Below are 72,089 nucleotides of genomic sequence, written 5' to 3' on the forward strand. Positions count from 1 at the left end.
ATTTGCAGTCCGACTAATGCTAAATGTACCTCGGTGCTGTACTTATTAGGAATTAAACGAAGTCAGAACTTCACTACAGTAGATATTGTATCTTGTACCTGTATGAAATTGGAGCCAATGTCATAAAAGCATTCCCACGCTATGAGAACGTATTCTGTAAGAAACTGAGAAATGAGTTCCCCTTCAGTTAAAAGGTGTGATGTATCATGTGCTGTTTCATTCGTTCTAAGGAACTGTCATTTCATTCGAGTCATGGCATCTAAAACTTATCTCTGGATGTTTCTTATCCTTCATATGTTAGGCAATCATGATCATCAGCATCAGCCTAACTATGGTCACTGCAGGGCAAAGGCCTCTCCCATATGTCTCTTACTGTCATTTGCTTGCTGCGGCCACCCTATCCCTGCAAACTTATTAATTTCATTCGCCCGAATAACTTTCTGGCGCCCCTTGCTACGCTTGCCTTCTTTTGGAATTCACTCTGTTACACTTAAGGACCAGCGGTTATTTTGCCTTCGCTTTACATTCCCTGCCCAAGCCTATTTCTTCCTCTTGATTTTCGACTAGCATGTCATTAACACGCGTTTGTTTTCTCACCCGCTCTACCGCTTCCGGTCTCTTAACGTTATACCTATCATTTTTCTTTCCATGGCTCGCTTTGTTTTCCTTAACTTAAGCTGAACCCTTTTTGTTAGCTTCCACGTTTCTGCTCCGTACGTGAGCACCAGTAAGATACAGTTAATATATACTTTTCTCTTTGGGGATATTGGTAAATTGCCATTCATGATCTGAGACACCTTGGCATATGCGCTCCAGCCCATTCTTATTCTTCTAGTTATTGAAGCGAAAAGCTTCACTAGGCTCGTCAACACCGGGCTTTGCCTGAGCCACACTACGGATTAGCCACAGCTGCGCATGCGCGATACCGAGTGACGTCACGCGGAGCGCCGGTGGTCGCTGCTGCCGCAGCCGTCGTAGCCACCGCGCGCTGGCTCCGTCGTCTGACCGTAAAACCGAGTGACGTCACGCGGAGCGCAAGTGGCCGCTGGATGCGGCAGGCGTCGCTGCCGCTGCGCACTGCCTCCGTCGTCCGACCTTTCGCCATGGAAGGAGGAGAAGAGGACCGAGAAGTGGTAGCGTGGGAGTTGGCTAAAAACAGCGAAGATATCAAAAGTGCAAGGCTAGACAAGCGGCTGAAACGCCAGAATCACGAGAGGCACGCCTTGCTAAACGGCGGCAAAAGGACGCTGAATTGCGTCGTTTGGCTGCGTCAATTGAGAGTGGCCAGGTGAGCAAAGACTGTATTTCGGGAGACGTCGAGCGGTTTCGAAGGAAGAATTAAAAGGCCAGAGCTAAATGAGCAACCGAAACACCCGAGCAACGAGGGGAGCGTCTCGCTAAACGACGACGACAGGACGCTCAAAAACGGAGCCGCGTATGCTACCAGTGTTAGCAACCAACAGAGTGAAGACGACGACGCTATGGAAGAAGAGGTAAAGACTCGCCGCTACAGAGACTACATGTTGAAACTCGGTGAAAGTGCCAGCGCGACCAAGGTCTTTATGACAGACTTTGTGGACAACCCGTTCGGCCACGTGTGACGTTGCTGAAAGACTATGGCATTTGCGGGATCTTAGACGATTGTGCAAGACTTGTATATCTAAGACAATACGTTTTTGGAAAGCTAGAAAGGTATACCCAAATTGAGACCCTATGTATGAAACCTTAAGCTAAACCACGAGCATCGCCACGAAGCTTTTTGCTTCTAGATATCCAGGCTTAATACTTTAGCTAAGCCTTAGCCCAACTTTTTTTTTTCCACCTATGATCCGGATCAGCGGTCACGACCTGCTCTAAGTATTCCTTTACCACTTCAAGCACCTCGCTGCAAATTGTGAACTGCTGTTCCCTTGCTAGTCTATTGTAGATTACTTTGCTTTTCTGCATGTTAATTTTTAAACCCATCATACTGCTATGTCTGTCTAACTCATTGATGATGCTGTGCAGATCACCCCTGAGTCACTTAGCAAGGCAATGTCATCAGCGAATCGCATACAACTTAAGTATTCTTCATTAACTCTTATCCCACACTATTCCCAATTCAGGCCTCGGAATACCTCCTGTAAACAGGCGGTGAATAGCATTGGCGAGATCTCGTCTTCCTACCTGACGCCCTTCTTTCCCGGAATTTTATTGCTGACTTTTTGGAGGACTATATTGGCTGTGCAGTAGTTATAGATACTCTTATACACATTGATTCCGCAATGTCTGCATGACTGCTGTGGTTATCACTGGGTCAAATACATTCTCGTAATGAATGGACGCTGTATATAGCGATTAGTTATATTCTGCGCATTTGCCTATCATCTGATTGATGGTGATAATATCATCTACTCTCGAGTATCCTTCCCGAAAGCCTGCGTGATCATTTGGTTTATTGAAGTCTAAGGTTGTCTTGATTTTATTAGCGATTACCTTAGTAAAAACTTGTAGGCAACAGACAGCAAGCTGATCAGTGTGTAATTTTTCAAGTCCTTGACGTCTCTTTTCTTATGAATTAAGATAATGTTAGCGTTCTTCCAAGCGTCTGGTACTCTCGAGGTCATAAGTCATTGCGCATGCAGGGTAGCTAGTTTTTCTAGCACAATTTTGCCCTCCTTCCTTCAAAGAATCTGATGTTACCTGATCCTCACCAGCTGATTTTGCCCTTTCGCATTGCTCCTAAAGCTTTCTTTACTTTCTCTCTCGTTACTGGCGGGATGACACATTGCTCTGTGCATCAGAGCCCACATGTGCCAGTACTTCCTTTTTGCTTGCCTCCTACTCTGTGTCAAGTGAAGCAACGCAGAGACTTCCATTACGTAATGTGGCTAAATGCTAGGTGCGTATTTTTACGCCAGTGACCTTTGCGTACGTGTGTTATTTGATCTTTATTCTCATGTGAAATGGCCAGCCAGATATGCTATGGGGCTACCATTTACAGTGTTTACAAAAGAATTCCTCTTTCTCCTCTGTAGTTAGATAAAATTACACATACAGTTCTGTCGTCCTGAATGAAGTCAGATTACAGCTGCAGTAATTTTCTTAATTTGACGGCAGTGGAAAAAATGAAAAAAAAAGTCTCAAACCTGTACTCAATACTAAATTATTCACAGAGTTGCTGTTTTTCTTGCATTATTATCACGAGTTCTTTTCATGTAAGGTCATAAAGAGGATTATCACTTTGGTGCATAAATTTTTAAGAGGAAGCCACAAAAGAATGCATTTGTCTACCTAATGGCAGGCAGCCATCCTAGCACAATTTAAATTCACAAAGACACCCTGTGTGAAGCAGTGAAGTAGACATAGCCTATACCCCGCCTCACGAGATGTTTGCTTCACTACGAAAGGTACAGCTCTCTTGTCCAAATCCATATCAGGATTCGGAGCCGGCACGCTTGCTGACATGCAACTTACGCCTCTTCTGTTGCTGCAGGTTGCTGCCACCTTTGTAGCTGCACTCAACTTGGAGGTCGACCGAGGGACACCGACTGTAGCACGAACTTTTGGATTACATTCTTCGACAGCACCGTCATGGATGGCACCGGCAGCCAGCGGAAATTTGAAGCCTTCGTCCATTATCAGCGTCACACCATTACCGAAAATGACAAGCAAAAAGAAGCATCGTCCAATCAACAAGACCCATCAAAGCCGCATGACCCTGACAGATCCTAATTTATTCGAACAACACGTGGGCTACGGGGGACTTGGAGCCGGCACGCTTGCCGACACGTAACTTACGCCTCTTCTGTTGCAGCAGGTTAGTCATAATTATCCGATTCAGATTTGTAGATTAATGTGTGCACTGCCGGCTCCATATCCCACAAGTGCTCTGCCTGTCTGACGAAGGCAGATGCACTGAACTATGTAACAAACGTTTCCGTTTTTATGCGCATAGGGTTTTGTACCTTGCTTTCTTATTACTGCTTTCGGGCGATGTTGAATTGAACCCCGGTCTGTTGAATACCGATGAGCTTGAATTACTTCAAAGCTTACAAGAACGCCAAACTGCAATGTTGAGCAAATTTTTGAGCAAATTTTGAGCAAATTTTGAGCATACTAGTGAGCTATGAAGCAATGATGGCAGAAATTAATTCCCAACTACACGTGACAAAAGGACAGATTGCAGTGCTCAATGATACAGTAAATGAGCAAGACAGCACCATTGGGAATATTGCCAGAACGGTTAAGGAAACGCAAGACAGGAGTGTTGACTCAGAAAACAGATGCCGCAGAAATAACCCAGTTTTTTTATGGCGTCAAGGATAGCGAATCGAAAACATGGGAGCATGTCTGAACAATTGCTCAAAAACATTTGAAAAGATAATTTAGGCGTTCACTTGCAGTCAGTGGAAAGAGCGCACCATACAGGTCGCTATGAAGAAATGAAGAAACGGCCGATCATCGTGAAATTTGCCTCCTACCACGAAAAATCGAACGTTCTCTGTAATGCCAAGTTCAAAGGAATTACATACAGCATGGACCAAGATTACTCGCCTGAAACAACAAAAATTTCGTAAACAGCTTTGGGAGTATGCGAAGGTTATTAAAGTGGATGGAAAAACTAAATTCCAACTAAGCACTGGTAAAGTGGTTGTTAAGAGGGCTCACCAGCTACGAGGCAACTCAGATTTGAACTTTTCCTGTCTAAAGATGGCAGCACTTAAGTACCACAAAAAGGAGGGAACTTCTATTACCCCTCCAGGCGTTTAAATTCTCCCGCGACATCTTCTTGACCGCGACACGAAAGTATTCGTTCCTCCGCGAACAAAAAGTAGAGCCGAGAACTTTCTGGGTATATCCTGCCAAAGCAGGGAGACCGAAGCACAAAAGAATAACCCCTCTCAAGGGGTGGTGGTCACAGAATAAACCTTCTTCCAGTAACCCACCACTCAGCTGCCACAAGGAAAAGTACGTTTTCCGATTAGGGTCCCCCTAAGCTCCCAAGAACCTTTTATGCGAAAATACATTTACAAGGGTAGGTTGGAGTATACAGCCTGTAGTTTGAAGCAGTGTTTGTTTAGCCTAGCCAGAACAGATGAGTGTGAGTCATCTTTTGACACACCTTGGGAACACCTCCCCTTCCGCACTTTGGCCGGCTATTCAGTATTCCGCGTATTCCTTCGTCGCCACAAGCAATACAATCCTGGTGACCGTGCACGAGTGTGAACGACGATTCGACGACGCGGCCTCTGTGAAAAGCTTTTTGCGCTCTCATTGTTTACGCTGCCAGTGTTTATTTTGCATTGTCTTTGCTGCTGTTGATCTTATTTTTTGTTTAAGCATCAGGCCTATGCTTCTTTGACAAAAGGAGTGCCGCGAAACTGTTGTACTACTTGTTCGAGTTCAAAACCGTTGGCGCGCGGGAATATGATTTTGTTATGCGAGAACGATCAGCGTTATCTTGAAGGATTGGAGCCAGGCCCAACTATTTCGACATTATTCTGGGTTGTTGTAGTTGTTTTTAGCATCTTATCTTGAAGGTTCCTCTTCGATGACCACCGAGCACGTTTGTTGCTATCGGCGTCGTCGAATTCTTCAGTTTATTTATGGGCGGTAGTCCCTTCAGCAACTAAATTTCTGCTTAAATACTTCGTTTCGTGTCTCCTTCACTGCTTATAATTTCAGCATGAAACAAATCGGACTTGGGTAAAAGGGTGAGTTCGTGGTTTGCAAAAGCACTGTGATCGTCCTGTTGCTATTCGTGGTGACTGAGCGCGAATTTCGTCATTGCACAAGCGACTACCAACTGTTCTGGATAAAGTTGCTTGCTAGTAGTGGTTTAATGTTAAAAATAATAAAAATTACAACTTAATAGAACATGGCCACTGCAGCCACGCCAACCGCGTGCGCTCTTCCTGAACACCAAAACGGCAGCGCACTTGAATTCTCATGACGTCAGGGGTTTGAGAGCGAAAATTCCACACTTACTATGGCTTCTGAAGAAGTCTCTTTATGAGCTGTGCTTTTTATGTTCTTTTATATATTTTATGTATTATATATTTTATATATGTATTTATATAGCGCCCCTTCCGAGCGTTTTTCTGATTCAAATGTGCGAGTTTTGGAAGCGTAGTGCAGGAAGTGCGACAAGGTGTGGCGCATACGGAGGCATATCTAATTGGGAGAATAAAGACTGTTGGGGAACGCTTGACACATGCCAAACCTGTTCAGGAGCAAAACTGAATGATTTTGCCAGCCAGGCCATGAACGTTTGACATCACGTTATTTACAGCACAGAGAAGCCTATTCTGGAGTAGGGGCTTGGAAATCCGCGAGCTTCTTTCTGCAGATAAGCTGCACCAATGCTTACCAGTGTACAGTGGACAGCACCTGCACTGATAACGCGAACATTCTGGCAGAGATATGCCTGGTCGCGAGGAGACTTGGGGAAAAAGAGCGACGCTCGACCAAAGATTCGTTAGAGAACCGATGTTTCGATGCCGATCCGACACATTCTGGTTTCCCTAGCTTGGAGCCAAAGCCGAACGTTGACTTCGACCGGTTCTCATGACGTCGCAGTTGCAGTGCAGCAGTTAGCTGAGCTCCTAGGAAAAGGAAGGAGACGGTCCTTTCTCCCCTATATGTGGGCGGTTGCACTGGCATACTTAGTTGTCCGCGAGTATAGCGTGAAATCGCAGATGATTGGCAAGTGCCTCAGTGAAAGGAGGTTAATCGCTCCGTCATGACAATCAGTCTACGCCTTAGCCCTGTTAACATGAACCCTATAGCGTCGGGTCGATTCGGGGGTCGGGTTGAGCATGGTCAATCTAACTCAACCACTGCGTGTTTACATGGACTCGATTTTAGCGATTCGAGACCGGTTCAGCTCTACCGACACCAAGCGTCGAGCAATCAGTAGCAGCCTCCAAGATTGAGGCATGCCATCGCTGTATCGGAGGTGCGACGGCGCACGTAGAAAGCAAGTTCGCATTTATCCCCTTCCCTCTCAATAACCCTACTTTTCGACCCAACAGCGTTTACAAGCACATCGGTTCTGGGTCGACTCCCGGCTCGGCGTGCGTACCAGTACCTGTTTTCAGACAACCAGGAGTGTGGGTTCATGTAAACGCCGGCCGCTATCGGCTCGAGGCCCTCCTATGAGGAATGTTTGCAGCTTCATTCTTGACTCGTATCGACACCTGGGTCACTGCGCCCTTGCGCTTGGTAAGGAACAATGCTGTTCTTCCACACTGTCCTGAATAGGGAGCCCCCTTCCTGTGTTTTGGCACTAACAATGCCTTATACATAGTTTTCATGTGATGTCACGCCAGCCGCTTCCGCCGGATGTCCGTCATTGCCGGGTACTTAAGATGGCTGGGCTAGCCTGGCTGGGCTCGCGGCGCCTGCGCGTTCGTTCGCTGCTCTGTTCCACTCAAGACGATGGCCAATTCCGACCGGCGTGATTTTTGCCGCTTCTATTTCGACGAGCTTGTGGGGCCTACGCGGGCTCGGTACGAATCCAAGGTGGAAATGTGCGGCGGCGTGGACCCCTACACACTACGCGTTGGGACGGACCCCGCTCCCTAGGCCGACTGGCTGCCAAGCACGACGCACGCAGATATAATCAATTACCTATTGTTATCAACTAGCTACGTGCCTCTTCAGCAGATGAAGGCATACAAGCCGCTTGAGGCCCATAATTACTTCACCAGTCGACGGGTAAATGTGTGACTGCCATGCGAGTGTCATCGAAGCGTGTTGTCATTTTGAGCGAGGTGAGCTTCCTTAACGTCGAAGCATGTGTGCGCAGTAGCGTGCACTTGTGTGTCAGTGTATTTAAATGTCGATTTGTACTCTAATATTTGAGGCTAACGTGCCGCCCGCAGCACGCATTAGACTGTGCGGTCGCTTTTTTCGAATGGCAGATACAAGTTCGTGTATGTAGGGTACGCGCGAGCGCAAAATGATTGCAATTGAAAGAAATGGAGCTATCGGCATACGCTTACAGCCTTAGATTAAATGCTTGAATTCACTGTAGCCTTAAATTATCGATGAAATTCGTAGTTGAGTGTTTGACGTGCTCATGCTGCAGCTGGGCAACTAGTCATGCCATAGTCACGCATGCCACTGACCTGAAATGTCCGAGAGAGAGTATGAACGCGCATGCTTCATCAGCGGGTACATTACCAGGCAACTGGGTCGGGAGGCAGTGGAGTACAGTATTTTTTCCCCGAGGACACGCATCCCGTTAACTTTTTTGGGCGATAGAATGTTTCTGCATTTTGTTCCAATCGAAATGCGGCTGCCGGGGCCGGAATCGTACTTGCAATCCTCAGATCAGTGACATCTTATGAAGGATGTAGATTGCTGTCAGCACCTAGTTACTGGTCATTTTTTTTTTCAGGTCACCCATTCACAAAGGCTAAGGGAGGCACCACTGAAGGTGTGGGTTCTGGCTGAGCCTGACGGAGCCATCGTGACAGCGCACTGCACTTGCATGGCAGGTGCAGGCGAAGCTGCTCTCACATTGGTGCTACATTGTTCACTGTTGAGAAGGCAGTACGTCTCAGAGACTCACGAGTGTGCACGGACAACACTCTCTCAGCAAACACATAGGCGACGGCGAGGCTCGTGTAACACAGTTTATTACCAGCCGCCGCGGTAAACATCTCCGACAGCGACCGTATGTAGGCTTAAGGCAGTCAATAAAGTTTACTTTTTCTTACCTGTGATAAAGTGCCGACCGCATACGCGAACGTTGCCCAGGTTTTTCAAGTCTTTCCGCTTGATCCGTGCGAGCCAAGGGCTTTGGCGCTTCTCCGAAAGGAGCTTCGTGCGTTCGCACTGCCAGCTAATCAGTTTTGGTAAACAGTGAGGACTTGCTTCTGCTTGCGCAGCCGAACATGGCACACATCGACACGATGACACCGCGCAGAATCAGGAATACGAATGCACGGACGGACCGCGTCCCCTGTTGGTTTGCGTGGCTTGGCGCTCTGCGCCCGCGGTACCGCTAAGTACCTAAAGATGGCTGCACGTATCCCAGAAGCCCTCGTTTGTGACGTCCGTGAAAACTATGTATTGTGTGGCTGCCGGGAGGGGAAGAGGGGGGGCACTTTTGGGTGTGGCCTTGTATTCCACTTCCTTTCCGCACCAAGAGCTCGAGCAAAAAAGAAACGCAGAAATCCTTTCCGAATACAGCCCAAGCAAGGAAAAAGGAAAGAAAGAGCTCAGGTCAGTCTAAGTTAGGAGTAAAAACCTGCGCGCACGAACACGGACAACCAAGAGTGTAGTGGCGATAAAATATTCTGACGCCAGATGGAGCCACGTCGCGCTAGTTGATTTTGGCGAGAATTTCAGATCCCCGCAGAATATACGTACACATTTTTCGGAGCTTCCAAAACGCAAATACTACGCTCGATATGAACGAAAAATGCGGCTTGACAATCAAGATAGAAAAAGGGAGGAAATGTTGCGGAAGAAATTCTGATATTTGGCTTAGTTTTTTCACAACATGACATGAAAGACTGACATATCTAAAAGTGCAGTTTTTCTGGATGTTTACGTCTGATTTGTAAAAAAATGAGACAAAACATAATATTTGTCTGCAACATTTCCTCCATTCATTAAAGAAAAAACGCTGCCACAGACCTCATGAAAATCGCGCCATTTTTAGACACTCTAGAGCTTCTGTATGTTTCCATGTATTTCCTATACACACTGTCACTAGTGAACCCTCTTATGTCTCATTACAGATTATCGATGAACAGCAGAGAAAAAAAAACTCGTAAAGCAACTTCACCGAAAACATATAGCTGTCAGAAACACACGCACGCACACACGTGCGCATAGACGCGCGCACGCACAGACACACGCGCACGCACGCAGACAGACGCACTCGCAAGCACGCACGCACTCACATAAACGCGATACTGAACGAACTCCTAAAACACGCCAGCCAACCACCACGGAAGCACTGCGCCCCGTCAGCTCTGAGATTGAGTGGACCATCCATGGTGGCGCCTAAAAATCACGTGATCGCAACTCGCCAGTAGGCGGCGCGGCGGAAAAGAGAAAACAGCTGCAGTACATTCGGGGCTCCAGTGACTTTATTCGCGACTCTCTAACCGCACTTATCGCATAGCGCTCTCTCTGAGTGATCTCGACAACTAGGCGAAAATTGATGTTGCCGCGGCAGTGGCAAAGCAAAAGAAATGACGTGTGAAGACTTACCATTATATGCAAGTGAGCTAAAAGTTTGATGAAATATAGAGAGCGCAGCGTAAATATTAGCGGCAAAGGCGCTTTATGCAGCTTTTATGATTGCAGATTCTATATACTTAAACTTCGCGCTTTCCAACTTCGGGCGTTCGATAAGAAGGCATTCACTAATGGCTCAAGGGTTTGAACGAATCAGCACTACAGCAGTTTGTCAAAGCCGTCTAGGTATTTAATGTCTGAACAACAGAATCTCAGATACACACGTTCCGAGGAAGAGCACTCACCGCATATTTGATGGAAACGTCGCGTCGATTCTTTGAGTTATCAAATTGGAAAGGCCCAGCGGCTGAAAAGTCGCCTGCTTTCAATACATATGTCGTGATCAAATCCTTACATTTTCTTGAAGGTACACTTCTTGATTGTGATTTGACGGAATTGATCATGCTTCTGGGCCTCCACAGTTTATGGAAAACTCGAATGGCTTCCCGGAATGCTGATGTTATTCGCATTTACAGAGAGATCTTCGTGAAGAGTGTGTGTTACATATGGCCGATTCACACGACGGACTGTTCGCCCGCGGCCCGCGCATCACGTGTTCATGCGCCACTAAAAACTGGCCTGCGATCCGATGACGTCAAGCGGATGCGACGAACCAAAAGAGTAGACGACGCGCTGGGTGCACCACTGTTGACAGATTATTTTAAAGCGTTTGGCAACGCTGGTCAAACTGGTTTTTTCCTCCCGACCCATGACTGCGATTGAATGGGGCAGGTGCGGCCCTTTGTCCAATTCCTCAATGGCCTGGGTCGTCGTGCTAGCCGAGTCGATCGCTTTGTCACGGTACCTAGCGAATGCAGTGCAGCTTGTCAAAACAGCGCGCCAGCTCAACGCCACCCAGCGAAATGCGGCAGCCGAAATACGTGCAAGAGCGGTGGTTGCCAGAGCTGGCGGGCGCATCTTCACGGGCCGCCGCTAATTCCCGCGAGGGGAGAGGCACTTGAACTTCCTTCGTTGTCCAGTCCGCGGGCCCACAGCACGCCTCTCGATTTGGTGACGCACGAACAGGTATTGCGCGGGCCGCGGGCGAACAGTGTCGTGTGAATCGCCCAATACGAGATGTGTACCGGGCGTAGGCAGACCAACCTGTATGGTTGAGTGTGCTTAATGAATTGGAGCAACTCAAGAAATTTTAATTTGTGACCGGTCGAAGCAGGCCGCGTTGAATCAGCAGTAGAGCCGTCTGTCGCCTTTGTATTGAATGTCTGAATAATTGAATATCAGATGCACACGTACCGAGGAAGAGCACCCACCGCATAATTGATGGGAACATCGCGTCGATTCTTTGAGATATCAAATTGGAAAGGCCCTGCGGCTGAAAAGTCGCCTTCTTTTAATACATATGTCGTGAAATCCTTACATTTTCTTGAAGGTACACTTCTTGATTGTGATTTGCCGGAATTGTCCGCGAGTGAAACTTGCGAATATGTTGCTTTTCGCACCGTGATTGTAAACCAGCGCCGGTAAAGTAATGAAAAGGCGGAAACAAAGAATCTTTGCCTCTCTCCCCGCTGATGTATCCATTTGCATATATGTGATACCTGTACAATGATGGCTCATTGTGATGTCCTTAGAAACCAGACCACTGTGTAAAGAGTCCTTAGCACTGTAGATATTTTTGGAAAAATAAAATTCTCCTAAGAGGAATAACTGTGCCCACGCTGCTTCTTGCAACTGCAGTAGTTTCCCATGAAATAGAATAAGACGAAGTGAGGCCATTTGGTGGTGGTAGTGGTTTTATTAAAAATGATAGTAAAAAGGAAGGAAAAGATTTTTGCTAGCCGCGGCATCTGCCATCGATACTGAAGCACCTGAGCTGGGGCAGCGGAAATAAAGTATAGCAGGCAGAATGGAGAAATGAAATGAAAGAGGTGAGGGGACAGGAAGAGAGGATAAGGGGAGAAGTAATATGTACAAACTATTTACACAATAAGAAATGTGTCCAGGTTGTGCACGTGATTAGTTCATTTTAGAGGAATTAAATCACACACGCGCACAGCACTGTGATGGTTACAACTGGAGTGGGGCGTCCAGTTATTAATCGTTCAAGGTAGAACTCGCGGAGCGTCCGGTCACTGCGTGTAACTACCTGACGGAGAACAGACGAGACGTCTAGCCCGCGTGTTCGAGGAATGCACAGAGGCTCACCAAAGTTCGCTCACGAGTGCGCGCACTGCCCTGCGGCCACAATAGCGTCTTGATGGAGTCTGGTAGTATGCCTTGCGCCCTATAGGCCGCGAGCATATCGCAACGAGCATCGGCGAACGCGGCACAGCGAAGGAGCAGGTGTTCTAGTATTTCCACTGCACCGCATCCGTCACACACATCACTCGTCGCGATTCCGTGACGCACCCGTCGTTCCCCGGGCCACACGCAGCCAATGCGCGCGCGGAGGATCATTGCACGTTGTGGCCGTGTAAGTGCGCGACAGCCGGTGACACTGTCGATGCGCTCACCTCCCGCAATGCGTGGGTCGGGGTGCTGCTTTCGGAGATGGTCGTGGATGGCCGCTCGCACGTCCTCCAGCGCAAGGTGCAGATCGCTGGCAGGTAGTTGGTGTGCAGCGGCCGCGAGGTCGTCAGCTTCTTCGTTGCCGGCGATGCCGCAGTGATCGGGCACCCACTGTGCACGCGCGGCACAACCTCTCTGCGCGAGGCGCTCGATGCGCGAGCGAATTTCCCGCACTAGTGGGGTACCGCGGCCGTTAGATTGCAGGCGGCTGAGGGCGGCGCGGGAGTCGCACAGCAGAGCACTCCTGGGTGGCGGAGGGCCGAGGGTGAGCAGCAGGTCCAGCCCGAGGCGGATCCCCATCAACTCCGCCGTGGTGGAGGACCCCAGGAAGGCTGCGTGTTGCTGGCTGTGCAGTTGCAGGGCGGGGATGGTGGCCGCCGCAGCAAGGGAGCAGCTGTCGCGGGGCACTGAGCCGTCGGTGTACACGAGGAGATGGTCCTGGAGCTCCTCGTGTATGACGGCTCTGGCCAGCTGCTGCACAGCACAGAGTGGTGTGCTCCGCTTTCCCGCAATGCCGACGATCTCTCGCTGTACCTCCGAGGCAGCGCCGCGCCCATTCGTGAGCGCCGGTGCGAGCGCATACGCTGCAGAAGCGAGCCACCGTCCGGTGCGCGGTGAAGCCGGTCGATGTGATTCAATGCCCTGCGCGCTGCTTGGAGCTCAAGTGGCCACGCTCCTGCCTCGGCCAACGTTGCGGCGCGCTGCGAGTGTTTGGGCAAGGCCATTTGGTTGGATTCCATATTCCCAATGGGGATGACCTGTTTTGTGCGGCCTTCTATTAAGGCAACCTAGTTTTCAGCAGCTACCGCGAACCGTGGTGACCATGAGTAACAGCACTCACGGGGCGTCAGCGTGGCACGTAGGAAAGAAAATTTATTTAAAGAAGTTGTGGCTCCAATCCCCGCTGTGAAGGTGGTTGGACAGCGAAGCTAGGCTGTTTTCATTCGATTTTCAGCCTGGAGTTTTTTGCTTACGACCACCACACGAAAACGCAACCATATTCTTTACCGGGAAACACGCCGAGAGAAGGAACGTGCTTCGCATGGTTTGCAAGAGCCGTTATCGTACATTATGCGCTATGCACTTCACACGAGGGCTTCGAATGACGTCAACCCCTTTCGAAGCAGCTGCCAACATAATGTTTACCGGAACACGTAGTTGTAATTGTCGGCACCGCCAGTCGGAAACATTCGTTCCCTTACGGCGCGGTTTGGGTGTTCACTGAAATATGTAAGGCGTGACTTCCTTTCCTTAAAACCAATTTTCATTTCATTTTCCTTGCCTTACGGCGCGGTTTGGGTGTCCACCAAGATATGTGCGACAGGTGTCATTTCCATTCCTTAAATTTTCCTACGGTTGTGGTGAAAAACTTTTATTGGCTAGAAAAAAAGCACTTACAGGGAGGTATGATTCCTACGGGCCTGGCGTCGCGCCGAACGGATGATTGCGTACCTACCGGGGGCCCCTGGACAACGCTGCAGCACGCAGTCGCGTGCCGCTCTTAAAGACGGAGCTGTTCTATTTAAGTTATTTTAGCTGTTCTTAGTCACTCGATTTTATTTATTTGCTTTTTATTTTATTTATTTTTTATTTTTTCTTTATTTTACTACTTTACGACTCCTTTATTTTTCGTCTTTAAGAGCGGGATGCGACAGCGTGTTGCAGCATTGCCAAGGAGTCTACAGAACGCAATCGTCTGTTGGGCTCGACGTCTGGCCCGTTTGACAATTTAAGGAAAGGCAATACGCGCCGCGGAGGCTCGTTAAAGATCCCCAGGTGGTAGAAATTATTCCGGAGTCTTCCACTACGGCACCTCTTAATTTCTTCTCTTAGTCGCTCCATTATCCCTTCCCTTACGGCCAGGTTCGGGTGTTCGCCTAGATGTGAGACAGAAAACGTGGTCTTTCCTTTCCCCAAAAACCAATTTTCAAGCAATGGAAATGACGCCTGTCGAACATAACATGGTGGACACCCAAACCGCGCCGTAAGGGAGCAGGAGGAGGAGGAATAAACTCTATTACGCTTGTCTTTCGTCGTTAGCCAACTTTCGCCCCAGGAGGCCACCATGGAGGGGCGACCTCCAGGATCCAATCTGCGATGTTGGCTTGCACTTGCTTGTCTTCCCTGCGTATGATTTTTTCCCAGCTATCAGCTGAAGGATATGCCAGGAGGATTCTGGGGGTGGATTTCCCTCGCATCCCCAGAGAATATGGCCACCATCAGCGGTAAAGTTTTTTCTCACAAATTTGGTAAATAGGATAAACTTTACACCACCGCCGCTGTGGCTCAGTGGTTAGTGCGCTCGACTACTGACCCGGAGTTCCCGGGCTCGAACCCGACCGCGGCGGCTGCGTTTTTATGAAGAACGCTAAGGCGCCCGTGTGCTGTGCGATGTCAGTGCACGTTAAAGATCCCCAGGTGGTCGAAATTATTCCGCAGCCATCCACTACAGTACCTCTCTTCCTTTCTTCTTTCACTCCCTCCTTTATCCCTTCTATTACGGCGCGGTTCAGGTGTCCAACGATATATGAGACAGATACTGCGCCATTTTCTTTCCCCAAAAACCAATTCTTTTTTTATTAACTTTACCTTTTGCAATTAAGGTCAATAAATATGGGCTCAAAGACCTTTGTCTGAGCTCTTCGAAGAGCCGTAGCCTGTGCCCTGGTAGGATCTTGGTGTGGGCACACATACTACCGTGCTCAATATGAACTGCTTTGCACAAGATGTGACAGGTGGTGGGGGTGGGAACTTTATTGTCAGGGATGTAATGGTGTTGGCGAAGCCCTCTACATGGCACTTTGATGCTCCCTCACTGTGAGGAGGCACCCCTACAAAACGAAGGACAGCCCTTGGAATGCAGTTCTCAGAGCGCTGGAGATGATCCGGCGCTGGTCTTGAGGAGAAGTTTCGGTCGTAAGAGTCTCCCAGTAAGACTACGCTGAGGCCGGTGATGGGGGATGAGGGAGGGTGGGGCATGTGAGCAGGGTGTGTAGAAAGTCTCCTGGTTTGACGAAAAGTTTGCATGACGAGGGGAATTGTTCTGGGTATCGGGCATGTAGTAGTGTGGGGTATGAAGCAGTCCGACTTTGCAGTCCTCGGCAGTGTGCGGCCTGCGCTATGGTGAGGGTTTGGGCAGGGGGTGCGTACTCTCTTTGTTGCTCCCGGTAGTACGAGAGAATATCATGGAAAGAAAGCAGGCGCTCCTCGTGCAGTAGAAGGCGCTCGACTCCCACCCGGAATGTCAGACCTCGGGCTAAGGAATGAGCCTCCTCGTTGACAGGGAGGCCAGCATGTGCTGGCGTCCAGATGAGACTAATAGGGAGCCGGGGCTGCCAAAAGCGTAGTAAACGAGCAGCAGTGCGGGATATGTAGCCAATGGCATAGTTGAGAATGGATTATTTTGAGTCAGAGATAGTTTTTGTGGCAGGTGTAAAAATGAGAGCGAGCGCGATGACTGCCTCTTCTGCCTATGTTATAGAATTGGTTTTCATTGAGCTGGAGGTCAGAAGTTTTGCTCGATTGGCGGCTACCGCCAGGACCATACGAAAGCGTGCCTTGTACTCTGCCGCGTCCACGTCGGCCACCTCATGGTCATCGCCATACTGTTTTTGGAGAGCCCGAGCCCTTCCTACTCTGCGGTCCTTGTCCCGCTCAGAGTTCATATTCTTGGGTACGGGGGGTACGTTGAGGTTATAGAGGAGGATAGGAGAAAGGGGGAGCCCCTCAGTAGGGTGTGTAGATGGGGTGTGTTTTATTGGGGTAATAAAGTTCAGTTCGTGAAAGAGTGCAAGCACAATGGGGCTAGAAATCGTTAAAGTGAGCTGTCTATGCAAACAACAAAGCACACTGAATGCTCTGTTAAGTGAAGTGCATTGGCATTGAGCATTATTAACATAAAGCGGAAATCTCATTTGGTTCATATTTGACCCGTTGCAAGCTATATTGAGTCAACAGCACGTCCCTCCGCCTATTTTTATGGAATTATTATGTACTATGGCTCTCTACGAAGCGATAATCTGTTGTCACATCTTATGCGTTGCAGTCCATATTGAGCGTGATCAATGGCGCCCAAACAATATCTTAGCCATTTTTCTGCTTTCATAAAGTCTAAGGGTTGTTTTGCTCACTATAATATCTACATAAATATACGAACCCACGCAGAACTCTGAACATTAGATTCGTAAAGAACATTCGTAAAGAAACACTCGTATGAAAAGTCGCGGCTATTTGCAATATTTTCACATAATATACAACCCAATAAAGCTGCGAACTGGGCGAGTTGGTATTGATTCATATTTGAACAGCGCAATAAAACAACGGGACACAACGAAGAAAGGACACCACAAGCGCTGACTCGCAACTAGATTTTAATTCACGTCCAAGCATCTTAAATACTAAGAACGCCAAACACAAACAAGAGGGAAAAACCAAAAGAAAAACGACACAAAGCTGCTAATCATGCCCACAAAGGTGACAATCAGCACGAGCGCGAGACTACACATCTTGGCCGGATAAAAACATCATCTCTTTATCAGTTAGTGTGACAGAAGGATCACTAATACAGCTATCAGGTTCCAAGCGGATGTGAAAAGCCTCCAAAATTTCCCGCGTTAGGCTGTCATTATGTTTTCCTAGGATGACGGTGTTAGACAACACTGGAGAGAAGGTACTTGCACCCCTCTGTTGTCTAACACCGTCATCCTAGGAAAACATAATGACAGCCTAACGCGGGAAATTTTGGGGGCTTTTCACATCCGCTTGGAACCTGATAGCTGTATTAGTGATCCTTCTGTCACACTAACTGATAAAGAGATGATGTTTTTATCCGGCCAAGATGTGTAGTCTCGCGCTCGTGCTGATTGTCACCTTTGTGGGCATGATTAGCAGCTTTGTGTAGTTTTTCTTTTGGTTTTTCCCTCTTGTTTGTGTTTGGCGTTCTTAGTATTTAAGATGCTTGGACGTGAATTAAAATCTAGTTGCGAGTCAGCGCTTGTGGTGTCCTTTCTTCGTTGTGTCCCGTTGTTTTATTGCGCTGTTCAAATATGATACAACCTAAAATCTTTACTCTATAACAAGGTCAGCAACTGCGAACGAATAGTATTCGTCAAAATTTGTACCCCATTCATGCGAACCCGCGCCCGGCGACAGAGGCGCTTAAAAAAAATTGCTGGTGGTTTAGCTCTGGTTAACCTTGGTCGGAAGCGAAAGGCTGCATCTCCCTGGCAACGTTTGTGGTCGAGCGTCTGGCGGTTTCCATAGCTATATCCATACTGACACAGACAGTAGTAGGCATTTTCCTCAGTTAGTTAAACACCTTGCTTTCTTGGAGGCATTAAAGGCGCTCACACTTATATTTAATAATGCTTCGGTGATATTTACAACTCGATTATTGCTCGTTGTATGCGGGGATATGAAACCAAATCCGCTTGCAAACGCCCTGCAAACCCTGCAGTTAATATCGGAAGGTCAAATTGAAAAAAAATGTTTTTTTGGGGAAATGAAATGGCGCAATTAGAGATAGGCGTCGTTTCGTTTTCGTAAAACCAACTTTATTTCACATTCCTTCCCTTACGGCGCGATACGGGTGTCCACCGATATATGTGAGATAGGCGTAATTTTCTTTCTTTAAAACCAATTTTCATTTATTTTTATTCCCTTACCCGCCGCGATGGCTCAGTGGTAAACGCGCTTCGCTACTGATCCGGATTACCCGGGCTCAAACCCTACCACTGCGGCCGCGTTTTGATGTAGGGGAAACGCAAACGCGCCCGTGTGCTGTGCGATGTCAGTGCCCGTTAAAGATCCGCAAGTGGTCGAAATTATTCCGGAGCCCTCCACTACGGCACTTCTTTCTTTCTTTATTATTTCACTCCCTCCTTTATCCCTTCCCTTACGGCGCGGTTCAGGTGTCCGCCGAGATGTGAGAAAGATATTGCACCATTTCATTTCCCCCAAAATCAATTTGTTATTCTTCCGGAGCCCTCCACTATGACACCACTTTCTTCCTTTCTTCTCTTAATCCCTCCTTTATTCATTTCCTTACGGCGTGGCTAAGGTGTCCGCCGATATGTGAGACAGATACTGCGGCATTTCCTTTCCCCCAATACGAATTTTCCCTTACGGGTGTGGTTCGGGCGTTCACCGATATATGTCAGACAGGCGTCATTTTTGGGTCATTTCACGACAAACATCCCAGATATTGCGCTCAGCCATCTCCAATCTGTTCGAAAAAATTAATGGAAACTTATCCTCAAGTGCGTAATCAAAGTCTGAAATATTTTTGCCGAAAAAAATTTATTCGTGAGGTGAGCGCAGTTTAAATGTTTAGTAAAGGCGAGAAACCAGGCACTGCTCAATGATTAATCAAAAATTAAATGTTTTAAAAAACACTTCACAGTTTTTTCATTGACATTTACACAGATTCTGGCTTTCGATTAAATGCAGAGTATGCGGCTTTATACGGTATAAGCAATTTTAAAAAATTGAAGAAGCTCGCTGCCCTCGCTGTGGTGAGGCCTCTCACGCCGGTGGGACACTCAGCCAAATGCACTTTCACAATGGTTCCCGGTTCGGTGGCAGGCGTACCAACGGAACCTAATTATTGCGAGCGACGAAGGCGAAAACAAGATGCCCTGTGCACTGTCTGCCTCCGTGTCGCTATTTCTCTAGAGATCAAAGAAACAGACACATATCTCAAGACGGCTCGAAACACACGCTCGCCGGTGCCCCTGTATGCCTGCAACAGGTCGCCCTTCAGCAGAGCTAACGACGGCGTCGTTTGAAAACGGCGGAACGACGCGTGCCCGGAAGCGGCACTTCGCAGGTGTCACCCAAAGCGTGGAAACAGGGCTGCTTTTACCCTTTTGGCTGAACGCACTGCCTCCCCTGGCGTGCGGCGCTTGCCCTTACATTTTCGCCATTGCTGCAGCCATCACTCACGGCTCGAGTGAGGAGGCGCGTCGCAGTAGCACTCAATGCGAGGATGACGGCGGCGATGTGCGGAAAGGGGGGGAAGAGAATGCTCCCGACAGGAGATGGCTTGGATGCCTTTTCAGGAAAGAGGGATGTTGTATTTGGTCATGGTGTACGCGCACACTGCACCATTTATTTGGTTTTACTTTGCTTTGTGTTATTGGCCGGGCACTGGGTTTGAGGCTGTAGTGTGGCGGCCGCTTCGAAAGCAGGATCTGCTCGTTGTCGGTCCCGTCGGCTCCCTCTTAAGTCGCTGACTCGCTGGTTATTGAGAGCGTCCTGGCGTTTGCCAGCGCCCATTCTCGAAGAGTGCCGGCTATGCTTTATGGCCGTAATTTCCCCCTCTTTTGCCGTTTCATATGCCTTTACTCGTTCTCTTCGAAGCCTATCTGCGGCGTTGCTTTATACCTGTTTTCATTACATTGCGGAAAAAGCGCGCAGGCCTCCATTTTTGGTGTTTCTCTCGAACACTTTTGAAGCGAAAAGCTTCACTAGGCTTGTCAACACCGGGCTTCGCGTGAGCCACACTACAGATTTGCCACAGCTGTGCATGCGCGAAACCGAGTGACGTCACGCGGAGCGCAGGTGGTCGCTGCTGCCGCAGCCGTCGTAGCCACCGCGCGCTGACTCCGTCGTCTGACGTTTCGCCATGGAAGGAGAAGACCCAGAAGTGGTAGCGTGGGAGTTGGATACTTTGATAGCCTTGTATTACGATTGTACAAGCTTTGTATACCTAAGGCAACACATTTTGGAAAAGCTAGAAAGGTATACCCAAATTGTAACCCTATGTATGAAACCTTAAGCTAAACCATGGGCATCGCCACGAAGCTTATCGCTTCGAGATATCCAGGCTTAGCACTTTAGCTAAGCCTCAGCAAAAAAATTTTATATATGAGCAAAAACGTTGCCTCCTTCCCTTTTTCCGGCAAATCAAACCGCAGACGCACTGCAGCCGTTTTCATGGCAGTGTGGCTCTCTGGGTGTTTACACTGTATAAATTCGTCCGAAGCTCTTGACAACCGTTTTCATAACCAGAAAATGAAGCAAAGCATAGACTCCAACGAATTACACTCTTCCATTAATAAAAAAAGCTTGTTTAAGTGAGTATACTATTTTGATAAGTAGCCGTACACAAAATTTATTTTCGGTTGCATTTATTTGGGACCAAAATAATTATGTGGTCACACCTTAATTCGTTGAAATGGATCGCATAATGACACTACTGACCTCAGCTTTCAGTGCACTACAAGCGTGCATGCTTTTTGAGGCGTGGATTCATATAGGCTTGGTATGGGTGGCGGGGTGGTCGAAATTTCGTTATTTTGGCAACGAGTGTTCACAAGCAAATGTGACGCCACGGGAAGATGTCGCACATTTCGTGCTAAGTGTGGCCGTCTAGACTTTTTTCTAAATGTAGCCGGCAATTAATGAGAAAACAGAAGTTCTCGCGATAATATACTGAGCAGATATCGAAGTTCAAGATAGAAAACCTCCAGCGTTCCTCTCAGAATTGTTCGCTATCTTCAGCCTGTCGTTCTTTCGCTACCGTGCTATCACCACCAAGATTACGTCATAGTGTTCAGGGTGCAACGTTTGCTCGCAATCCTGAATGGCGCTTCTACGGATATGAGGAGCCTGAGTGTGCTAATCAATTTTTTGCTCGAGGGAAAAAATTATTGTCCAAATTTCCAGGGGTGTGCAGCCGCCCCCTCTTTCAGGGCCGACCACGTGACTGTAGTGGCTGCTGTCATTTTGCCGGTGACGCTTAGGTTTCCAATGGTGGCAACCCGTTTTCGTGCGCTTGCCCCTTCTCTCCTTTCGAGGGCACCACTCTTTCTTATGCCTGCCTTTCATCTTTGGGTGGCAAAACTCATGCACTAGCCACTGCGTCTTCTTTGGAAGTACATACATGCTGCTTCCGTAGCCTAGGTCGTCTAGGTTCCTGTTCTCTGAAAATATCAGTCATTGTCAGCTGATTCACCTGTGCTACCTGGCTCAGGCTTGTCTCTGGTGCCTTTACTGACATCCTCAAAACTGCGCTCTTCCTCCTCAGAGTCCCTGAGTGCACATTTGTCCTCATCTATCTCGGATGGAATGACGTCTACAACCTCCATGTCGTCTAGAAGGTCCTGTGCTCCAGTCTCGTCCACCACCTTAGCTTCTTCAGGCGCTGACGAACCAGAGTTCTCTCCTGACACGAGTGCTTGAAGGCAGCTCTCCTCACGTCTCCGACGCGTTTCAGCCGACTGCGGATGGCGGCCGGCCTTGCACTCAGTAGCGGTGTTTCCGCACATCGCAGCTGCCTGCTGTACTGTGACTAAGCTCGCAGCGGTGCGGAAGCCCGAGGCTCATTTTGCATCGATTGCCGCAAACACTAGCGTACAGCTCATCGTCTGGAAACTCTGCGTGCGTCCGCATCCGTTGACTGAGAGTTTAAGGTTTTCGAATTTCTGTTGAATGCGATACACTAGAGGGTGTGGCATCCTCTTTGACTTCGATGTTGAGCCGGACTTTCACGCTCTACAACTCCTCCTTCTTCTTTTGACGTGCTTGGAGCTTTAATTTCCGATAACTCCGCTCCCATCTCAGGGGGCGAGACCTCTGTAATTGCATCGTCCGCTATGGCTACCTTATCCGAAGTTAGAGAGGTTTGCTCACTGTCGACGAATGCGGGGCATCTTCCACCGTTACAGCAGCAGTTACATCGGCCAAGTACGAACTACCTTCCTCTATGCCGCACTAACCACGTGGTTGGCACGTTGTTCCTCACGTGGGGCGGAGCAGCTGCTGGCGGCGCGGCGCCGTGGCTGGTCACGTGGTTCGTCGCGCGGTTGGTCACGTGACCAGTCACGGTCACGTGATCGGTTTCCAGAGGATGCGCAGATCGGCGAGGCGCTCGCGGCGGTGGCGGCTCCTGCGCGCCAGCTGTGCGCCGTGTGACGTCACTGCTCCTCGCGCATGCGCAGCACGACTGTCCAGGAGCCACACAAAACTGCTCAATCTCGGCCAGTGTAGCTTACGCTACAATATCGAAGCTTTTACTGTTTCGCAGAGCGGAGAAACGTGGGATAAATTTCTTCGGCACTAGTTGGATGTAGAAAAGCACTAGCACAATTTCTGGAACTGAGGTACTCTGCGGAGCGTGGATCGTGCAGAATATTCACAAGGGACACAAAATAATTGTTAAAAGCGTTTGCTAAATGCACGCCTGATGAAAGTTCCCCATTAAGCGCCTTGTGTCCACACGACTCCCTATCTGTCTGCGATGGCTTAACACTACTGAAAAGCTGGCTGAGTGTTACGCTAGCAGGACTACGAGCCTGCAGTAAGGCAACCGTATTTTAGCCAGATAACCTCGCTTATAAAGTGAAATGAGTGCTTAAATTTGTAAATAAATTTTACTTGATCTGTTATTCGTGCACTTTTCCTCTTCAGAATACACTTGAACTGTTGTGAGCGTATACTCACGCGACGTCACCTTATTTTTCTCCTAGCTTCATTATTATAATCGGAAACCCAAAATAAAAAAATTATTAAAGTGCTGCAAACTCAAAGTTTCATTCAAGTGCACAATTCCAGTAATATTTATGGGACATGTATGAGTGAATAAAAACAGATAACCTCGCAAGCGAATCTTGCCACATTCAGGTTGCGGACATGCGACAAGTGTCGCATAACCTCTTAGGAAACGACCAGTTTATCAAGAAAACTGCTAGCCGGATGGCAGAGCAGAAAATTTGCATTTAACCACGGTGGTGTGGGCATTACACGCCCTCGCCCCCTCTCTTTCTGCCTAGTAGTTTATCTGCAGCCGTCACACGCCCAGTACCTCCGCACTGGAAAGAACCAAGATGGCGCCTAAAATAGCGGGTGTCCCCACCCTGAAAGCACCGAGGCACCCTACAACATCTCCCTGCGGGGCTCGCTTTGACTGGATTGCCAACATAACCGACATAACGAAACCACACAAAAAAGTAGTGCTAACAATGATGTTGGCGCATCAACTACATACTTTAGCAGTGGCGATAGGCGGATTGAAATGCCCGTTCTTCAAGCCCCTCCCCGAGCTATATATTTTCAACGGCCAGCCCTGCCATCCGCCTTCTCAAAGAGTTACCCTCAAATGCACTGCGGGCAGTTACGATGAATATTGCTGAGCGAAATTCGTTGTTGCGTCCTCCAGCCCGACGTTCGGCTTGGGACGTACGCCGCGGCTCTTTGGTGCAGAAAGTTTGTCACTTTGTTTTAAGACGCTTCGTGATACTTGACAGCGATGATAGACCGCTTGTTGCCTTCGATAGACGAGCAATATCAAGAGCACATACCTTTGGGCGAGTTGGTGCATAGCAATCGTGTACAAGGGCAAAAAACAGTGACATAGAAGGACTGTACAACCCAAGCGCTTGCGCTTGTACATGACTGCAGAGCTATATCATATGTGCTGTCGCGAGTACACCATTTTTGCTTGGTGTTTTGAGTGCTGATTACATTGCGACCTGTGCCCTCGGCAAGCAGATGGCCGCAGCTGACATGCGTTCTGTGCACTGAGGCGGGCCGTTGTCGAAAGTCATACCGTCAGCGTGATAACAGCGTGTATCTTACGTGATATGACCCGTGTTTCAAAGCAGCATTGACGAAATTTGCAGAGGGACAATATGCACTCGTTATGTTTGATTCTTCTGCAGTGGCCAGTACATTATTGATTGACGCGAAAGTACAGCACGAGATCATTGCCAACAATGTACAAAGTCATTACGGATTAAAGTTGGAAGCAAAGGGGCCTTCTGGCCCAGCATCGGAAAAGAGACCACTGAAGTGCTCGATGCATGCTGATAACCACTAGTGCCTCAACTGCTTTACCCTGTCACTGGCGCTGGCATTTTTCAATGGAGAATAAACTGGTTACCTTTGATGACCAGCTTTCCAGGAGCGGAGCAGCCGCGTCAGCTTTCAACCAGGGTTTCGCTGCAGCTGCAGGCTCGCGGCAACGTTTGCACGATGACGGCGTCCCGACAGAAGTTTGCACCGAAAATGTGCCACAGTGTTCCAGCGAGGAATTGGCCCTTTTCGCCAGGGTGTGTGACTTGAAGCACGCGACTTCAAATGCGGTACCCACCAGGGCAAGATGAGACAGCGAGAAGCGCGGATAAGTAATTAGAAGACCAAAGGGGCGAAAATACAACTTTTGAGTCGCTCTGGTGAACATATAATTATAATTGGTTTTTTGGGGAAAGGAAATGGCGCAGTATCTGTCTCATATATCTTTGGACACCTGAACCGCGCCGTAAGGGAAGGGATAAAGGAGGGAGTGAAAGAAGAAAGGAAGAATAGGTGCCGTAGTGGAGGGCTCCGGAATAATTTCGACCACCTGGGGATCTTTAACGTGCACTGACATCGCACAGTACACGGGCGCCTTAGCGTTTTTCCTCCATAAAAACGCAGCCGCCGCGGTCGGGTTCGAACCCGGGAACTCCGGATCAGTAGTCGAGCGCCCTAACCACTGAGCCACCGCGGCGGGGCACTCTGGTGAACAGCAGTGCAAGTTTCTTACAAAGGGGGCAAGTGGCTTGCTAACGAGTTGCGCCACAAATGCGTTCAACTCATGGAGCGCAAGTAGGCGAATTAACCGACTCCTTAATCCAAACTCTGCCGTTTCTTTAAAATAGGTATAGTTGAAAGGAAAACACGTCGTAAACAGAAAGCCAAAGTTGTCGCGCCAATCGGGCCACGGTAGGTACAAGTCACTCGAGCTAAGCTCATCTTGTTTGAGGGAGTGTCAGAAGTTGTGATGAAACACTTGTCAAGGGCCGTGCAAAATAAATCATAAGAAATGACACGCACAGCGCGATGTGCGCGCCAGTGAAGAAGGGACCGGCAAAATGGTTACGCGGGGGTGCGGCAAAATTAACCGGAGTTGGGGAGAAACTGAGACGTGGCTGGACGTTGCGCGCGATGCCTGTTTTTCGTGTACAACGGAGCGGAAGTTGCCGCATCAAATACGGGAGCTATCTTTTGTCGGGGCTTCCCATCGTCTCCGGAAAGGCTAGCCCGACCGACAGCCAGAGGAGGCTTCACATCTGGCCTCCTCCGTCCGTTCGATTCCGCCGCCCGTGGCTCGCGGATGTGGCCTTCGCCGGGCGTCTCCTTTTCCGGCGAAACCGCGCGCACCGCCGCCAGGAGGCGCCGCCAGTCTCGGCACAAAAGGGCCGCCCCGGCGCGGCCGCAGCCCCATTCACCTGTTGGCGGAGCGATGGCCGGTCGGATCGTGGTGCTGCTGCTCGTGAGCGTCGCCGTCGGCCCGCAAGGTACGCGCCGGAGGAACGGGTTTTTTTCCGACCCTTTCTCCGCGAGTGTGGTTGTGACGCGTTCCTTCGCAGTGGGCGGCGCGGAATGGGGGACAGTAGCTTCCGCTTCGGGCCCGCAGCGCGTGCAGCTAGTTAACGGCGGAAAACCGGCAAACTCTGCGTGACGGCTTGGGTGCTCTAACGGGCCGGATGTATGTGATCTTGACCTCGCTCCGCAAAAACTGTCTGCCCGCTGATAGACCTTCGTCGGACGGGGCGAGGTCCGGCGAGAGTCCTTGGGGAAAGTTGCCGTGACCCACTCTCGGCGGGCCTGCAATTAGAGACACTGACTACTCTGGGCGCCGCTGCCCAGTCACGGAGCGTCCCCTGTCTGTGTCGCGCAATCTTGCGGTCGACGCCGCCATGCGGAAACGTTCTGTGTCACTGGGCGAATATCCACCACTTGTCGGTCGCGGAGAGGATGACGGTGACAGACAGCAGCCGAGATCCAGTGAGCCGGCTAAGTCCCGGTTGTTGGCGACAGGTTGTAAGCAGGGCCTCCGGACAGCAGAAACAAGCTTGGAGTACTGATCCACTCGCTCAATGTATGCAAGTCCTCGCGTGGAATCAAAACAATTAAGTGTGCCCTATGAAAAATTCGGTTTACACGGTGGTGATTTTATTGCAAGTGTGCATTTTCTGGCCGATGTCTGGTGAGGTACGTCAGTACCTCGTCATCTCTCTTAAAGTACTGTCGAGCTTTTTATTTCGACGAGCGGATACCATGTCGCGCGGCAGTTTAGCACCTTGAAGCCCCGCCGCGGCAGGGTGGCTGTATGGCGCTACGCTGCCCACGGGAATCATGACCACAAGCCTTCGCTATCGCGGGCTCGGCGCCAAATTACTCAACAGGCACATTATATGCCCTGCAACATCTCCACTGCTGCATTACATCTGGGGTTTGACAACTACCGCTGAGACTTTGCGCGAAATGACGCCCGTGGCACTGCACAAAAACTGATTGCACTGACTATCAAATACACTGCAGCGGCTAGAAACACACATATTAGAGAATTTTAGAATCATCATCATTGGCTGGACTGGGCCCACTTCAGGACTATGCCCTCTCCCACCTTTCCAAATAACCCTGTCCTGCGCCAGCTGTGGCCACGTTATCCGCGCTAATTTTTTTTTTTATCTCATCCGCTAACCTAACTTTCTTCATTCTTTCGCTAAGGGTATCCAGTTCGTTACCCATAACGACCATCGGTTATCTTGCATTCGCATTACCTGCCCAAGCCCATTTCTTCTCGGTTTCGACTACGATGTCAATAAACCGCGTTTGTTTCCTGACCCTCAATGCTACACCTATGATTTTCCTTTCCATAGCTCGCTGCGTTGTCCTTAACTAAAGCGGAACCCTTTTCGTTAGCCTCCATGTTTCTGCCTCATAGGTGAGTACCGGTTAGGTACAGCTGTTATGTACTTTTCTCTTGAGGGATATTGGTAAACTGTCATTCGTGATCTGAGAGAACGGGCCAAATAAGCGCCCCACCCCAATATTATTCTTCTATAGTTACTTCACTCACGCGATCCGGATCTGCGGTCACTACCTGCCCTAAGTAGGCGTTTTCCCCTTACTACATTCAGTGCCTAAGTACCAACTGCAAGCAGCTGTTGCCTTCCAATACTGTGGAACATTACTTCGTTTTTCTGCATATTATTTTTAGACCTATCATTCTGCTCTGCCTGTAAGTCCTTGATCATGCTTTGCAATTAATCCCTCGAGTGACTTAGCAAGGCAATGTCATCAGCCTATCACAGATTACTAAGGTGTTCTCCATCAACTCTTATCCACAACTGTTCCAATCCAGGCCTCTGAATACCTCCTGTAAACAGGTGTTGAATATTATGGAGGAGTTTAGAGAGAATTATGGTGGCTATACCGCTGTTATAGATGTCTTGTACTATTTTACATAAGGCTAATCTACACCCTGATACCGCAATGACTGTTGAGGTTTCGACTGAGTCAAATGCTTTCTTGTTATCTATGAAGGCTCTATATAGGGGTTGGTTATATTCTGCGCATTTCTCTGCCACCTTATTGGTAGTGTGAATATTGTCTATTATCGAGTAGCCGTTACGAAAGCCTGCCTGATCATTTGGTTGATTGAAGTGTAAGGTTGTCTTGACTCTATTAGCGATTACCTTAGTAAATGCTTTGAAGGCAACGGACAGTAAGCTGATCGGTCTGCAGTTTTTTTCAAGTCCTTGACGTCCACTTTCTTATGGATTAAGATGATGTTAGCATTCTTCTAAGCTATCGGTACGCTTGAAGTAATAAGACATTGCACATACAGGGTGGCTAGTTTTGCTATCACAATCTCCCCACCGTCTCTCAATAGATCTGCTGTTACCTGATCTTCACCAGCCGCCTTCCCCTTTGCTCCTAAGGCTTTCTTTACTTTCTCTTTCGTGACTGGTGGGATGTCCCATTGCTGTGCGCTACTGCCTCTCTCATTAACTTCCTGATTACAGTGGCTATTGTATAGATTTGTGTAGAACTCTGGTTACTTTAACTATCTTCTCCATGTAGCTAATGATATTGCCCTCTTTGTTTCTTAATGCGTACTTCAGATTTTTGCCTATGCTTAGTTTGCCTTTCACCGCTTTTAGGCTACCTACGTTCTTTAGAGCATGCTCGATATTGTCTCCACATTAAACTTCCTTATGTCAGTTACTTTGCTTGTTATCAGTATTATTCGGTACGTGCCTGCTGAAAGACTTAGACCTTAGTAATCCATCAGACCTACCCATTGTTAATGCAACTGCCGTATTGACCCGCAGGCTATGCAGCTATAACCAGAGCACAGAACACTGAGAAACAGCCGCATGAAAAAAATCATAAGATGATAAATAAGAACATAGAATTTAAAGTCAGATAATGTGCAAACTGAAGTATACTAAAGAGCCCGTGTGTTGTGCGATGTCAGTGCACGTAAAAGAAGCCCAGGTGGTCGAAGTTTCCGGAACCCTTCACTACGGCGTCCCTCATAGCCCGAGTAGCTTTGGGACGTTAAACCCTCATAAACCAAGCCAAACCGAAGTATACTAAAGCATGCAAGAATACAGAGTGCACAAAGAAATTGCCTTACATTTTTAAGGAGTTTAACTATTCCTTCTGAAAGAGCAAGAAAAGTAACAATTTTTATAAGTTTTAGTCTGCACACTCGGTGAACAGGCTAAAGTTCGCTGCATGTAATTGTTTATATTATTGCAGTAAAATAAACATTTAATTATGTTGCTCGTTTGCATTTTCTTTATCCACAAACGCCTTTTTCAGTTGCGTTTGTAAGAGTGCCACCCTGCTACTATTTATGTATCCGAAAAAAGAACTGTCTGCAAAGAACAAAAAAAAATTGTATGCATTATTGCACCGGAAGGCGCATGCCGATGCAGTTCGCGGGGTACATCTCCTTCAACAAGAAATGCAGGCAACCAGTGCTCACACTTTAATGCTGCAAGCTCGTATTGATTTGGTACTACCCAGAAGAGGTTATTAGTGCACACACACAGCCCTCCCATCACACAGGATGGAACAGTTTGCACACGGGAGTGTAAAATACTCAGACAGAAAACCCGCTGTTGCTGGTTTACCTTACCTTCATTCTTATATACTCCTCCGCAAGGGTGTTTTGGTCGACGCAGGAGATGAACTGGCAATGATCAAAGTTATCTAGATTGTTATTGCGGCTATTTGTTTTTTCATCAGGTTCACATGCGGTGTTCGGTTAGTTGAATACCTTGATTCCTTCAAAGACACCAAAAATAAAGACAATAGTAAGAGCCACTTTTCCACCAACGCAGATATGAACAACTACAGAACATAAGCCTGAGGGTGCATTGTAGCATCGTCCCTTTACTTTCCTGTAAAAAAGAAAGTTTGAGCAGCTTGGAAGAGTCTTTACAGGTGCTGCTGTTTCACTGATCATAAAGTACATGGTAAGACTTGTAAATCGAGCGCATCTAAATTTATACTGCATTACTCATGTTAGGCTTAGGTACATCACCGCCTTCACAACTGAATCTCAACAACATCTACTCAACAAATACTTCGCTTTGAAGTGCTAAATGATTGTATAATTAGCATTGAAAAACCGTTGAGTCAACAAAACCTAAACAATAGAAACGGAAACTCAAAGTTCGTTTTTGTAAGGGACAGACATATTCCAGTATTTTTGCATACGGCTCATCTACTCCCTTGCGCATGCCTTAGGCATTACAGTTTCAGAATAGGGGGACCCATGCTTGGGGGCCCCCAGAAGGTTGAGGCATCGAAATGCGCAGAACGTAACATGGCGGCGCTCGTCGAAGCGGGGCCTCTCGCTTCACCACCGATCCGTCGTTGCCGTTACACGCTCTCACGTTCATGGCAAACGAAAGGAGCAGGAGGATTTCGCTTTGGCTGAAGATGCCCGCACCACAAATTCTGAGCGATAAACGCATGAATTCTTTATATTCCTCCCGGATTTAGAGAGCTCCTAGGCTTAGCCAGTACGCGTCGTTCAAGCACAGGAAGTTCAAGCACGGGAACAATTTCGGTCCAAAAAGGGGACACGATGAATTGCTATTCCGCTAACACAGTTTCTTTTTATTGATGCAGACGAAACAAAACGGAAAAAAATACATTTGTGAAAGTTACCACTGCGTGTTTCGGCGGAGATGGTGCTGCAAGTAGCAAACAATACGAATGAATTCCTTTTATGTTGCGTTTGTTTGGCTTTTTATAATGAGTGCTGCGAAAAGTGACCAGTCATACCAACAGAAAGTATTTGCATGTTTATTTAGTGCGAAAGCATTACATCACGAAATCTATCCGACTCACGGAGATTGTGGGAGGCTTTACCTTTAGTGTGACCTTGGCCAAACCATAAATATATAAACTAAACATTGCCGCGCCTGGGATTCGAACCGGCGGCGGCGCGAACAGATCAGCTTAGCTGGCCTCTGCACGAGAGCACCATGCTATTGCCGCAGCTGATGACGCCTCGTGTTGAACTGCAACACACTCTCGCGCTGTGCATTGCACGTAGTCGTCTTCATCAACGTCCACGTGCAGCGCGAACAGATCAGATCAACTCTACCTCGATCAGAGTCTAACCTTAATCTAATATCGTCGCCAGGCGTGCCGTCGACCGAGAAATGCAAAACCATGAACCAACCAGGCTAGACACACGCTTTTGCACGTCTGCTCGGTTTAACTTTTGGGGTTTGTAATAGGGGGTAAATACGTTTTCCCCCATTTAACCGCGGTTGGCACAGTTCAAATCCGCCTGGACCCCACCCCGTGATTGCGCGCGCTACCGAGCGCACGCCGACCACGGCGGACCTTGCTCTGAAGGAACAAAGGAACGACACATTGGCTGACACAAACAGGCATTTATTGCTACAGCAACAATAACGCCAGCTAGCAACAAAATACGCTAAGGAATTGAAGTCGTCCGGCAAGGTCACTTGCGAATGTTCGCTCACGCTAGGACAGGGGATACTCCGCGGTCGGACAGGACGAGATGCGGGAGAACCTTCCTCCCCACGAGGTCTCGCCCCGCTGGCTGAGAGCGGAGCGCTGTGGCGACACGTTCGCGCGCAACGAGTGTCCCAGCCCCCGAGAGGATGTGCTCGACCCGCGCGCGCGCAGCAGTCACGCCGTCCGTGGCGCCCCTGTAGCTGCGACGCCTGCGCCCTCCCTTGTTAACAAGTTAAAGTAACTAACCAGGAAGGCGTACATCGCGGGAAATCTAATCAAAGGGGATGTCGTTGGGGAAAGTCCCCAGAAACTACGTTAAAACCCTACCACATTTTTTTTAAATTTCTTCTTATCGTTTCTCTTCTCGGCCATAATGGCGTTGCAGTCAGTGAACCTAAGCCTATAGCGCCGCTGAGTTGGAAAAACCTCTGTTCTAACCGTCACCGGTGTACGCATCCGTATCTTTGAGGCCCCTTATTCTAAAACTCTTTTCATGACAACTGGTTTCTCGGCCTGCTTGGAGAAAATGCCATGTGCTCGCCTATTATTTGGAACATGTGCAGCAGCTGTTGGTCTTTGTAGCGGCCCCAGCGGGCGATATCATGCGCCGCACTCATCTGAGAATTACGCGTAGCACTCCGCAACAGCATGCGTGCGCTAATGGCGGCGACCGTATCGTGCCACTCAGGTGGCGGTGAGAGAACTATGATATTTCGTGGCGCATTTCTTGGCGCTGTTCAGAGCCATGGCGCTGGAATTTCGTAACACACAGCAGGCCGGATAGTTTATCCTCCTCGATGAGCTCCATCGAACAGCGCAAGGAAACGCGGTCACGCTGGCGCGACCTGTCTGAGCTCGTCGAGAGTCGCTATTAACATTGAGAAACAGAGTGAGGCGCCTTTGTTGCACGTGCTTAAAGCTAATGGAAATACAAATTAGAAGTATACAGCAGCTAAGGTCCTTTTGCCGGGCCGGTTGTGAAGGGCGACACAAGTTCTTCTGCATCTGTCGCCTCCGCAACTTATCGCTGCGACTGTGGCGTTCTGCTGCGGAGCATGAGCTCGTGGATTCGACACCCGGCCGCATTTCGCTTAAGCAGAAATGCAAAAAAAATGCTTTTTTTAGAGGTTTCCACACTACCTCATAGACGGTGCGTTTCTTCGGCTTCATTTGTAAAGAGTGGTTCCTATAATAGTTTTGTCGAGTGGCTTTTTCTTCATTGCATCTTTGCACGACCACCTCGTCAGAGAATGGCCGGCATCAGAAACCCCGCAGCTCACGCCCCGCGCGCAGTATCACCGCGCTTCTGTTGTCTGTTGTCGAAGCACAGCGCTGCTTCCACTGCATTACTTGGGCTGCAAGCTAGCGTTACACTGAACGCCATAAAAAGTTTTTCAAAACTTCCAAGAGGGGAATTCGGCACCATGTCGTATTTCCCGGAGAACGCCACTATGGGAATTTCGGCCAGTGGGTGCGCCCTGTGTGCAGTTTGGACGAAAAAGTAAATTCGCCTACGACACATGGTTGGCGCCCCTAGGTGCACTGAACAGTTCGTAGACGCGAAGCCCCAACGGTAGACTGCACTGAATGTGCTAAGATAAAGAAAGCGCGGTGAATTCCACATGAAAGCTGCGAACATCACAAAACGCCTCCTTCACTCGTTTCATCGCCCCTGCGAATCACTAATACGCTCGCCACAAGGGATGGCGGCGGGCCGACCGTGCAGTCGCGCTTTTCACCACGCCACCTGCGTCGGATGCATGTACGGCACACAGCCTAGTTCACGGGACGCGCTCGACCCAAACTCCCTTGCGGATGGACTGTCACGAGGCCAATGCCACTTTCGCGCACTTGTGAGGACAGCGGTGTTGGTCTCTGAGGAGATGCCCTCGACTCAGCGTGGCAAGCTCAGCCAGAAACCAAGTACAAAGTGACAAAGGGGGTTGGTTGTTTGGTGCCCAGCTTTCGCCGGTCGCAGGCCAGAGAATGGGTCGGAGACAAAGGTTCACAAAACAAAACAAACTTTATACAGCAAAGGGACGACACAGAGGATTTTCTAATGACTCGTAATAACATGCGAATTGATTTACAAAACAATGCCAAACATGCAAAGTTTCACATGAGAGAGAATACAATAAAATAGAAATAATGTTCCTGAAGTGCACTAACACGGAGGAGCGATAAATACAAAAGAACACAATTTGTTCACCGGGCACTGCGACAGTCCGACGACCGGAGGATCCGGCAGGGCAGTCCCGAAAACTTGCTCATGCTGCATCGCTGGTCTGTGGCTGGACGTGTGGTGTTCACTCGAGAGACGTGCGCGCTTCTCCGAAGCTTAAACGGCGACACGGGCCGACTGGCAGCTCTCAACATCCTTCATATACAGGCGCGCGCCGCGTCTGTTCGTTCTTCGCGCCAAGGCAGGCGCGCACAAACACACAGTATTAACTGTACAATTCCCTTCTAATCCTCGCGCCGGTCGCGCGTCGTCATTGGTCAGACTTGGAGACTGGCGTCCAGAGCATTCGATTTCGTTCTTCCGACCAGGCGGCGCCGGCGCGCGAGCGCAGTGGAGAGGACAGCACTCGGCACGCTCAAGGCTACGCCCCCTCTGTCGGCAATGAGTAACATTTGCTCCAAACTTCTCGAATGCTCATTGGCGTGCGCGGACGTGAATCCTTTGGCTCCGCGCCGGCGAGCGAAGTGGAGAGGGCAGCAACACACACAACGTTGATGGCCTCCGGGGTTCTTCAATGTTCCCGAATTCTCTTGGCGCGTGCTGGCGAGATTGTTTCCGCGCTGCGCCGGCTTTCCGAATGGGCCTCGAATTTTGTGCCACCGGGCTAGTGGGTTCGTTCTCACACTGGACATCCGGGAGCGCTGACGCGCCTGCCAAGCCACGGGGTGCTGGTAGAAAACAAACTACGCAGCCCATGCTTGCGCGGACCGCATGCCACACCTGTCTCCCGAATGCAGCCAATCCGTCCAGCCCACCCCTTCTGATTGAGTGCAAAGTACTCTGTAGACCGCGCGTGCCACAACCCGGGTTGTATTGAACCGACCGGCTCCTGAGACCGCACTAAAAGAGTTTCTGCCCATGTAGCGTTATCGAAGAACAGCGCACCGGACAGGCCCACGAAAGGCAGACGGATAAGGACAAGCGCTGACCTGTTGTCCCTGTGGTTCCGTTGCTCTGTTCTTCGTTAACAAAACGGGCAACCAACTAGCCCAGACTGCAATATCACTGCCCCCATAGCGTATGCAGAAGAGGTGGGTGAGCCGGCTGTAACCCCCGGCAACCCTCATCAGCTAGCGCAGATTCAACCACTAAATGCTGTAAGCGTCTTGGGGCCTCTCCGCAAGAATAGGAAGTTTGCGCACGCTTGTTTGGTGACAGCGTGGCGCTTAATATCTTTTTTTTTAATTAGCACCTTACGCCCAACCACTTCGCCACACAGAAATACGCACATATGCTGTTCGTATTTATTGCGAAGAAATGAGAAAATAATTGCGCCTGTGCTTGTCGGCTGCACAGATGCAGAGGGTAACGAGTGCCTGATCTTTATTGAATGTGCTCGGCGACGCCTGGCTCTGACACTGCGTCGCTACGCGCATGCTTTGAGCGTCTATTGCTATGCAGAACAATGCGCACTGTCTTCTTTTTGCAGGAATCGCTGGTGCGTACTACGGCAAGCTGATCGGGCCAGTGAAGACAAACGCTCACGGCTTCTCTGGCACGGTGTACGCCGCCACTGAGAACAGTGTCATCATCACAGATCTCAACTACGATGGAGAGGGCCCAGGTGCGTCGCTGGCGAGGTGTTGCATGCATGTTGCACTAGTCGCGAGACGGCCTTGGGGTGCATTCGCAGCATGGAGCGCGCGATGCAAGGGAGCGCCATTTCTGTCGTGACGTCCACAACGCCCTGTGTCTCATTGCTTCTGTGGTTGAGAGAGGTTGGCGACAAAACACTTGTACATCTTTGCTGGGACAAAGTTTTTTGTACGCAAAAAACAGACTTACCACATACTTTTCAGTGCGTCCGATCTTATTCTGCGCTTGGCCTCGCCCACTGCCATGATTGAATTCGCGTTTTATCGTTAGTCCAGAGAAAAAACGCGGTTGTTAAGGAAACCTTGTCCGCAACTGAACACGTGCGTGAAAGAACCAAGAGAACGTTTTCACTTTTTTCTTGTTAAAACTACTTATTAAAAATTAGAACTAAAGAACTACAAAATTCAACTAAAAGATATTTTGCAGAATTAAGTAATTATTGAAGACCAACAAACACTCCGAATATCCTGGAATTTCGTCAACTAGACCAGAAGTTATTGCTCCTCTAATGTGCGCCATAATTATGATTTTTGGTCTTGCTTTAGAGTGCCGGTTCTAAATAACTAGCCACTGAAGCCAAAAACACTCCTGAGATCATGACATTGTACACGCCTTCTAAATGCTGCAGAAGCAGCTGCTTTTCCTGCGCGGTAGTGTTTTCGAAATACTTCGCAAAGACAGACAAGTCCAACAAAAACACTGTTTTATGCACTGTGTATTTTGCATCCTGATTGACATTAACAATGCATAACATTGAAAATCAAATAGATTACTGCTTCCATTGAGCTATAACTTGGTTTTCTAGAGCAAACGGGCAACCCCGGGCGATCGCCCAAACGTTGCCAAAAACGGCCAGTGGCCGCGGCCGGCGCAGGGCCTTAAAACCCTGCTTTTGCCTGCGGTTTCCAGTTTTGTGTACGAAACAAGGCCAAGTACGCAGCGTCTAGACGACCATCCTGCGCGTACAAAGTCATGTGTCAGTTGCAGGCAGGCGAGGGCTGCACGCGGAGCACGGCGATCGTGGGAGCACTCAGTCTATCGCTCGATATTCCTTCCGCTAAGAAAGATTGCCGCGCACCACGTGCGCGGCAATCTTTCTTGAAGAGCGGCGTAAGCCACTTGCACATCTGCCTGAACTCCTGCGTGACGCAACATGAGGTGGATAGCTGCACCCCGCGCCACGCATGGCTGCACTTGTGGGACGCCGAATCCGCCATGTCGCTCAGCTGGCATCCGTGTGGACGCATGCGGGGGCGCCATCCTTGCCGCGGCCGAGCATACGTGTTCTAGAATGGCGCCGCCTACGCATCTGCTTTGGAAGGAAGCGGAAAGGGAATCTGGAGCAAGCATAGCGGCTGCAGGTTCGGACCGCGAAGTGGCTAGGGATTTGGCAGGCACCCTTTGGTCATGAACAACAGCTGGCCAGTACCCCTGGTTAATAGTGTAGGTCGCATCTTCCTGCTGAGCCCCTTTATAATAGGGGATTTTATTACTGTTTGTAATACCAGCACTGTCCCTTTATTATTTTTTTCTTACGTTCAGCAACCTCCCGCTCGTCTGTATTACTTAGGCACGCACGAAAGACGTGCGCTGCATGGTCTGCTGCGCTTCGGCAAAATAACGAGACACTGACTCCAAGGGCTGCCTCAAGGCCGTTAACAGAACCGGCGAACAATGGCAGCTGCCTTGCCTCAGAATTACGCCAACGGACACCCAAGGACAGCGAAATGAACGAAGCAGTTCCCCCCCATGTCGCCCGTGAACAACGTTCCCCTCAGGTTAGAGAACTGCCCCCACATTAGCCTTGGTGAACACTGAATTTCCGCAGCCGCTGCGGCCGCTAGTCTTGTGCTTGTTACCCTCGTATTCGCAGCATAAATGCGCTGCATTTAGCTTTCGTAATGTATACGGATGTAAGCCGTTGTGTCGCTCAATGGCGCCCAACCGAACAGAGAAGGCGCGAAACAGAGGCGCCACCTTCGCTCACTGAAGGGAGCACGTATTTTGTTGCAGAGGCCTTCTTCTGGGTTGGCACCGGCCAGGAGCCTGACAGCAAGGGCCATCAGATTGCGGACGAGAACGGCAGGTGAGTGTTTCGTTTCGTGAGCGACGGAAGGCCATTCGCCCAGCCCTCGCATTTAGGAGTTCACCGCTCTCTCAGGGCGCCCTTTCCCGTCGCTTAATAATAATAATAATATTAATAATATAATAATAATAATTGGTTTTGGGGGAAGGAAATGGCGCAGTATCTGTCTCATATATCGGCGGACACCTGAACCGCGCCGTAAGGGAAGGGATAAAGGAGGGAGTCAAAGAAGAAAGGAAGAGAGAGGTGCCGTAGTGGAGGGCTCCGGAGTAATTTCGATCACCTAGGGATCTTTAAAGTGCACTGACATCGCACAGCACACGGGCGCCTTAGCATTTTTTTATGAAGGCAAAACGCTAAGGCGCCCGTGTGCTGTGCGATGTCAGTGCACGTTAAAGACTTTCCCGTCGCTTCGTTTTGCTTCTGGAGGAAGAAATATGACATCCGCCCGTCTTGAGGAACTTGGGCTGAATAATAGCAGGCGTTCTGTGCGTATTGATTAGCGCATGAAGGGAGATAAAATCAGATATATTGCGTGCTTCGCCCAGCACAGTTAAGAGCACGCAGCGGAGTGTACTATGAGTATACGGAAACCAAGACCTCGGAAGGGGACACGCGCACACTGCGAATGCATGAAAGCCACTTCCCCGCAGCATGCAGGTCCTGAAGGCTTACAAGAACGCCCGGGTGCTCCTCACCTTGCCCAAGAAGATCACCGACTATCAGTACCTGGGCATCTACTGCAGAAAGTTCGGGGTAAGATCTCATGCATTCCCTGGTCCGACGCTGATACGAAATGTTCAAAGCTTTTATCTCCAAAACGGCTCTCTCGCTGGAGTCACATCTTGAGAGTTGTCGCCTATCGCGACCTCACACTGAAATACAACAGAGTTGTTGAGAGCAGCAGGACTCGATTGCGAGCAAAGCGAGTACAGTTTATCGGCTTCCTGTGTGGCTCCCGGATTCGGACGCTTGACACGAAATAGCCGAAGCGACTGGGTGTGGCCGCTGAGACAGGAGACCAGTGCTGATTTACCCGTCGGCGGACTAACATCTTGTGCCAGAGTATAAGGGAAGTCGCTGGTCGCGGCTTCAGGGGGCTGATGTATATACGGCGTTCGGAAGCATATGATCAGCGGTGTACGAAAGCCGTTTTTGCTAAAGATTGCGCAATTAAGAGAACACAAAGTGAGATCGTAATGGCCATAGTCAGCCTCCTAATTAACTATAAACACCTAACATTTAGTGCATTAGCACGTATAGTGGGCATTTAGCCGTTGTCTGTCAACTGCTTTGTGGCAGGCTGCTCACCTGCCCAGACGTGTGTGTGTGTGTGCGCGCGCGCGTGTGTGTGTTTGTGTGTGTACACCTAGAAGCAACCTGCCCGCCGGGGCAGATAGCAGTTAAATTGATTTCGAGAGGTTGTTCGGGAAGAGCAACCTGGGTTTCAGCCCAACCAAGCAATCCAAGTTCCACTGGTTCCAGCACCTGCCATCGAAGAGCAGTGGCGCTTCGCTTAACCGCTGCACCACTGCACCAGGAGCGGTATGACGACTCCCATGGATCTATGAAATGACCGATTCCGCAATATGGGTATTAACCTATTACTGCTATCCGAACAACTGCCTTCCGTGTACACTGGATCTGAACACCGGAACCGAAGTGCTAGCGCACCTATTTATCTTGTTGCCTAACAACGCTAATCGCCCATCATTTTTTAATCACCGCAGTTATTGAACATGTGTATAGTGGCAACTTAAAGGCATCATTAAATGACCACATTTGCTGCAATTATCATATAACGAGCCCTTGTTCTGAGGTGTTCGCCTCCAAATTGCCGACACAGTTTGTGTAGTGTCACACGCCCGCAAGACGATGGATGTGGGCGAAAAACTCCTGCTCCCTCGTGCGGCGCAGCTGTTCGGCGATTCTGAAGTGAAAAGGAAGCCGTCATCACCCGTTGCCCTACGCCGGTGGCCGATGGAACGCCACACGCGGCAGCCGGGTCAGCAAGGGTTGAGCGCCGATCGTCAGCGCCGTGCATACGTGACTACGCGGTCTGCGCTGGAAATTTGGAGGCGACTATATCGGAACACGTGCATGCTGGGATAATTCTACGAAATGTAACGGCCTAGGGATACGACCCCCTCTCAGTTTCCACTACGATCATGCACGCAAACTGCAGGGGGTAAAAAGCTCATTAATTGAGTTCGCTAATCACGAGACTGACGACGACAATTGTCTTCCAAATTAGCGTCCGCTTGGTCGCGTAATTAACCCGCGTGCAGAAAACGGTTTTCGCGTACCGCTCGCCGTTTGTTAAAAAAAGAACAGAAAGCGCCATTTTGAACATCCTGCATGACAGTGCGAGAGAGTTGACTGTACTTGGCTAGATCTGCGCGTCGAAAGCGTAGCTTTGCAACACAACAGGAGGTGCATCGCAACGCAACAGCACTGGGTATTTTTTCTCCCGGCGCCGACCATCGCTGCAGGCTAACTTCGGTCATGTCACCATACCGAGTGGCTTCGAGCTACCGAAGGAGCAGAGCCTGGGGAGACTAGAAACCAAAGCGCACGGGGCAGAAGCCGCCGAGGTCGTCCTCAAGGACAGCGCGACCATCGAGCTGAAGCAGTTCAAGTACGACGGCCAGGGTCCCGGTAAGTGCGCGTTGTGCAGCCATGCCGTATTCCCCTAATCGATAGGGTCCCCCTATACTCTATCTAGGCTTTTGGTAAAGTTAACGGCGAAAGAAGCTTTGGGGGCGCAATGCTCAGCGCTGAGAAACCCATCAGCTCTGTGCGAAGAGGCTCTGGGCCTTGCGGAAGCCGCCTTGAAATCAAACAAGCGGATTTCTTAAGGAAAGTTCGCTATAAGTGGTGGTGCAGAACCACACAGCCCTGTGATGGGAATTCCCTTGTGACATGGGTATAAACGGCACTATAGGTTTACGGTGCGGTCGCTTTGCTACTGTTGTGACAACAGCTAGTCATTCTTAATGTGGCAGATCTTAAACCCCCACTCACCGATTTCGGCGATGTTTGTCTGTCTCAATCCTGCTTATGGCAGGTGGCTTACCTGCTGCTGCCAGGTGACAACCACGGTCCAACTTTATATATATATATATATATATATATATATATATATATTAGCGGACAAGGTAAAGTAAATGAGGGGTCCCTTTGACAAACTTATGAAGGGAGCCAACAGTCACCGAAACCAAGGTGCATAGGGGAACGTTATTTTTTTTTAATGTGTTGTGCTTATGAGTGGGATAATATTACTTATATTAATAAATGGCTTAAAGAAAATTACTTATAAAGCAGCAGAAAAAACAACCATGCCGCCGGCGGTATCCGAACCCACGACCACCGAATATTGCGTCCGGTGCTCTTACCAACTTACGGCGCTGGTGAACACTCTCAAGGTTAGCTTACAAGCAAAAACATAAATACCCACGAAAGCAGCAGATTGGACAGCCGTCGCCGTAGCTCAGTTGGTAAGAGCACCGGACGCGATATTCGGAGGTCGTGGGTTCGGATCCTGCCGGCGGCATGGTTGTTTTTTCTGCTGATTTATAAGTAATTTTCTTTGGGAAACGCTTCATTTAGCCATAGATTTATTTTGAGTCGACGTTTCGGACAGAGCCTGTCCTTTCTCAAGACGAGAAGGGAGCACCGGACGCGAAGGTTAAGTGAAGTAGACTCTTCTCAAACAAATTTATTGTCGACGAGTCGACCGCGGTGTGGTCTTCTTCAGGACTGCAGTGATATCGCGTCAGATTGAAATTTTAAGATTGTGAGCTGCACAGGAGAGCGATAAGGAAGGTAGCAAGCAAACAGCAGCTACATTAAAAACAAAACAAAAAAGGGCGTGAGGGGAGCAGACAGCGACAGGACTGGGGGAGGAACAAAAAAAGAGATGGAGAAACGAGAGAGACGGGGAGGAAGGCGGTACGGGGACATGAGCAGCGCGGCAACGACAAGCCTACGAAAACAAACAAACAAACAAAATACAAAGATGGGCTCCGCTGCGCAAATGACCCTGGCGGCGACGAACACACGAAATCGGGCGCCTTTTAAGGGGGGAGGGGGGTCACTAATTCCCCGTGAGCTGACAGTTGGAAATGTTAGGGAAGGGATGGGCTACGTCGTCAAGAGCACGTGGATAACAACGCGCACGAGGGGTCTGCGTTTTAGTGGACAATGCTTCCTCCCCGCGGCCCAGGCTGATTCTCCCTGGGCGGGTCGTCGAACCAAGTTCGTTGGGAGTGCCTGCTTGCAGTGGCGGCGAGGCCAGGCTGGGTGCTAAGCTTTCAAGTTCTCGCAAGAACGAAAAAAGAAACTAGCAAGGAAGGACGGTCAAGGTTTCGAACGAGGCAGGATAGTGTAAGGAGGGGCATGAAGGACTGGGATGCTGTAAAGGGCATATATCAATGTTCGCCAATTAACGAGAAGCGTACGATTGTTTTTTTGGAAGGCGTGGATAAAAGAAAGAGCAGCAGACTTTTCGTTAAGACCATCTTAAATAGTATTAGACTTGTGGATAAAATAGGATCCACGTTGTTCACGTTCTCGCGTGTTTTTGAAGCCCCCCTTGAATAACTGTTACTATTCGTTGGTCAAATGAGTGTCCTTCGTAGTTTACCTGCTTGGATGAGGAAAGAGAGAGACTTTGTGTGTGCGCGTTGGTTGTTAAACCAAATGCAAAATGCAGTGTCTGTCTGTCCTATGCATTGCTGGTTACAGAGCGCATTCAAGGAGATCAATATTGTTTGATGAGTCGCAGTCCAAGTTATCGTTGATTGCATGCCGGAAACATGAGCTCATACTCGTTTCGGAACACTGTCTGCAAGTGTTTGCAAACTTCGCAGCGACCTTTACCACAGGGGCGGCATTCATATTTTGGGGTGCTGTGTTTCTTGGAGTGGACTAGATTGTTCAGAATGTTTTTGGCAATCCTGTAAATAGCGCGGGGTGCGCATGTAAATATATTAGATAGTCGTTGGCTTTCTTAGAGGATATAATAGTGCTTACTAAGATTTCTGTTTATGTTCGGTGCGTTGAGGCTGCGAATAAGGGGTGCTGGTTTTGCAGTGACGGGGATGGGAGCTTTGAAAATGTAGATATTTTTGGTCGTTGGTTGGTTTTTTATAAACAGTTGTGCGAAGTGGCCCCTAGTCTACCAAAATGTCAGCATCAAGAAAAATGATTCGACTGGTTGAGTAGGTATGCGTAAACCTGATGTTTGGGTTTGAGGAGTGCAAACTCTCAATGAAAGGAAAAGTTGTTGCTCTGTGTCGGTCCATATTATAAAAATATCACCCAAATAGCGCTTGTAAAAGTACGGCTGAATTGGACAAGAAAGAAATTTTGACTCTATATGATGCATGAAGATGTTGACATAATTTGGGGCCATTCTTGTTCCCATAGCGGTGCCACTTACTTGTAGATAATATAGAAGATCGAATTCCTTGCTAGTTTTCTTTTTTCGCTCTTGCGAGAACATGAAAGCTTTGCACCCAGCCTGGCCTCGCCGCCACTGCAAAGAGGCACTCCCAACGAACTCGGTTCGACGACCCGCCCAGGAGAATCAACCTGGACGGGGGGTGGGGGGGAAGAGAGAGAGAGGAGCATTGTTCACTGGAACGCAGACCGCTCATGTGCGTTCTTACCCACGTGCTCTTGACGACATAGCCCATTCCTTCCCTAACGTTTCCAACTGTCCTTTCACAGGAAATTAGTGAAACCCACACAAAAGGCGCCTGGTTTGGCCTGTTCGTCGCCGCCAGGGTCATTTGCGCAGCGTCGCCTCTTTGGCCACACATCGACAGGGGCGCCCAACTTGTATATTGTTTGTTTGGTTTCTTAGGCTTGTCGTTTCCACGCTAACATGTCCCCCGCATCGCCTTTCTCTCCCCCTTCCCGTCGTTTCTCCATGTTTTTTTGTCTTCCTCCCTCAATCTTGTCTGCTGTATGCGTGTTACCTACCTTTTCGCTCTCCTGTGCAGCGCACAAACTGAAAACAATGTCACTCTGACGCAATATCACTGCAGTCCTGAAGACGGCACCGCGGTCGAAACGTCGACAATAAGTGTCTTATAGAAGTGCCTACTTCACTTTACCTATATATACGTCTACGTTTATACTACTACTGACCGTGCCAAGATTTCTCTTTTCGCTGAATTATATAGTAGTATAAATAGGGGTATAAACGTAGACCAACGTTTGAAGCGATTTATTTGACGTTTCAACCGTGGAACGGCCTTCGTCAGAATGTGACAGTCTGACAAAGGCCGTTCCATGGTCGAAACGTAAAATAAATAAATATATGAAGGCAGCCACCAGCCAGCGATATATATATATTGTAGGGGTGTGTTTATTCGGTGAACCCAGATGATTCCAGCCGCTCAGGGGAGACTCGCAGCGAAGCGTCAGGCGTGGCGAAAGAGCAAGGCAGCGAACAACTTCTTCGTCCTTGAGAGCGGCAGCACGCGACGCATGTCAGTGGTTATATCGATGAAGATTACCACACTACAGTTTCCCCCCGGGCAGAGAAGGAGCCATCCTGGCGACTCATGGTGCCGAAAGGACAGACGGATCGTAGTAGGGCTTGATTCGGTCCACATGAACTATTTCGCGTCCACGGCGACGCAAGTCCGCAGATGGCGTAACGGGCTCAACTACGTAGTTCACAGGAGATGTTTTTTGAAGCACTCGGTATGGACCGTGATACCGAGCAAGAAGCTTCTTTGACAGGCCGGCGGTTGGGGCAGGAACCCAGAGCCACACCAGGGAGTTGGGCGCATATGAAGGCGCCTCACCAGTGTCACGATGGTGTTTTTGTTGCCATTGATTTTCCTTTGTGAGCGAACGAGCGAGCTGACGGCATTCTTCTGCATACTGGGCGGCGTCCGAGAGTGGCGTCGATTCAGAAACATCAGGGCGGTAGGGAAAAAGCGCGTCCATTGTGCAGGTTGGCTCGCGCCCGTAAAGAAGAAAAAAGGGAGAGAATCCAGTGGTGGTCTGTATCGCAGTGTTGTACGCGTAGGTTACGAAGGGAAGAACGTGGTCCCAGTTGGAATGAGCGTCGTTGACGTACATGGCCAGCATGTCACTCAGAGTACGGTTGAAGCGTTCTGTCAGGCCATTCGTCTGAGGGTGGTAAGAAGTAGCGGTGCGATGAATGATGCGACATTCTTTCAGTAGGGCCTCGAGAGCGTCGCACAAGAAAACGCGTCCGCGGTCACTGAGCAGTTCCTTCGGAGTCCCGTGGCGAAGAATCAAGTTGTTGAGAATGAACAAAGCAACGTCTCTTGCAGAGGCAGAGGGTAACGGTGATGTTTCAGTGTAGCGAGTCAGATGGTCTACTGCCACAATAATCCACCGGTTTCCAGCAGGAGTAGTCGGAAGAGGGCCATAGAGATCTATGCCAACGCGGTCAAACGGACGAGCAGGGCAGGGTAACGGCTGCAACGAAACAGAGGACTTCTGAGGAGTTTTTCGGCGTTGACAAGATTCGCAAGCGCGCACGAAATGTCTTACGAAGCGGTACATTCCACGCCAGTAAAATCGCAGACGTAGGCGTGTGTAGGTTTTCAATACGCCACCGTGAGCACATTGTGGGTCACCATGGTACGCAGCACAAATGTCGGCGCGGAGATGACGCGGGATGACTAGAAGCCACTTCCGTCCATCAAGCAAATAATTGCGGCGATAGAGAAGACCGTCACGAATGGAGAAGTGGTGTGCTTGGCGGACGAGCGCTTTGGAGGAATGACCGGGAGTAGGACTTGAGAGAAAATTCAAAAGTGCATTGATCCAGGGGTCATTCCGCTGCTCGGTAGCCATGTCGATAGTTGTAAGAGTCGACATATCGTAGGCACAGACGTGGTCAGACGAATTATCTCTAGGCAATGGCGAGCGGGAAAGAGCATCCGCGTCCGTATGCTTCAGCCCTGATCGATAAATGACATGAATGTCAAACTCCTGGAGACGAAGAGCCCAGCGAGCAAGGCGACCGGATGGGTCTTTCAGAGAGGCAAGCCAGCACAAAGCGTGGTGATCGGTCACAACGTAAAACGGTCGACCATACACATAAGGACGAAATTTTCCGATAGCCCAAATAATGGCCAAACATTCCCTTTCTGTGACTGAATAATTAGATTCTGCCTTTGTCAATGTTCGGCTGGCGTATGCCACAACATACTCGCTGTAACCAGGCTTACGTTGGGTAAGGACGGCACCAAGCCCAATACCGCTGGCATCAGTGTGGATCTCCGTAGGCGCAGCCGGATCAAAGTGGCGTAGAATGGGCGGCGAAACCAAAAGGCGGCGTAAAGTGTCAAAGGCTTTATCGCAGGCTGGAGTCCAGGCGGAAAGGTCGGAGCTGCCGGCAAGGAGCTGGGTCAGAGGAGCGATGATAGAGGCGAAGTTCAAGATGAAACGTCGAAAGTAGGAGCAGAGGCCGATAAAGCTCCGAAGCTGCTTCAGGGAGGTTGGCTTCGGGAACTCTGCAACTGCGCGAAGTTTGGTGGGGTCGGGAAGAATGCCGTCCTTAGAAACTACGTGGCCTAAAATTGTGAGTTTTCGAGCGGCAAAGTGGCACTTCTTCAAATTCAACTGAAGCCCAGCGCCGGCGAGACACGTGAGGACATCCTTTAGGCGGAGAAGGTGAGAAGAAAAGTCGGCAGAAAAAACTACGATGTCGTCCAGATAACAAAGACAGGTCTGCCACTTGAGTCCACGAAGAACAGTGTCCATCAGGCGCTCGAAAGTAGCCGGGGCATTGCAGAGGCCAAAGGGCATAACGTTGAACTCGTATAATCCATCCGGTGTTATAAAGGCAGTTTTCGAGCGGTCATTATCAGCCATCGGTACCTGCCAGTAGCCGGAGCGCAAATCCAAAGAGGAGAAATACTCGGCTCCCTGTAAACAGTCCAAGGCGTCGTCGATTCGCGGCAAAGGATAGACATCTTTGCGCGTGATTTTGTTAAGCCTACGGTAATCGACGCAAAACCGGATGGAACCATCTTTCTTGGTGACCAAAACAACCGGAGAAGCCCATGGACTGTTAGATGGCTGTATGACGCCCCGGCGAAGCATGTCGTCCACGTTGTCAGCAATGACTTGGCGCTCAGAGGCCGACACGCGATAAGGACGCTGTCGTAAAGGTGCGTTTGTACCAGTGTCGATTGCGTGCGTAACGACAGACGTGCGACCCAGAGCAGTGTGAGGAAGGTCGAAGGCAGAAGTGAAGTTCCGTAGAAGAGCAGCGAGTTGATCGCGTTGTGCGGGTGGGAGATCTGCGTCAATAGCTTGTTGAAGAACATCGGGTGGCGTCGAAGCGGTCGCTGTATCGCAAGAGCTGAGCACATTAACTTCTAATGAAGTAGGCGTTGCAGGAAGAGTATTTACAAGCGCGGGATCAAGTTCTTCAATACGACCGAGACACTCGCCGCGTAGCAGGACGGACGGGCACGAAAATGGATTTGAGACGTACATTGCACTAAGGCCATCTTCGATCTTGAGGACCGCAAATGGAAGCAGGAGGCAGGGATGGCGTGAAGCGGCGTCGGAAGGTGTGAAGAAGACAGTCGAACTAATAACGCTTTCACAGGAGAGTGGAACGAGGGCAGCAGAAAATGGAGGAATGTCTGTGTCACTGGCGACGAGGAGTTTTGCAGGCCGGGTAGGGACGTCACACAAGACGGTATCACAAAGAGGTAAAAAGGAAACTTCCGCGCGGGCGCAGTCAATAACGGCATGATGAGTGGAAAGGAAATCGTAGCCCAGGATGATGTCGTGTGAGCAGCGAGACAGTACAATAAACTCGATGGTGTATAAGACGTCTTCGATGAGAACACGGGCCGTGCACGCCGCTGAGGGATGAATGCGCTGTGATGAGGCGGTGCGAAGCGAAAAGTCAGAAAGTGCGGTGGTCACCTTACGAAGACGACGGCAAAGAGCTTCACTGATGACTGATACGGCAGCGCCCGTGTCGACTAGAGCGAGTACTGCGACGCCGTCGACAAACACTTGAATTACGTTAGTGGGAGAACACCGAGGACTTGAAGAGTTCGAACCAAGCGCAGTTCTTGCCCCGGGAACTGCGACTGTTAGTTTCCCTCAACGGTGCCGGTAGAACGTCGGAGTGGGGACGGGGAACGGCGACGAGGGGAAGGTGATCGGCGAGCTGTGTACGTTTGATTGTCACGAGATACAAATTCGGAACTGGGCGGATTTCTCGGCGAGGGCTGGTCTGTATTGTAGGAGTAGTTCCATAGTTCAGGTCGAGAAGGTGGAAGGCGTTGGCGGCAAAGGCGTGCGACATGGCCCGGCAGCCCGCAAGAGTAGCAGATTGGTCGGTTGTCCGCGGTACGCCAAGGGTTCGTAGGGCGTTGGCGTACCCTTGGAATAGGGACATGGAATGCAGACCCAGGCAAAGGCGAAGGAAGGTTGGAAGGAGCGGCCTGGTAGGAAAGAGATGCTGATGGCATGAGCGGCCTGGCCGCAACTTGGGCGTAAGTCAGTGGTGCCGTTACTTGCGCTGGCACGGGGCTGGGCGGCAGCACAGGGCTGGGCGGGAGCATGGAGCTGGGAGGAAGAACGTCAGCGATGTGATCTTGAACGGCACGCCGTATGGTAGGGGCCAAAGACGGAGCCATGTCAGGAACAAGGCGGCCACTATCCTGTAACTGAGGGACCAGCGATAGCTGGCGGGCGACCTCTTCTCGAACGAAGGCTTTGATTTGCTGAAGTAAAGGGCTGTCCTCTGATGGGGTACCGCCCAGCGCAAGTGTAGAGATGGCGTCGTCTCTAACACCGGACCGCCGGGTAGAAGCGCGCTTCTTACGAAGCACGTCGTAGCTCTGGCAAAGCTTGATCACGTCACTCACCGTGGCAGGATTTTTTACCCAGAGCATTTGGCACGCATCGTCAGAGATGCCTTTCATGATGTTCTCGATCTTATCCGCTTCAGTCATTAGCGGATCGACACGCTTGCATAGGTCCACGATGTCCTCTATATAACTAGTGAACGACTCATCGACTTGCTGAGTGCGCTCACGCAAGCGTTGTTCTGCCCGGAGCTTGCGAACTGCAGGGCGGCCGAACACTTCTGCAAAATTCTTTTTAAATGCAGACCAAGATGGCAGGTCTGCCTCATGGTTGCGAAACCAGAGGTTCGCCACGTCAGTCAGATAAAAGATTACATTGCTTAGCTTGATAGCGTCGTCCCATCTGTTGTAGCTACTGACGCGCTCATATGCCGCCAACCAATCGTCGACGTCCTGGTCGGCTGTGCCACTGAAGAAGCACGGATCACGCTGCCGTAGAGCTCCAGAACACAGCACGGTGGTTGGGAGGGGCGACGATGTCGTGGCAGTGTCATCCGGCATGCTGGAAGCAGAGGGTAACGTGCGGCTTCTTAGTTCCAGGGTGGACGGGAACGTACCCCGCACCTCCTGCACCAATTGTAGGGGTGTGTTTATTCGGTGAACCCAGATGATTCCAGCCGCTCAGGGGAGACTCGCAGCGAAGCGTCAGGCGTGGCGAAAGAGCAAGGCAGCGAACAACTTCTTCGTCCTTGAGAGCGGCAGCACGCGACGCATGTCAGTGGTTATATCGATGAAGATTACCACACTACAGTTTATATATATATATATATATATATATATATATATATATATATATATAAAATTTATTGTTTCTAGAGGCCCGTGTACTGTGGGATGTCCGTGCACGTTAAAGAACCCCAGGTGGTCAAAATTCTCGGAGCCCTTTACTACGGCGTCTCTCATAGCCTGAGTCGCTATGGGACGTTAAACCTCCATAAACCAAACCGAAGTGTTTCAGGGAACACTAAGTAAATTCGAAAAGTACGCTCTTTGAGGTAAAAATATATCTTTTGCGGAATAGTAGTATCAGTGGTGACGGACATCAGAAAACCAGTGAATCGTCTTAAGCAGAAATTGGTTAAAATATTGTTTTTTTTTAAATTTAGTTAACTATTAGAGTTAGGCACCTAGTTTCAATGAGATATTCATAGCCGGTCGTTAGTAAAAGCTGTATTAGTTTTTACCATATCGAAAACTCTATTACCTCTGGCGCTATGGCCCGACAAAAACTTGGATTTTTCGACTAGCTACGTGCACTCGAGAGGCTGCTTTGGCTGCATGCTATTTGAAAACGCACGTACTTTGGCACGGTGTAACCAACATTTGTTGGGGCACAGTGATGAGGATAATCGCGTTTTCGAAATTGTAAAAACTGTTATGACTACTAATAACGACCGGTTATAAATCTCTTGAAATCAGTTGCCTAACTATGATAGTTGAAAAGTTATTTTTCAGTAATTAGTTAACGAGCTTGCTATATTTAAGACAATATGCCCGTTTTGTGGTGTCCGCCAACATTAGTAATACTATGCCATAAATACCATGTTTTTACCTTAGCCTATTTTCGGAAATTACCTAGTCTTCCCTGAATCACCAGGCGCGTATATAGCTGACAGATTGCAGGTGGGCCACTTGCATTTCCGTTTAGAAATCCGCCGACGACGCCTGACTTTCTGCAGAACGGGAGACGTGACTGATATGCATGCATAGAACGACTGTAATAAACATTGTGTCATGTATGCTCATCCATGCCATTCAAACACAACACACAGAATACATTTGATGTACCACTTTAATTAGATAACACTATCATGCACAACAAAGCATAACCACCATAAACAGTGGGAAATCAAGATAAACAACGCAAAGCAGTGGCCACACAGTGGTAGCGCGCCTAATTCGCATGTGGTCTAACTACGCAAATCGACCGCTATTTAATTTCTAAATGGGAAATGAAACGCCTTGGGCTTTCTAAGCGACGGTATGGACGATGAAACGCGGTGCGTCAACATAAAAAAAACATAGGTCCCACAGCGACACACGAGCTCCGAAACTAGCGGCCCACGGAGCATACACTATTTTCCAATTAGTGCAAGCGCCGCATTGATCGCTCAAGTGACAGCGGCTGCGAAGCGTGCTCAACCGCGTATGCGCGCGAACTTTGTCTTCGCAGCCGGCTTCTTCGTGGTGGCCCCGACCGTTAACGCCAGGCCCCAAGAGCTGACCAAGCTTCTGGACGAGAATGGCAAGTATGTGGCGCCCGGTAACTTCATATACTCGCCCGCCCAACGCCCGTGCGCGGGGCGTTGCGTTGTAATGCATGTTCCGTACATGGCGCGACCCGAACAGAAATTCACGGCGCTGTCTCGCAGCGCTGCATGTTCTGCGCACAAACCAAGTTGATCCCTTGCTGGCAGTCGCGGTGAAAGAGAAGGCGTCAAATTTTGCGCCACACTGAAGACAAATTAAAGACTGCCTGCGTCGACTGACCATTGCGTTCCAACGACAAGGACGCCACCTTGCCGTTTACGCTACAAAAGGCCTGAAATGCAGTACATCTGTATATACTAATCCCGTATCCATGAGGCCTTTCCATCGAGCCCTCGTTGGAAACGTCTGTACAGACGACGATCACGGAGTCCTTTGACCTCGATAGTACGATGGCGTCTTTCGCTGCCGGAGTCGATTTTAATGCGAAGGCACTACAGTCCGGAGGTTCAGAGCCCAGAAAAATCGTCTCTTGCCGACTCTGTGTCCGAGAGGCGCGAGCGCTCCATCCCGCAGCACTGCACGCTCGTCGTCGTCTTGCACGTGGCACTAATCCGTGTTTTCGCACTGATTCGAACGCAGTAAACATTCTTGCCATTTTTATTCTGAGCAAGGATTGGATGCAGTTGCCTTCGTTTTGAGATCGCCTGCCTGCTCTGCACGGGGGAATTTTTTTTTTCTTGCTCGCAAAATGGAATCCGAGAACGACGTCCACTTCTGTTACGCTCGTTTGCGTTCGAAATGAGTCACTGTCCCGATCGCGTTCCTCGCAGGGACACCAAGCTCGGCCGCTACGACAGAAAAGACGTCACTCTGCGGCTCCCCGACGGTCACCATTGGAATGAGTACCGCTGGTTCTCGGTGTTCTGCACGCAAGCGGTAGTGAGCTTCGCTGACATCACAATCGACAGCACGGTTGCCGAAAAGCTGCCCGTCCACAACCCGTCGTCGGTGGCCCCGGCATCTGCTGGTATGCACTTACCGACAAGGTTGACTTCTCCAATTCTTTATTTTATAAGTACACACATGTTACCAAAAAACAACCATGGGCCCCGCGGTGTTGCGTGCTCCGTTCGCTGGCGCCGCCGAGGCAGCTGGGAACCAAGGGCCTTCGACGCTTGAACAGCCTCGTGCATTACCACCGCGTGCATCAAGGTCCAAGAGTTCTGCGTCGTATAGATGCACAGCTCTCCGTTTCAGCAGCAGGCTTTCGCTGACGCGGCAACGCAGATTTGCTCAGCGTGTATGCCCATAACAAACGTCGGATGGAACTCGACAGGCCTCAAGGTGCGCTCCGCCGCGGCGGGCCAGCCAGCGCTTGTCCTTACCATAGTTACTTCCGACCAAGTTGCAGTGGCAAGGTATCGTCGCATGTCTGCTTGTTACGTGTAGTACGTGCACTCGCACTGACGTTGCGTTGAAGCGGTCGCCTCGCGAAATAAAACTGCTCTTGACGTGTGCCGCGTGCTATGACAAAAGGGGCCCTGAAGTTCTTTTCCCCTGTGGGGCATATGCGAAAGCCTACGCAGAGATCTCCTTAATGAAATTCGCATGGTCACACCTTGACAGCGGCGGCTTCGCCCCTCTAAGCGTTGCCCACAAATTCGCCCCTGCACCACGATCGTCGACGTCAAGCTGCCGGGCTTTCTTGGCTGCCGTTTATACAAGTCCTCCGCGCATCTGCTTCGCAGGCACGGCGCCCGGGGTTCCCTCGACGCTGGCGCTGCTGGCTTGCCTGGTGGCCGCCCTCTCTGGTGAGCGCCTGCGTCTTCTGCGAGTGGCGTTCTTACGATCCGTCTTCTCCTAAATCCCCAACCTCACTTTTTCCTTACCTCTGCGCGGCGCCTGTCAAACGGCACCACAACATCATAGGCAAACGATGGCGGGAAGTGTTCACAAATGTACTCAAAGAAGGCTCAGTCGGAGCGATGTCTCTTTAGGAAATATCTTTTTCGAGGTCGTAACCCGACTTTAGCAATAACGGCGCGCGCTAGACTATCCCACCAATTACGTGGCTCGTAAAGCGCCCGCCCCGAAGAGCAACGCTACAGGTGAGCACCACCGTGCTGTTCCAAAGTCTTTCTTGCTCCACAGTTTACGAATGAGGAAACTAAGCCTGACGGCGGGAGAGAGCCGCTCAATCCGCAAATCGTATAGAAAGGGCGAACGATGGCGCTGCGAAAACAAGCGCGCGAATGCACTGCAAGCCCGCCAGCGATTCCTTCACTGATTCGAGATATTCCCGTTGCGCGTATATTTTTCACTCTATTCGTGAGGCAGTTTGCAGGTGTTTGCATATCGCTGGATGTAGGAACTCAGCACCGGTCTCTATGGTGATGGACGGCTCATTTTTATGTTCATAATAACACTTTGCAAATTCTCAGAAACTTGAGTTCGGTCTCCCCCTTGGATCAATAATTTGCTTCCCCCCCCCCCTTTTTTTTTACTTGGCGCTGCAAGGTTGCGACTCGTCGCCCAGCCCTCCCGTCACTCGCATGCGGCGATTGTGTCGTGTGGCCCGTACGTGGTGGGCGCCTCAAGGGCGGCATTTGCTTCCTTTTTTCCAGGCGGGGTTATACGCGCCAGGACCTGCTGACGATGGCCGCCTTCTATGGACTCTTGGCAAGTATTTTCCCCTGCGTAGCGGCGCCGTGCGCTCTCCCCCACTTGCAGCGCGCTTGCTCAGAGCAGCCTCAGACGAGGCAGAAAAACACTCCAGCTGCGGGGGGGGGGGGGGGGGGGGGGGGCTTTATCGAGCCGGCTTCTCTGGCGCGTGTGCCTAACGGTGCGTGTTCAGAACCATCGCGATCATCTCTAGCCAGGATGTACCAAACTTTAAATATAGGTCTAGCATTTTAATGAGGTAAGACTAAGTGAATTTTGTTATATGTTAGCTGCCGAAGTATGTTCTGTCACGCAAATAAAGGACAAAAAAACCAGTGAATCAGTGATAGCTGTTGCAGCTTTGGTTTAGCCAGGGAACCACCCTCAGGTTGCGCATTCCATGTCATAGCTTCCTCCTTACATGGCAGCCGCCCAGGGGACTGCTTGCGCTAATGTCGGATTAATGATTTAAGCACTCCGACTGTAGAGTGCCAATAACGCAAAACAGACTGACTGATCTCGTTTACCTAATTAAACATATTTCCTTGAACAATGTAGCGAGAGTATATCACAGCAAAAGATGTTGATTGATAGATCCCTCTTCGTCAATGTGATAAGCCCTGAGACTATGCGCAGTTATTTTTTGATATATTGATATCACTTGCGTGCGCGGTACCAAGATCACAAAATTAAAAAAAAATTTTGGCAATAAAAAATGTACCTCTTATAGCTGCTTCTGCTTGATCAAGCACCTTTTTCTGGCTTTCTAGAACTTTCCCGTTTTACTATCTCTCGTGCGGGGTGCCAGGATGAGTAAGTTTGGAAAATGAATCTGGTTTCCTTCTGTTTGAACTTCCAAAATTCCTTTGCAGTAGTTATGAGACGGTAGCATTGAACTCGAAGCGCATCTACATTACGGGCAGATTTAACGGGAACCGGAGTGGACAACCGCCTCTTCGGTGTTTCCTCGGAGGAAACCGTTTTAGCCTCGTAAGGAAATGCGCCCAGTCTCGACCACGCCCGACGGTACTTCCCGACCGCCTGCTACCAGACATCTCTCTACTCAGACTTCGCAACCGTTCTGCCGGCGGCCTTGCGAGTTAAGAGAAGGCTGACGTAACGAGGGCACGTGTACCGCCAAACGACAACGCCCTAAGAACCGCACACGGCGTTACATATTCATAATCGCTTACATATTTTGTGATCAGTCTCGAGAGTAGCTCATTACGACTGGCTACCTTGTGAACTTGCTTTCGTGTCGAATGACCACCAAGTTCTCGGCAGAAAATATATCTGAGGCCAGATTTTCCTTCCATGTTTCATAAAGTTTTGTCAAGCCTGATCAGGCAGATGGTACAGCGGCACTATGTCCTGCGAAGAAGCTTACGAGAACTGTGCAGGCTAATAATAGTATGAATCTAATGCGATGTGGACAGAGTGAAGCGCCTCCGCGTTTCACGAAACGCATTCCGCCAGAACAACCACCGGCTCCATGCCGCATTCCTAGTGGCCAGCGCCGTCGGTAGCCCTGTTGTGAACGACGTGACGTCATGAGGCACGGCCTGATGTGCGAAGTCACCGATTTTGCGTTGCCCCGCCGCCTTTCCTCTCGCGATTGGCGTCGCCTCGGCAGGTGTGCACCTACCACGTCACGCTACCAGCAGCTGCATGTGTTGCCCACCAGAGCAGCCACACCTCCGCTGGTGACGTAGGCCTGGAGAGGTTAGCAGTTGGTGTCTCCAGGAGAACCAGCCGAGGACAGATATCAAAGCGAATTTTTGAATCCATCAGATACAGCAGGCGCGGAGGAAAACATCGAGGCCCCTAAGTAGAACAAGCCACTGGCCACTTTCAACGCTAAAGTGAAATCAGATGATCTTAGCCCTGCCTTTTCACTAAGCGGAAATTCATGCAAAAGCGCATTTATAATCGAGCACTGTAGTGGCCTTGGGCCGCTCGTAAATAGCGTCGGTGCGCACCGCAATGTCCCATTTGCACAGCGCCTAATTGTTCCGACAAAGGGAAGAGGAACAGGGAGCACGGTGGGCAGGGCTAAAGAAAGAACGCCGTATTGAGAGTAAGCACAAACCACTTTTTCCTCTTTGTGATACATTAGCGAGTTCTTCCGGACAAAACAACCCGTTAATTGGGAGAAGGGGACAATGCGTTTTCCCACACGGAGGGCAACGCCCATGCAGTGGGCAAGCGAAGAGGAATGTGCTTGGAGATGGCCGCTTCCTCCGGTGGTGGCCAAAGTATGGAGCTTACCATTTGATTGATGACGTCAAAAGAACGAAAACCTGCAAACCTTCAGTCCATATAAAGGCATGTTCACATCACCGGGTTGCAGACGTCGCGCGACAGGTTTTCATCGATTCGTTAAGCTTGCGGTATCACAGCCAAGTCGCGAGCGACTGGAACGAATCAACCGAAACTGGTCGCGCTACTTGCTGGCGTGTGAGTAGACAAGGCGCAGACAAAAGTCCAGATGATGATGTAGACATGACTGAGAAAAACGGCCGTGACCCAGCCGTGATCAGAGAGCTTAAGTGACGCCGCTGTCTTCCAGACGTAGCTGTAGTCTTAGGTCCAGCCAGAGGTGAGCAAGCCTCCAGCTTCGTCTAGTTTAGTTTAGTTTATGGGCGTTTAACGTCCAAAAGTGACTCAGGCTATGAGAGACGCCGTAGTGAAGGGCTCCGGAAATTTCGACCACCTGGGGTTCTTTTACGTGCACTGACATCGCACAGTAGACGGGCCTCTAGAATTTCGCCTCCATCGAAATTCCACCCCCGCGGCCGGGATCGAACCCGAGCTGCCCTTATTCACAGCGTTTGACCCATTGCCGCTGTGTTAGCTTGCCTCTCCTCACTTCAGCTCGGCCCATCGTTGATCAATTTAGTCGACTGTGTTGAGGCGAAATGTCGAAAAGGTGGTGACGTCACACGGGCGCAGACGAAACAGCTGCAGCACGGACTGGTGTGCAGCTAAAATGTTAAGCATTTCAAAGTTGTCGATGAGGCTCAAACTGATGGATGAACAAGTCTGGCACGCTTGATGTCATGGAGTTGTTCAGATCTTTATCCCCTCCCGAATGAACTACTACTCAGAATGTAGCTGTGTATTAGGATGGAGCGCTGCCGGAGGGCGAAACATGACGGGCAGAGGACTGTGATTAGACGCCAGTAAAAAATCAGGCTTGACAACGGCGGAAAAACAAATATTCGTCGCCCTTCCTACGCAGCCCAATCGTTAAGACGGCCACTCTGCGGGAATTGAGGATGAAATTTTTGTTTTTGTAAGCAAAGTTCGTGCATTGAATGCATATTAGATGCATGTTAGGTTTATTCCACTGCTGGAACAAGTAAAGTTCCTGGTTTCCCCCAGTCGACAGGTTGTGTGCATGGTTTCAGAACACCTGAAATTCGCGAACATTCTTTAAAAAAGACTTAAAATGCATAAACTTTGGAACAATTGACATAAAATGCCGTAAAATATAAATTGTCGGAACAGCAAGAACAAAATAAAAATTCAAAATTAAGAAATCAGTAGAAAAACAAATAAAAAGAGAAAAATACCTCCGGGTCTTGAACTAAAAAAAATGTTCCGGAGTCTCTGCAGCCACCTTTCGTTTGCATCACATAACCACCTCCAATCTCTCCCCTTTTCCACCTGCCAGCCGTGGAAGGTGATGAATTAATTACACCTGACGTTTTAGATTCCCCGGTATAAAGTGCAGGGCTCAATGGCTAAACCAAGGCTACAACAATTGTCGGTGTAAACTTCTCCAGCAGTTTAAATATTGCCGTTTCAGTGCACATGCCTTGTTGTTCCTTCTAGCACCATAGCGCGCAACCTGCTCAGCGTCTGCAGAGCGAAACGCACCGTGGAGGCAAAATCCTTTGCCACATCGTGTATCCCATGCGAAAAGCGCTGAGCGAATGTGACCGCGGCCAGCGGCAACCAGCGAACGTGGGAAATGCCGTCACCCCGTTCGCGCTCACTAAAACGGGAAAGTTAGCAGTAATAAAATTACGTGACAATATTAGCCTTCACGCTGCCTTCGCGTTGACGAATAAAATAACGGCCGCCTTCCTAAATGAGACGGTGCGTCGTTGCAAGAAACGCTGTAGCTGCAGTAACATAGTACGCCCCTATCTTCCATAACAATAAGCCGTGCTCTTTTTTTTTCTCTCCTTCACGGTTATGTATATGTCAGTGGGCTTTTCCGCAGACCCTGCCCGAAAAAACAGCGGCTGGTGAGCGAAGCAGTGCAGCACTGCTTTCTCCTACCGGCAGCGCATTGGCGGCCACAGCTTCTTGCTTTGCTCTTTGCCTGAAGATTGCAAGATTCTCCGCCGGCCCGCAGCAACTGTTTACGGCTGTCATGACGCTTGACCACCCAGAGAGCGACCCAGTCTGTTTTGGCTTCATAGCGCGCATGTCCTATTCCTATCCGTCTCTTTTGCGCTTCCTCAACCCCGCCGCGATGGCTCAATGGTTGGCGCGTTCGGCTAATGAGCCGGAGTGTCAGTCCCTGCCGCATTTAGGTGGAGGTGATGTCAGCCCTCTAGGAGTCCCTTAAACCGCGCAACTTAATCTCACACTTCTCTTTGCAGGACAGCCAATGCTTCTGGTGGTTCCTGGCTGTTGGTGCCCAAAGCGGCGTGGTTGTGTACGTGTTCCGTCCATGTGGAATAAAAGCTGCACCAACTTGTCCTCTTTGCCTAAAGGCTCCGAGAAGCGCTGGTGCGTCGCGCAGCCGCTTCAGCATCTCATTCTGCCACTGTGTTTTCCTCAGCCGCTGTCAACTTGCTGGTCATGGTTCTCACCAGGGTCTCGTGGGGTACGATAACGCGGCAAGTAAACGCAATATAGCGTGATATGGACGACTGGCAAACGGAGATGTGGAGCCACAGAAGAAAAGGCTGACTGCAGAGGATGCACGAATATCACGAGCGGAAGCGGTGATCCGCGGCCTACGAGACGCTGGTGCTGAACGTTAATTAAAGGGCTCGCCTGCATGGTGCTGCTCTTACAACCGGATGGGAGAGCTTTTCCCAAACGGGAACACAGTGTCTTGGCCGCCGACGGCCCTCAGGTGGTGGCTCCAAAGACGCTGTTTCGTTTCTTATAACGATGCAGGACTTGCGAGGTAGAAAATGCCTTTTTTTTTATAACTGACCAGTTCTCTTTTCAACTTCATTTCCCAACCTCATTTGCCTCGGTGCAGGATAGTATGGTCTGATGCAAGTCAAGAACGAAGCGGTAAATGCCCCTCAAAGAAGATCCTCCAGCCAATGGCATAGACCAATTCTCTCCTTTGACCGATCCCCTTGAACCTGATACCGTGAAATCGCAGGGGATGGCAGATGAAAGGAGAGCTTAATCAGACGAACCACGACGTCATGAAAATCACTCGACGCCACTGGCTGGAGAGCCTCCGTTGAGGGGAATCTGCCGCATCGTTCTTCTCAGGGTCGACAAGCCTATTTGTGCGTGAGGAGTAAGTGCTGCGCGTGCGTGCTAGCACAGATGAAGCGAGCAGAAAATGTCAAATAATTTTAAGAGCGTTAGGTCTTACTCAAGTTTCGAGATTTCGTGGGGTCTGCTACCAACCACCCCTAGGGTGCTTAGATGCCAGCGCCGCCGGGGTGAAGACAACTTCAGCGGCGCCGCCATATTGAATCACACGGGATCAGCGGCGCTAGCATTTGTAACAGCGCCGTTCACGCTCTCGGCACGCTTCAAAGTGCTTTAACTTGAACGGCCTTTTGCACCGATAGCTACACTGGGCTACCAGTCGAGAATTTCGCGGTACATGGGAGAGGACAGTTGTGATTCAATATGGCGGCGTCGCTTAAGTTGTCTCCACCCGGTGCTGGCATCGAGGCACTCTAACCACCCTGAGATCACAGCGCCATCTGTGGCAGCAATTAGAAAACAGCACATCTCGCATTGAGACCTGCAGCGCCATCTACGATACCATTCTGAAAACAACCACGAGCCACGGATGACGTCATAGTCCAACATGATGGATAGAGGTGGAACTATGTTAGTATGACGTCAGGGGACGAAATGGCGGCATAGTTTCGAATTCTCGAATCCAAAATGGGGCATTAAAATTGGTTGTATCCTCTCATCCCTTTCCCTCCAGTATGACGTCAGGGGATGAAATGGCGGCATAGTTTCGAATTCTCGAATCCAAGATCGGGACCATTTAAATTGGTAACAACAAATACCCTGCAACGAGTAGGAAAACTGTTCCGCTACGGGACCTCTTTATGTGTATGAATTCGTCCCGCTATATATACTCCGACAACAAGGGGCACCCATCCGGCGACAGTTGCGTAACGAATTTGGTAGGCAAGTAAAACCTTATGGTTTGTGATGTAGAAATAAAACCACAATTAAGTAATAGGTATTGATACATGCAATTACTAATTGAAGCGTTACCATATCGCACCGCAAGCCGAATTCTAGTCCCACCTTAACCCCCCAAACGAAGCAAATTTCGTTTGGGACGTATCTTGAGGGGGTATAACTCGACTAAGAATAGACGTGCATCGTAATTTTTCTGATAGATGGTGCTAGGCATCGATCGCTCTGCTAACGCTCGTTACTTCAACATCTTCCAGACGGTGGCGGCCTTTTTTTGTCTCCTCAAGGTCTGCTGCAGGTTCTCCGACACGAAAAATGAGCTCTGTTGCCAGCGATGGAACTGTACATCCCCCCTTCACCGAGACGCCCCCCTCCCGTCTAGTCTGTAGCCGCGTGTGCCTTTGCGCGTTCGCTTATGACTGGTCTGGCATCATGCTTTTTAACGAAGGCTGCGCTTGTTGCGCATCCCCATGTCACATACAGGGAAGCGTGGCACGTGCTCCGTGGTGGACGCTGGCGCCGCACTAGAAGCAAACGAGGGGCGTATATCGCCCAACGAGGCGCTCTCTCGTCCAGGAGAACGTTGCGCTGCAATGAAGGAGGGTACAGCTGTCACATATTGACTTGGGGGTGGTCTAGGAGCCTGTTGCGTCCGAGCTAGCTTCTCGTATCGTAAATGCACGCAATAGATGCTCATTCAAGAAAAATGAGTTCATTCGAAAGTGGCATCAACTCGAGGTTTCTCCGACGGCCCTTCGGAGCGCTTTTGCAATATCAGGCTGCGATTGGGAATAGTTATCACGCGGAAAGCTACCAACACGCACTTCCTGATGTCCAGGACCACAGAGTTGCCTGTTTAAAATCATTTGCTGGGCGAGTTGGTATTTCATCGATATATTCACAGCGAAAAGACGAACACGAACATAAGGGGCGACACCACAAAGCGCCGACTTCAACAACGTTTATTGCTGCGCGCAGCGAATAGATATAGTATACAGCGAGCATGCACAGCAACGAAAAGGAAAGTCATGTAAGGCCGGTAGCAGCGCTAAACCGCAAGGGAACACATCATCATAGGTACAAGGAAGAAAACCTAAAGCTAAAACCTAAAAGGCAGGACGCAAACAAGAACAAAAAACATAATACTCTAGTTAGAAATTCCTAATACACGACGCTCCTTATCACTTAACAACACCGATTGGGTGCTGACACAGTAATCTCCTTTTTCTGCGATCTCACCAGGCTCAGCTATCTCTCTGGCTGTTTTGCTTTCATACTTATGAAGGATTGTTGTTCTTCTCAAAAAGGGACCGCGTTCCTTACTCTGTTGGCAATCACGGCAGTGCATGCCTAGATGACGGGATGCCCCGATGACGCTATTGCTGTTTCATGAGCCTCTCGTTGAGACATCTGCCCATTTGGCCAATGTAGGCTCGGCCATGGGGAAAATGTATAGAGTAGACTACGTCTTTCGCACACTCTAAAAATGGTTATCTGTGCCTAACAGTGCAGGAATTGCTCCCAGTAACGGTGGAATTGACCTTCTTGCACAGTTTTGATAGCTTCTCTGGTGCGGAAAACACCACATGCACACCTGCTCTTTTCCCTATTTTCTTGAGCTGGTGGGCGATGGTGTGCATGTAAGGTAGTTGCCCGTGCCAGCTTTAGCTGTTCTGGAACATGCATGCGACTCCTTGCGCGCCTTGCGAGAGGAAGTATGCCAAAGCGACGCTTATGTGGCTGGTGCCAAAACACTGCTGGTACGTCACTGCACCCTAGTGCCCCAGCCGCGTGGTGGGGCCCTTCAGCGCTCTGTTAAGTGCATGCAGAGTCCCAGGAGTGCTCACAGAATTCCACCGCAGCTCGCAAGTCGGATGCTGTGTGCCGCGCCATTTAACAAAGGAGGCACCTCCTTCTGGCTGACCATGAGGAGGAGAGCGAACTAGGAATTTTGCACACGCCGGTGACAGGCCTACCTAGGAATACATTTTTTGGTGTGATGGCAATTAGATTATTGACCCAGTTGTAACTATATGCGGGCGTATGACCGCGTGAACAGAGAGCTTCTGCGTGAGCATACTCAAACAATAAGCTATCGGTCATGAGATAATTACGATTTCCCCAAACCAAATCCAGCGAGAATATGAGTTCAATTGAAAGTGAGGGGATGAGGAGTGCGACAACAGTTGAGGTACATGGATGATTAAGGCAGGGTTTTATTTATCTATTTAAATTTCCTAAAGGCCCAATAAGAGGGCATAACTTTGGGGCGATATAAAATTGTACAATACATATCTCAATATACAGCCGAGCCCAGTTATAACGAACCTGACATTCGTGAAGATTGCGTTCGTTGTATCCAAGGTTCCTAGTAAGTGGACTTTTCAATTTACAACCATAAATCCCAAGGGCAACGAAATTGACATTTTTTTCTTACCGAAGTTGGTTATACGCTTCGGCTTCTTCAAAGGAGACCATATTACGACGCTTTCCAAGCCTTTAAGAGCGGTTCTACATTATGTTCCTCACCGTTGCCCTAAGTGCCAAGAATTAAGCTGCTCTAAGAACAGGATATAACTAATCGTGGTTAAAGCGTTCACGGCAGCTGGTGGCAGGCCAGCGTTTTCGTAATCGTAATCAGATTCCCGGCAGGCAGGCAGCCGTCATGCTTCGAACGTACAGTGGCTTCGTCAGTGTAAGGCTTTGCGATGTCCGCGTCATGACCGGCATCAACGAAGTCATCTCGGGCGAAATCATGTCCGGCCATATGTGCATCAATTACGGGGCGCTAAAAATCCACGTGCGTCTAATCACGCGTATAATGAGCAGTGTTTTCATTCGTTCATTGGCCTATAAACCAAGCTTTACGGACGCAATTACTGGTGCACACCGCAATCAGTCCTATCTGCATGGCCTTATTCCCTAACAGCGAACAAAGATATCCGGACCGGAACGCTTCCGTCATGTAAGAAGAATGTGTGTGTGGCGTGTGTGAGCGTAGCCATGCAAACGAAGCTTTCGCTTCTCTCACCAGGGTTAAGCAAAGTTTAAACCACAGCTAATTTTTTTACTGTCGACATCAACAAGCCACTAGGCTAGCATGTCGTGCGCGATACTCATCGTGCCATTGAAACTTATGCCTCGTTGCACACTCGTCGCATAGAAACAAAAAATCATGTGTTATTACGGCCTTTGTGCCTGGCATGTACAGCGTAAGAAAAAATAGCTCCCAAAGCATCGCAGTTTGCGGGACTTGCCGATGAGAAAGGGCCGTGCTGCCGGTTGCTGCCGTTTATCCTCTTGCACAGTAGGATGTTAACGCAAAACCTTGCCGAGTGTTTAACCAGTGCAGGTGTCACCTTTCAAGGCATGCGTTTTCGACAACAGCATTTATTAAAACCGTTCCGTTTCGTCTCCAGCACCTGCCCCCCCCCTCCCCCCCCCCCATTTTTTTACTGCACTTTTGCGTGTCCACGTTCTTTCCAGAGGGTGCCACAGGCGCCCGGAGGTGCTCTTCCATCTTCGTTCCTACCGGAAGCGAGAATTTTTCCGACTGCGGGGCCGTGTTTACGGCACGTCCTCGTTTGTTCTGAGATACGCCGCCACGCGGGGCAGTAGGTTTTTCAGGAACGCAGAGTGGCGTTACTAAGATGTCCCATTCCGTATCCACAGACCACGGTGCGCCCCGGCCCTCAGACGACTTCGGCGTAAAAGTAGTGTGCAAAGGCCATAGTAGCGAAAACGCAACAGCACACGACGCCAGTAAAAGGTATTTGGCTTCCGAAATGCGGTGGAAAATCCTTTTAAAATGTTGAAGCGACAACAATTTTTTCAAAAACATATTTCTTTTTAAAAGTGCGCCTGTTAAGCACGAAATATTGGCTTTTGTGGTCTCCAATGCTTGGCAAATAGGAGAGCAAGACATTGCTTATTTTGAGCAAAATTTGCATCTACATGCTTTTCTGCTCGTTTTTTGCAATTTATAGACATGATATTGAATGATAGGACATTCTCGGTTATCGAACAATGTTTGTTTTTTCACTATTTTTTGGCCAAAAGTTGCAGTTCTGCAGTCGGTGGCTCTCCGCCCCATGATGCTTAGAGCGCCCATGGTGGTACAGGTGATCTCGAGGAAGCTCCATGCAAACTCCCATAGGCGGGGCGCCAGCTTTCCCTCCAGTTAATAGTAAGAAACTCTATGGGCGGCGGGATTTCAGTGCGTTTCGATAGCCGCAGGGAAGCGTCCAGCGAGCCTATTGCTCTTTGCCGAGAAATGGAACGCGACGAATGCGACAGAACAAAATTCAGCCACAATTTTAGTTGCTTATCGGGTTCCACTGTAAAGGAGTAACAAAAAGCAGCCTCATTTCATTTCATTTAATTTCATTTTTAATTTATTCATAATCTTGCCATACAAATTATCAAAACACGGACTCAACCCATAGCCAGATGCTAGTGTGGGGTTCAGAAACAAAATACATAATGGCCATGACACAGCACTTGTGTAAAATGAAAAGCTCAAAATCAACGGCGAAAGAACAAAATACCGCATACAATGAGAAGAAAACAAAATAATGCGCATTTTACAGCAGAATGAAGAAAAATCTATCAAGAACACTGTACAAGAAATACAAACAGAAAAAGACCACCACAGAGGTCAAATAAGGCACATAAAATATGTTCTTAATGTTTTATTTGTTTCATGGGACTGTTTTATTTCTGGGGGTAAAGCATTCCAAACCTTGGATCATGAAAACTGCACCAATCTTTCGTTCTAGATGTTATTATTCGTTGGCAGATTAAAGTTACTATGTGTGAGGTTTCTTGTGAGTCGAGGAGGAGAGCGAAACAGGGAGGCATTGAAAGGTTGATTATATTTTACTATGTTGTTTACACACCGCTATCTTTAAAGTCCGCAAGAGGTCAAAAGAAAGGATATTTATTAACTGGAAAAGTGGTCTACTTGGCTCGTCACACTTGCTTTGTGTTATAATTCGGATAGCCCGTTTTTGTAATCGCCTTATAGGATAAAGGTAAGGGTTGTATGTCAAACTCCATGATTCTACACAGTATGTTAAATGACTGTTGATAAGAGCAAAATAAAGGGTACGCAATGTATGTGTAATAAAACAATCACAGACCTGTATTAGGCATAACAGCCATTAGGCAACTTAGAACAGACGGCGCTAATCTGATTTTTGCAGTGAAGGTGTTCATCTAGAATGACACCAAGATACTTAAATGAGTTTGCTCGTTCAAGTGAGCGGTCGTTAATGAAAATGTTAATTTAGTTGCTGTCAATGACTTTTGCCCGTGAGCTAAATCCTATATATTTGGTTTTGCTTGAATTAATCGTTAGCTTGTTGGTAAAAAACCATCTTGAAAGTTTTCTCAGTTCAACGTTTGTTTTTGCTTCTAAATCCTCATGATTGTCAGCTGTAACTATGATCGCAGTGTCATCTGCATACATTAAAATATCAGAACAACTTAGGGCCTTCGGCAAATCATTCAAGTATAACGAAAACAAGCTGGGCCCTAAAACGGATCCTTGAGGAACCCCGGTCTGTAAATATTGAAGTGATGATATAATGTTATTCATAACTACAGCTTGTTGACGGTTTTCGATGTAACTAGAAAGTAGGCTGTCGACTTCACCGCGGGATCCATAATGGTTTAATTTGTGGAGCATAATAGCGTGATTCACGGTATCAAACGATGTACCTAGCTGACTTTAATAAATAGAATCAATAGTTCAGATACTCTTGTTTGCGCCGAAAAGGCTGAGACGTGCTTAAAAAAGGAAATAATGTACGCAACTACGCATGGCGTTCCAGTGACAGAAGGCGGCCGCAGCCGTCTACCCCGATGGTAAATAACAAGAAGCTAGCTTGTTTGCACAACACAGCGTTTTACATTTATATTTAGGGGAAAAAGAAGCGGAGAAGAAAATTTGTGGCATGCAATCAATGGCTGCACAATGCGCGCTCGCTGCCGACGCTGCCGCTGGTGATGACTTGCCGTCTGCAACATCGCTGAACGTCAGTTTTTGGTGTGATCGGACCGTTATTTACGTTTGGGTGATTTCACAAGAGATGAAACTGCGTAAATAAATTTTAATTTTCTCAAATATTTATATATTTTGTGCACATTACTCAGGAGGCCAACAGTGCATTTCGTTTTGTGAATGTGCTAATATTTGAGGAGAAAAAAATTATAAACGACGTCGTGGCAGAGGCAACGTTTTCAAGCACAGCTCAATTTAGCAAGTTTGCAATGACGTATGAATCTAACTACGAAAGCCATGATGACTATATATTTATTGCGCTAAATGTACAGGTAAGAAGGAATATGGTCAGGCTTATTTCCGCCGTTCTAAGGAAGTGGTCCCTTACTGGAAAAAATTCTAAAACGACAAAAGTCTCGAACGAGGCTATTTTCAAGAATTTTTTCTTCGAAAGTAAAGCACATCTCCTTCAGATCTGCACAAAAGATAAGCATCATGGCGCTAATAGAGTGTTCCGACTTTCATTTTTATATAATACAGGCAAATGCAAGAAGTATTGCCCTAAATATGGTATTTTTTACTATATAACTCTCTTTCAAACATCGAAAGAAAAAAAAAACCGTCCCCAATTTTTCTCAACTCCTGCAACAAGTCTCTAGAAGGCGAAAAAGAATATGAAAGAGCATGTTGCATTATTTTGTTTACAACAATGTTATTGAAACTCAAACTTGTAGCTTCTTGAGCATCAGCAGGAGCGCCTAAACGAGGGGGCGGGAGCAGCAAACACTCCCTCCGTCCGCTGCTCTATATTTTCCCCCAAATCCCAAGACTGAGGCCTTTTCCACAAAGAGAGAGCATACTTAATTACTTTTTGTGGACAAACACCGATCTGTGGCGTAAGCAGGATTCTGTGACGCCCTCATCCCCGAGTGCGGGCATATGCATGTGCTACGGAAGCTACGACAGATGTTACGATGTAGCGTACGATATATATGCGCGACGTCACGGCCCCGTTTCTTCGACAGTTATTGCTCCATCCGAACCTCCACATCCGCTTCCGGCGTTTTGACCAATCAGGCGTGGCCGCTGTGGCCGATTGTGACGGTTTCGGTTATGACAGAAACTCGCAATACGGATACCATGACGTGCTGAGACCTATTCTGAAAGGAATAATGGTGCCAGGGCTCACTTTTCGAAATGCAGTTGAGCCCAAGGGCATTTCGTTGTAGGTGAAATGCTTGAGGCCCGTGTACTGTGCAATGACAGCGCACGTTAAAGAACCCCAGGTGGTCGAAATTATCCAGAGCCCTCCACGACGGTGCCTTTTTCTGTTTTCCTCCTTTCATTCCCGCCGCCACGTGAGCTCAGTGGTTGTGGTGCTAGTCTGACGACTCGAAAGACGCGGGTTCGATCCCGGCTGCGGTAGTCGCATTTCGATGGAGGCGAAATGCTAGAGGCCCGTCTACTGGGCAATGTCAGTGCAAGTTAAAAAACCCCAGGTCTTCGAAATTATCCGGCGCCCTTCACTACGGCGTCCCTCATAGGACGATTCTCTTTGGGACGTTAAACCCCCATAAACCTTCTTTCACTTGCTGCTTCATCCCTTCCCTCGTGGCGCGGTTGACTTGTATGCCGGTACTGATGCAGTTAGTGCGCCTTTGCTTTTCTCGTAGCTAATTTTTGTTTTCACTTAGTGAACTGAGCAGTGCCATTTTCTGTCATGCTTCAACACTGCGATCATATTGTTTTCGAATTCAGTGTTTTCTTTGTGAGATTAGAATTTCTTGCGTGAAGCAGCATTCAGACGTTATAAATGCATTGTGGGCAGTAGCAGTAATAAACTTTATTACCTATATGACCAGGCGAAAGTCTTTTCTCTAGGCCGGCGGCGTTTTTATCCTGGCAGTTGTGGGGCCTGGCAGTTTGCCGCACGTTGTCCACCAGCATGACGTGGACCTGTATGTGGGTGCATTCTTGGTGGCTTGTTTACCACGAAGCATAAAATGGGTGGGGTCAAGGCTTACAGAAAACTATATTTTGAAGCCGCCTGTGATTGTAACGGCTACAACCATTACCAACCGGGGACAATTTGCAAGTATTTCGAATGTACAGGATGGTCTGAACGGAGTAAAAGTGTAAAGAAAACAGACATAATACGCAGAAAATGTGAAAAGGCACGAAAGGTTGATGTTACGTTCACTACATATACGTAAAAAAAAAAGATGAGACGAGGGCACCTCAGTCGCAATTTCAGTACACGCTTAAGTCTGGAGGGCTGGTTTTGCTTTCTTATACAGATTGTGCGCTCAATTCTTGAACTTCGCTAGTGGCTGGACCTTGCGGTCGAAATAAAACGTCCATTATTTCACAGCCCTTTTGTGTTCCTGACATCCCGCCAAGCTCTCGGCATCCCTTTCAAGTCCTGCTTTCTTTAATCTGGGAAGGAGTTTTGCTAGAAGGACTGGGCATGGACGCTGGGGACACGGAAGGTATACAGCATTGTCGATTAAGCACGGACATTATCTCGGGGCCAGAATCCTCCTTTGACGACTATGCAATAAGGGGCACTGAACTCCTATACAACAGCCTGTTCAACAGCCTAGCAAGGGAACAACAGTTTACAATTGGCAGCCAGAGCCTAGAAATAGTGACGGAATACGTCTACTTAGGGCAGGTAGTGACAACTGATCCGGATCATGAGAGGGAGATAACTAGAAGGGTAAGAATGGGGTGGAGCGCATATGGCAAATTCTCGCAGATCGTGAGTGGCAGTTTACCAATTTCCCTCAAGAGGAAAGTGTACAACAGCATAATCTTACCGGTACTCACCTACGGGGCAGAAACGTGGAGGCTAACGAAAAGAGTTCAGCTTAAGTTAAGGACAACGCAGCGAGCCATGGAAACAAAAATGATACGTGTAACGTTAAGAGATCGGAAGCGGGCAGAGTGGGTGAGGGAACAAACACGGGTTAATGACATCCTAGTCGAAATCAAGAGAAAGAAATGGGCTTGGGCAGGGCATGTAATGCGAAGGCAAGATAACAGCTGGTCCTTAAGGGTAACGGAGTGGATTCCAAGAGAAAGTAAGCGTAGCAGGGGGCGGCAGAAGGTTAGGTGGGTGGATGAGATTAAGAAGTTTGCAGGCAAAGGGTGGATGCAGCTGGCAAAGGATAGGGTTAATTGGAGAGACATGGGAGATGCCTATGCCCTGCAGTGGGTGTAGTAAGGCTGATGATGATGAACTCCTATATAGACTGACGCTCTCACAACACTTTGCGCTCTACGTTGCCTTGTAATCCAGGTTGTTACACTAACATATAGAAATCTGCACACTTTTCCTGAAATGACGTATGGGGAAAGCGTGCGAATAAGCACCCGGCCTGAAACAAATACTTGTGTCAGCTAATGACAAGCATGCAGCTCTACGAGGATATTTAGGGAGTTCGTGACAATGGAACCAAATTGCAGGCTGCCGCTGTGTGCAGATTAGCTCAACTGTAAAAATATTTGCGCTTTGCTTTCAGCTTGAGTGCCCGTCCTGGTAGTCAGGCATGGTCACTCAATTTGTTTCCGACGCAGCCGGGCATTTTAATGAGTCACCGGTGCCAAAAGCACGGTCTATTTACTTTCTGGTCCAACCTCGCGACTTGGCTGCACAGCACCAAGTTTAAAACGTTCTGCTGGGTTATTGTATGGCATAAGCAGTACGAATACGTCGACCGCATGGGCGTGCGTTTCCAGACCATTTGGGATGGCCGCTTTCACCAGGCGAGCGGTCGATCAAAATGCGCCAATTTCCATGTTCATTGACCCAAGCGCGTCCCGAAACAAGGGTCGCTGAACTCGCCGGACGTGACCGGGCCGCTCACACCGGCGCGCACTTTATTTAATGAACAGCGGTGGGAGGGGCCCTCCTTTTTCTCGATGCACGTTTGCAAGCCCCTGCCGTTCACACCGCTGAAAAGTCACTGTTGGCGTCCTCAGGACGCGACGCTCACTTCTTAATGGGGCGCAAAGGAGGGTGCACCGCTAGATGCGGTCAATTGCCGGGTGGGTCGCCTGTGGTTGGGTAAGCGCCCTCCTCCTGCTGGAGCCGGGGGGAGGGGGGGGGGGGGCGGCACGTACGCGCAGTGAGAACAGCCGCTGATACCCGTGCGTGCCCTGCAGCCGCATTCGGGCAACGCCACTGCGGAGTCGGAGAACGCCACCAAGCCTATATACATGAGCGGCCGCCCGAAGCTCTGGCCTCGCAAGCGTTTTGTCGTGCCAACGAGCTTGCAAAAGCCAAAAGACCAAGTCCTGCAACGATCCTGTCTTTTAGAGTGACAACTTCTGCACCCGTTTTGAGCGAAATATTCCTTGTAGTATTTGTATTGCTGTTCTTTAATTGAATTCTTGCAGTGCTTTTTATGCTCTTCATTTTGTTCGAGCTTATCGCACTGCCCACTCCTGCCAAAGGCCCAAGACTGAGGCGGCAGTATCTTGTAAATAAATAAATAAATAAAAATGTCATTCGTACCCGCACAGTGCTGGTTGTGCGGCTATCGAATAGGCGAGTTCAGGAGAATATCTCTGAAGGAAAGGAGCTATTCCCGGTCATCCATACACATGCAGCAGAATACACATTTTCGCAACATTCAGCTTCTCCTTTCTTTATTTTTTACGCATCCAAGTTTTGCTGCAGTTGGATCTGATGCCCCGTGACAGGAAGTTGAAAACATAAATTGGAATTAGCTCAGCTGATTCAGGATATACAAAACGAAAGCTGTCGGCGTTCATTGTGTTTATTGGCGTTGGCGTTGACAACGTTCTAGACGCCGATGATCTTGAGGAAATGAAGGGCGCATAGCTGTCTTGGGTCAGTGGACGCCTCAATACGCTTTGTGGTAGTGGCGGTGGTGAGAGAGAGAGAGAGATGTGGGCTGCATGCATTAGCGCTGACAACGTTGTGGCAGACACGCGGCACTGCAGCAATAGGCCGCAGCGTTCATTGGGTGACCAACCTTTCGCGATCAACCATTAACTGCCACCTTCCAGGGTGGCAGGGTGGGCGCGCTGCCTTACAGTGTGTGGGACGCACTCAACGTTACAGAAGCCAACCCACGTCTAGTTGCCCGATACACAACAGCTTTCGCTCTCTAACCAGAGCTCGGCTCATGATGCAGGAAAGAGTATAAAAGACAAGAAACGCGGAGTAAACTGTGCGAAACGGGCGCTATGTTCTGTTGCATTTTACGCACTGGTTCATTGTTCGTTGCTTCTTTTTTTGTGCGTTTCATGCCTTGAGACTTATCTGCGCTTAGGGCATGTGCAAAAACAGTACATTTACTCTCGTTTTCTCGCGCACTACGTGGCCTGTGATGGAGTGCCTCGGTATCTCCAGGCACATATTTCGCTTTGCCGACAACAGTACGAGGCATCACTTTCACTTTGACCCGTTGTTCATTTTCACGAGCATAAGCTCATGTGGATTTATTTTACCTGTGGGCCAAACAGTCTACTCCATCTGAACTCCGCGATGTCAGAAAAAAAACACCTAAACTAACTTATGGATCGAGAAATTAGAAAGGCACAAGAAAACGCATAGCCAAAATTGCCACTTTTTTACACATTTTCAGTTTACTGAAGCACAAAGAATTGAAGGTGCGCTTTCTAGTTTATCAAGCAGGAAATGTAGTAGAAAACTGACAAGAAGAGGCAAGCATGAAATGACCACATGTTGCACCGGGCCTTGCAATGTGGGCTAATTGTCATCCATTGTGGAGGACAGGCCCCGAGAAATTTCTTCGTCTTCACCACTCCTAACGCTTATCGGCGTCGATGCACTTGGACCTTCAGTCTTCGACTTGAAAAATGTGTTGCGATCGCTTTGACTTAGCGTGATCTATCGCGCCTGTGTGTGTGTGCTTTTGTGTGTGTGTTTTCGTGATGACCCACTGGGTATCTCATCAACCAGTGCGATATACCTCGAAGCTTGCCCGGCCCTTCGTTAGAACTCTTCTACTGCAGTCATTGTAACAGAGAGCCAGCGCTTATATCAGTGCTGATTGTGCAGGGGAAGCGTCGCATTCATGTGCCTCCAGTTTCCGCCAGTGGTTCGGCTGGAGTGATACCCCAGCCGAATCGTCTCTTTACTGTAACCCAAGCTGTTTGCTCACTGGCGCATTGCTACGATGGCACCCGGGGTCAAGAAGAAAGCCCAGGGCTAGCTATGATCCCCTGATAACTCCAGCCTCTACCTTGCGTGCTGATGGCGCTCTGCTCTGGCATCCACGCGCCTCGGTTCCATTAACCACGATGTCAGCGAACCTCAGCCGCAGGACGGCACTCTTTGTGCCGAATAACTGGCCGCTCTGCGGGCAGCTCTCGCGTGAGGTGGGCATATAGGGCATGTGTGGCCTTTACCGACCGAGTGGTGCTGAAACCTTTGGAGTCGTGATGCTTGAAAAGCAGTTATTC

General features: G+C 49.2%; 1 protein-coding gene across 1 annotated transcript; it reads left to right on the forward strand.

Annotated features, from left to right (window-relative positions):
- The first annotated feature begins 25,898 nt into the window (after window positions 1-25,898).
- Window positions 25,899-57,962, forward strand: LOC144112438 (protein Skeletor, isoforms B/C-like). The gene is made up of 10 exons (XM_077645280.1): window positions 25,899-26,051; window positions 35,229-35,363; window positions 37,409-37,481; window positions 38,135-38,237; window positions 39,974-40,139; window positions 50,550-50,625; window positions 51,418-51,614; window positions 52,336-52,398; window positions 53,212-53,266; window positions 57,865-57,962. Exons 1-9 carry the CDS (start codon window positions 25,997-25,999, stop codon window positions 53,238-53,240), a joined length of 897 nt encoding a protein of 298 aa, XP_077501406.1. The 5' UTR covers window positions 25,899-25,996; the 3' UTR covers window positions 53,241-53,266; window positions 57,865-57,962.
- The last annotated feature ends 14,127 nt before the right edge of the window (window positions 57,963-72,089 follow it).

Source organism: Amblyomma americanum, chromosome 1 (assembly GCF_052857255.1).
Source record: "Amblyomma americanum isolate KBUSLIRL-KWMA chromosome 1, ASM5285725v1, whole genome shotgun sequence".
Taxonomy (NCBI): domain Eukaryota; kingdom Metazoa; phylum Arthropoda; class Arachnida; order Ixodida; family Ixodidae; genus Amblyomma; species Amblyomma americanum.

Bases quoted from the DNA above. Each gene is read 5' to 3' on its own strand.
- LOC144112438 (XM_077645280.1), top strand. From the start codon at position 25,997: ATGGCCGGTCGGATCGTGGTGCTGCTGCTCGTGAGCGTCGCCGTCGGC. The intron at 37,482-38,134 runs GTGAGTGTTTCG...ACTTCCCCGCAG, and splicing joins ATTGCGGACGAGAACGGCAG to CATGCAGGTCCTGAAGGCTT. The intron at 50,626-51,417 runs GTATGTGGCGCC...CGTTCCTCGCAG, and splicing joins CTTCTGGACGAGAATGGCAA to GGACACCAAGCTCGGCCGCT.